Consider the following 72,089-nt stretch of genomic DNA (forward strand, 5'->3'; position numbering starts at 1 on the left):
GACTAGTTTTGCAAAGTTTCTGGGGCCCTGCCCTTGTAATTTCCCTTTTTCAGGATTTCTTATCCCAGTACTCTGATTCGAACTTGGTTGCAATATTTGGATTTGTTCCGGATTAGTTTTAATCCAAATTGTTCTTTAAATTTGACTTTCTTTTCCTTGTATTTTCCTTTCATTCTATAAAATATTTTCTACTTATGTTTTGGGCCGGGTAGGGCACTCCAACCGGAATTTTTTGCTATCACGAGCCGTCCGAATTCTGATATGTCCCCCAACCCGGATTGGCTTTATAGCCGGGTGGTTCCGGGTATTAAGCTTTATGAGGGTTAATTTTTGCTTATCGTATTGCCTTTTAATCCGGGTATGATACCATCCCCCGGATTGGCGGTTGTTTTTGCTTCTTTTTACTTGGATAATAAGCCAAGTACATAATGGTTGCTTTTGACCCGGTTCTGAAATCTTATCCGCGTTATTTTTTATTATCATATTGCTTTCAATCCGGGTATTCTACCAATCTGGATTAATGATTGTTTGTTTTGCTTTTACTCAGAATCAATCTGATTAAATAATGGTTGTGGCACCCGGATCTGGATGCATGTCCGGGTTGTTATTTGCTTGTAATTTTGCTTTTAATCCGGGTATGTTCCCAATCCGGATTAATGATTGTTTATTGTGCTTTATGTACTTAGGAGTCAATCTGAGTACATAATGGTTGTTTTCAACCCGGATTTGAATGCTTATCCGGGTTAAATTTTTGCTTTTGAATTTGCTTTCAATCCAGGCATGATACCATATCCGGATTGATGATTGCTCTATTTATTTAGAAATTTTTTAAGCAGATAGTGGTTGCTTTTGTTTTTTGCTTCCAGCCCGGTTATAAGACTATATCCGGATTGTTTTTTGCTTTCTTTACTAGTAATTTTAAAGTAATAACTTTCTAAGAAAGGAAAATTCTTTTCATTGACTTGAAATCTTTTTCATACAAAATATAGGATCATAGATTGGTTGCTTGCCATAGGCTACAAGTTTTGGTTGCTTTTGGTTGCTTCTTCTACTGGTAAAATTTTCTGAGCCTGAGTCCATGCCAAGTGTTTGGGATCTCAGACTCATCCATATTCATGAGCTTGTATGTGTCTGGCCTTAGAACTTCCTTGACTTTGTATGGGCCTTCCCACCTTGGCATTAGTTTCCCAGTGTTGGTAGGGTCTGAGGCTTCCGTGTCTCAAAGAACCAGGTCTCCAACTTGGAAGTTTTTGACCCGGGAATTCTTGCTGAAGTGCTCTTTAGTTTTTTCCTTGTACTTCTCCATCCTTGCCATCACCTGGTCTCGGACTTTATCAATTAGCTCAATATTTGTTCTGAGCCCCTCCTCATTTGCTATTTCATCAAAATTGATTGCTCGATGGGAGGGGGATCGTACTTCGATTGGTAGCATAGCTTCAATTCCATAAGCCAGTTTGAAGGGTGTTTCTCCTGTGCTTGTTCGTGGGCTTGTCCTGTAAGCCCAGAGTACATTAGGCAACTCTTCTGGCCATTTGGTTTTGCTTTCCCTGAGCCTCTTCTCGATCCCCCGGAGAAGTATTCGATTGGTTACTTCAACTTGACCATTCCCTTGAGGGTAGGCTACAGATGATTTTTTTGTGCCGGATACCCCGTTCTTGAAGGTAGGATTCAAATTCCGATCCAACGAACTGTGGCCCATTATCCGAGACCCGTACTTTGGGGATCCCGAACCTCATCAAGATTTTGTCCATGAATTTGATGCAATCTTGCTGGTTTATTGTTCTCATGGCCTTTGCTTTTACCCATTTTGTCATATAATCAATTGAGACTAGCAAGTACCTGAGGTCTCCTTTGGCCCTGGGGAAGGGTCCCATGATATCAATGCCCCATACAGTAAAGGGGATTGGTGACAAGACTGAAGAGGGTAGGATGGGGCTCATCCGGGTTACATTGCTGAAGAGCTGACATTCCTTGCATTTTTTCACAAAATCTATTGCATCCTGGTGGATAGTTGGCCAGTAGTATCCTTGTCTTATGATCTTATGAGCTAGGGCCTTTGCGAACATATGATCCCCGCATATCCCTTCGTGAACTTCCATCAGACAGTATTGTGCCTCCCCTGGGCTAATGCACTTTAGGATTGGGGATGAGAAGGTCCGGTGATAGAGTATGCCCTCTTCAATGAAGAATTTTGCTGCCTTGGCTTTTAACCTTTGAGCCTTCCCTTTTGTCTTCCGGGAGCTCTCCCTTCTCCAAGTAGTTGATGAATGGAGTCATCCAATTCGGACTGTTGATTATTTCCATGACCTCTTCAGATTCTATGCTTGGTCTCTGTAACTCTTCGAAGTAGACGGAGCAATCCAGATCTGACGATTTTTGGGCAAGTTTCGATAGTGTATCAGCTTCTGAATTTTCCTCTCTGCATATTTGAATGACTTGAGTTTTTGGTATCAAGGCGAGGTAGCTTTGGACCAGAGCCTGGTACTTGGCTAGAACTGGATCCTTGGCTATGTACTCGCTGTTTATTTGCTTTACTACGATCTGCGAGTCGCTGTAGATTTTTAGATCCTGGATCCTGAGGGTTTTGGCTAGCTTCAATCCTGCTATCAGGGCCTCATATTCCGCTTGGTTGTTTGTTGTTGAAAAGCTAAAGGAGATTGTTGTTTGGATTGTAAATCCTTTAGGGCTCTTTAGGATGAGCCCGGCTCCTGATCTTTCATTTGTTGAGGAACCATCAACTTTGAGAGCCCGGGCTCCTATGTCTTGATCGATGTTTCTCTCAGGGTCAATGCTCATTGGCCCAGACTTTTCTTCCGGGAAATTGCATTCTATGATGAAATCAGCTATATCCTGGGCTTTGATTGTTGTTATTGGAATAAAACTCAAATTGAATTGACTTAGCTCAACTGCCCAATTTACCAACCATCCTGAGATATCTAGCTTGTGTATTATCTTTCTTAAGGGTTGGTTAGTTACCACGCGTATCTCCCTTCCCTGGAAGTAGTGCCTGAGCTTCCTGGATTCTGTAACCCAGGCAAAAGCAAACTTTTCTAGCCTTGGGTATCGGGTCTCCGCATCTTTTAGAACTTGGCTCACATAATAAACTGGTTGTTGTTTGCCATTCTCTTCCCTGATCAGGGCTACTCCAACTGCCAGGGCCCCTGCTGATATGTAAAGGGATAGGGGCTCCCCGGGTTGGGATTTGGTTAACACAGGGGGTTGAGAAAGGTACCTTTTAATTTCTTCAAATGCGCTTTGGCATTCCGGGCTCCAATTAACTTCTTTCTTGTTGGTTGCTCCTTTTAAAAGGTCAAAGAACGGTAGGCATCTCTCGACTAGCTTTGAGATAAATCTTCTGAGTGCTGCCAGTGACCCTGCTAGCTTCTGCACATCTTTTTGTGTTATGGGAAGTCTCATCTCCTGGGTTGCCTTTATCTTTTCTGGGTTGGCTTCAATTCCCCGGTTGCTTATCATGAATCCAAGAAATTTTCCTGCCCCAACTCCGAATGTGCACTTTTTTGGATTGATCCTGAGTGAGTATTTTCTCAAGTTATCGAATCATTCCCTTAGGTCTCCTATGTGACCGGGCATGCTTGTGGACTTTGCAATCATGTCGTCAACATAGGATTCCAGGTTCCTTCCAATCTGGTGTTTGAAGATTTTATTCATTGCCCTCTGGTAGGTTGTTCCCGCGTTAGTCAATCCAAAAGGCAGCATCACATAGGCATAGACCGCTATGTGGGTGATGAAAGTTGTCTTTAGGATATCCTTGGGATTCATCTTTATCTGGTCCCCGAGTAGGAGTCCATGAAACTCAGCATTACGTGCCCGGATGTTGCGTCGATCAATTGATCAATATTTGGAAAGGGGTAGGGGTCTTTGGGGCACGCACTGTTCAAGTCGGTGTAGTCGATATACATTCTCCATTTCCCGTTTGCCTTTTTCACCATCACAACATTTGCCAACCATTTGTTAGGAGTTGTCCCATATCGTTTGTGGGAGGGGCAGTTTGCTAGAATATAAGCAGCCAGACAACTCCAATTAGTATGAGGCCTTTTGGGAGTGACCCAAAAACAAACCCGTGCAGGGTCGGCCCAAAGTGGACAATATCATACTAATGTGGAGTTGGGCCTGCTCAGCAAGCCCAACAAGTGGTATCAGAGCTATGGTTCTGACGGTCTATAACAATCTCACGTGGGCTCCAGAAGTGACCTAGGAAGAGGCAGATGGGCTTGCCCCAGAATGGGCTCAAGGAAAAGGAAGACGGGCATTCTGGTATGGGCCTAGGGGAGCAGATATCCAGATGGACTTTCAGTATGGGTCGAGGGGGAGCCTGATCACACTAAAGGAGGCAGAATCGACAGGTGTCGGGCCCGATGTGTGAAGGGGGAGATTGTTAGGAGTTGTCCCACATCATTTATGGGAGGGGCAGTTTGCTAGAATATAAGCATCCAGATAACTCCAATCAGTATGAGGCCTTTTGGGAGGTGCCCAAAAACAAATCCGTGCGGGCTTGGCCCAGAGCGGACAATATCATACTAATGTGGAGTTAGGTCTGCTCAGCAAGCCCAACAAGTGGTATCAGAGCTATGGTTGTGACGGTCTATAACAATCTCACGTGGGCTCCAGAAGTGACCTAGGAAGAGGCAGATGGGCTTGCCCCAGAATGGGCTCAAGGAAAAGGAAGACGGGCATTCCAGTATGGGCCTAGGGGAGCAGATAGCCAGATGGACTTTCAGTATGGGTCGAGGGGGAGCCTGGTCACACTAAAGGAGGCAGAATCGACAGGTGTCGGGCCCGATGTGAAGGGGGAGATTGTTAGGAGTTGTCCCACATCATTTGTGGGAGGGGCAGTTTGCTAGAATATAAGCTGCCAGATAACTCCAATCAGTATGAGGTGTTTTGGGAGTGACCCAAAAACAAACCCGTGCGGGCTCGGCCCAAAGTGGACAATATCATACTAATGTGGAGTTGGGCCTGCTCAGCAAGCCCAACATCTGGGTACTTGACTTCGCATATTATCCCAGCTTTGAGTAGTTTCTCAATTTCTTCATCTATTGTTTTCTGCCTTTCTGGGGTAAAATTTCTTCTTTTTTGCTTGACTGGTTTCCTCTTGAGGTTGACGTCCAAGATGTGCATTGCCATGGATTCATCTAACCCGGGCATATCTCTTGGGGTCCAAGAAAATATATCAGAGTACCCTTGGAGTAGTGATACCAGGTCTTTTCTAAAGTTAGCCTCGAGTCCAGATCCTATCTTTACCTTATTAGAAGGTTCGCTTGCATTGATCAGAATTGTTTCCGTTTCTACATCGGCCTCTATTTTGGAGTGATCCATATTTGATTCCAACTGCTGGATCCGGGCGTCTGTATTCTTCTTCATATAGATCTGACCCTGGGTTGTCATCTCCTTTTGGTTGTTTTCCCCTACTTCACTTATTTCAGGGTTGGTTGCTTGCACAGTAGGATTGGCCTTGCCAATGCCTAGGCTTAATTCAATCTCTGTTGTGACTTGTTTGCTTTTTTGCTCTTTTGAGCTTGGTTTGGTTGCTTTTGGATCTGGGAGGGATTCTATGATCTGGACTTCTTTTCTCGCATCATCCCTTGAGTGGGGGCGATGTTTCTTAATACTTTTCTATTTTTGAAGTACTGCGGCCTTCCTCTTGTTATCTTGATGAGTTTCCGCCATTACCAGAGCTTTGCTATAAAATCTTTCCGCGATCTCATAGTCTCCTTTGATTTCTCCTACCCCGGTTGGTGTTGGGAATTTTATTTTCAGGTATGATATGGAGGTGATTGCTTGGATCCTGGTCAGGGCTGAGCGCCCGATTATGCCGTTGTAGGATGAGGGGGTGTTGATCACGTAGAATTTTATCACATGGGTTACTTGGTTCCGGGCTGATCTAAATATCACTGGCAAGTATAAGGTTCCCTGGATCAGGACCAAGTTGTTCCCGAACCCATACAGAGGGTCCTCTCGGCATTCATTGGAGCTTACGCTCCCAAGCTTCATCTGGTCCACGGTATGCTTGAAAAGTATGTTTACTGAAGATCCATTGTCTATCAGCATCCTTCTTACTTCATTATCAAAGATGTCAAGTGTCACTACCAAAGCTTCATTGTGGTTCGGGTTGACCCCTTCATAATCTTTGCTGCTGAATGAGATCAGCATCTCCGGGTAGGATTGGATGGAGAGTACTTCATCTCCTGAGCCTGGGCTCCTAGGGGGAGATTGTGACCCTCCGAGGACCACATTTACTATATTCTTTCCTTTCCTTTGCCTTTCTTCTTTCTGATTTGCCTCCCGGGAGATGTACTGATTTAAGTTGCCCTTTTTAACTTGGTCTTCAATGAAGTATTTGAGGGAGAGACAATTTTCAATTTTGTGCCCATGGGTTTCATGATAGTCGCATTGTCTGTTGTAAGGCCTGCTCTCTGGGGGAGTCTGCATGGGCTTTGGTGGGTAATAAAATGGCTTTCCCTTGATCTCCTTCAGTATTTCTTCCCGGGTCCTGTTTAGTGGTGTCCAGTCTAGCTCTTGCCTAGGCTCTCTGGCTTGCCTAGGTGAACCGGGATCGCTTTTAGATTCTGTCTTAGGACCCAGTCTTTGAAATATTGGGGTATTTTGCACAATATTGGTCTGATGGGGTTGGTGGCTTTGTTTGAACTTTTTCTCCTGATGGTACCCCCTTTCGGTCGGTCATCAGAAGTTTTGTTCCTGGATCCTCCATTCCGAGTCATTCTCATTGCCTGAAGGACATATGTCTCCTTTATGAACCTGGCTGCCATAGAGTAGGCAGCGGCTAGGCTTTGTGGCTCTTTGTTTATCAGCTCTATACCTCTCATTGTGTTCCGGATCCAGATTCCTTCGAAATATGCTTAGAGCCTCCCTCTCATCAAGATTCGAGACTTTGTTGATGGCTTCTTGGAATCTCCTCATATAAGTTGAGAGCGCTTCATTATCATATTGGCAGATTATTTCCATGTGACATATGTGCATTTCATGTGTCTTATTGGCTATGAATCTTCTACGGAAGGCTCCCCTGAACTTTTTCCAAAAGTGAATGCTTCTTGATGGGATCTTGTTGAACCATCTTTGAGCCCCCCCTTTGAGGGTCGAGGCGAAGAATATGGATTTGGTTAGGTCGTTGTAGTAATATATCTGAGCTATCTGTTTGAAGTAATTGAGGTGCTCTTCCAGATCCCCCAATCCATCGAAAGAGTCAAAGTTGTAATGCTTGAGATTTTTATGTCGAGGGATGGCTTCTAAGGAGTGACTGAAGGGTGTGAGGGTCTCCCCAACTTCCAATCCGGAATCTTTTTCCCTTTTTCTCTGGAGCTCATAAATCATGTCTTTCAGGTCCTTCTGCCCCTCCTCTTCGTCCTCAGAAATGAGCTCGGGGGTAGGGTCCCTCCGAGTTCTTTTGTTTTTTGTCTTAGCTAAGAGCCTTTCCTCTTCTAGCTGCATCCTTTTCTGAATTTTTAGCTCAAGCTTTGCCTCTTCTTCTCTTCTTATCTGTTCCCTCATTTCTTCCAACTTTTTCTTTCTGGTTGCTTCTGTCTCCTTCTTACTAGGCTCTTTCTGATTCTTTTTTGCCTTAGCTCCGATTCGGTCGAAGACAGATCTCCTGGATTGCTGAGAATCCTCGGACTCTTCTTGCTCATCATCTTGCTCATATTCTATCTGAGCTCGGGCTTGTTCGTCTCTGTAGAGCCTGATTGCTTCAGCAAGTTCATGGCTTGTTAAGTTAGCCATATGTTCCTCTGTAACTGGAACATTGGTGTACTTGTACTGATTGAGCTCTATGACATTTTTTGGCATCCCTGACCGAGGTATGCTGTGTCAGTGGTTACTCCTGGAGGGTCTCCCTGTCTCTTCCAGGTTTTTGAGCCTGAGAGTGGTCCTGGTCCTGGTCCTGGACATGGGTACTAGCGGAGGGTCTACCAGCCGTACTTTTCCCTGCTCTTGCCATTACCACAATTGTACAAACAACTGACCAAGATTTGAGGCTAAAAATGTGGATCTAAGGTTGCTTTTTTGAAGATTACAAAAAATTTCCAGAATAATACCAAACAAACTTTCTGGGTTTTGCTAATAATATTACTGAACAAGAACAGCAGGTTTTAGAACACAAAGACAATATACAAACTAAAGCAGATCTGGGTTTTAAAACTACCAAAACTATCAAACCCCAGGCTTCAAGACTATCAAGATTATCAAACTCCAAACAATCAAGATTAACAAACGAGAGCGGGCTCAAACAAACGTGGCCTAAAGTAATGAGCTCACACAAACGTAGCTAAAATGAATATTCATATTCAAGATAGGGTATGGTTGCTTTTGTTCTTACAGGTTTAAAATGTGGACTCTCTTAAGAGTTTGCTGATGAAGGTGAATCCAGGGGCACCGAGACCCAAGGATGGAGCGCCCCTCCTTCTAGCGCCAAATGATAACTTCGGTGAGTGGGCGGCCCCGTCCGATACCGTTCCTGGACCTTCAATGAATCAAATACAACTAGTCTGTACATGAATCAGATGGAAGATGCAATATACTTAAAAGTTCTAAGCAATAAATATATGAAGTTTTTGAAGAAAGTAATTCAATGACATTGCTAACATAAAACACAGTAACTGAAAAAGAAAACCAACATGCATCTCATAGAAACAGTGTTCTTGTTTGAAACCTCACCTGGACATACACTTATATTTGGGTTCTTGTATCTGTTTGTTTACTAACCCGCCATTACCATAGAACTTGCTAACTTGTCAGATGTTTTATCTGCAACGGGAACTTGGTTTTTGTTTCTGGATTCCAACTCCATATCAATCATACTCTAAGTTGCAAAGACAAGAGATTCTGTATTGCTAACACTGTAAAATGTCTACTGGTCACACTAAAACTACAACATTGAATATAGGAGATCGATTAAGCTGTGTAAGAACTAGAACTTTTAGAGTATGAGTAAATTAGAGAAAATAACATATGTTTAATTGTTCATCTGATGGAGTCATCTTTTTTTTTTATGTTTGGTTACATACCAAGTAGGCCTACCTTGTACTATTGAGCAAATTGTGGCGAGGGTTGAATGTTTTACAGACAAGTCAACACGCTTACTAAGAAATCATAATTGTAATAGGTTCTGCAAATCAATAAGTAGTGGTTCCTCTTCCCGGTTCATAATGCGGGAACGAGATAGGAAATATTCTCTTGTTTAATTACATAGTATTCTTGGTAGAATTACCCATCGCATTGTGATAAAAACATGAGTGCTACAATGATATCCATATTACATAGATTCAAGAAACTTACCATCCTGCCAGTAAATTTATTTTAAAGGTGATTTGGTAAAGTAAAGGCGAGGGTAAGTTATGTTAGAAAATGGAAAGTTTGAGACATATTTTATATATGTTCTTGATATGATTTCTGAAAACTAACACTTGGAGGTTGTTCCTTGACGTGAGGACTTAAACTTTCATATTTGGACCTAAGATATTTTCTTAGTGGAATCCATGAATATATTGAGACAAAGTTGCTTGTTTGAAATGGGTTATGGGGATTTTGTCCCACATTGGTATTGTAAAAGAAAGATATTGAGTTTATATAGCAGCTTGTGTTAGTGTTGTTTACAACTACTAGCATAAGTGGAATGCTTTTGTGGCCTAGTGCTAGTGGGAACTCTTATATTTTTCTTTTCTATTACAAGTTTAATTATTTATATTGATTATTTAATTATTAATATAAAATATATTGAGTAAGGATTATTTTAATCATACTCTGAATATATTTTGTAATATTAATATTAATTAATTAGGATATAATATAAATAATAAGGAAAACCCATTTTGTTTACTTTTTCTGTTTAGTTACTTGGTGTACCACATCGAGTAAAATAGAAGAAGAGCAACTTGAGATGCCTATATATTGAGATGTATACTTGAGATTAAAATGACACAAGTCTCGGTGCCTACCTCGCAAACATATATGAGTTGCATAGGTTTTTTGGGCAAACTGAGGTGCGAGTCGCCGTTGATCATTGTTGGTTCTGTGGCCAAATTGATTTGTTGCTGTTTTATCCTGGAAGCGATATTGCTGCATTCCATCACAGCTTAAGTGGGGGCAATAATCTCTTCAAGAACAGTCAAGTCCTCTTGAAGGGTTTGGCGACTCAGCTGTTGTGTTCTTCTTCTTATCAGAATTTGGAAAGCGATAAGAGATAAGTTTTCTTTACTTTCTTTGTCAATTACAGTCTTTATAGTTTGTTATTGCCTTCGTGTTTTATTTCGTTAGTTGGTTATTTGCCATGTTCTTATTATTATATATATAACTGCCCATTGTTGCTGTGTAGTTAGAATTATACCCAACAATCTTGAAGAGATTATAGTTATATATAGTTAATTAGCAAGATGGTTAACGAAACTGGTGATGTTCCTAAAACTGTTGAGACTGGTTCTGGTGGTACTACTACCATTGACTGGACCACGTATCGTTTTCCCCATCCAATTGATTTATCGGGTATGCCTAATAAATTTAGTAGTGGAGCTTCTTTTTCTCTTTGGCAAAAAAAGACGAAGCTCTAGTTAATGGTTAAGGGTCTATTTTTAGTGGTACAGTATGATCCTCCTGGGTTGGATCAAGAGAAAGCTGAATCTGTTAAGGTTTATGCTTTATGGGCTGAGAAGGAAGGGGTGGCTAAGGCAGCCAATTTTGGCATCCTTGGAGAACACCTTGTTCGATGTTTATTCATCAGATGCCTATACTGCTAAAGTCTTATGGGATAAGCTGGACCAAACCCATAATACTGATTCTCAATGATTTGAGAAGTATTTTGTGGCTAGGTTTCTTGATTTTAAGCTGGTGGATGGAAAATCCATGACTGAACAGGTTCATGAGTTTGAGATGTTAGTTCATGATTTGGGTGAGTCCGGTATGGTCTTGCTTGAGAAGTTTCGAGTGATTTCTGTGATTGAAAAGCTCCCTAAGTCTTGGAAAGAGTTTGCTCTCTCCCTGAAAAGACAGAAAGGAGAGATCACATGGACTAACTTGATGTTGGACATCTCAGTACGGGAGCAGCACAAGTCCAAATAGGGACATGTGTTGCCTGTGGAACATGGGAGCTCGAAGGTAAATGTAGTGACTGTAAGACAGAAAAGAAAGGTAGTCACTAAGAAGGCTAACACTAAACCTGACAAGAACAAGGCTAAGAAACCAAAGGCGAACAAACCATGTTGGTCTTGTGGACGGGTTGGTCATTGGAGCAAGGACTGTCCAAGTAAGAAAGCTAATAAAGCTGGAGTGGTAGCTCAAGCAAATACTGTGCTTGGACTTGGAACCACGAGTGGGCCAATAGCTAACATGGTCATTGGTGAGGTTGTTGCCTCTGGAACCGATGGCGGGTATGTTACGTACAACCCTGTACTACTTTCCACTTATCTGTCACATGAGTGGTTGATTGATACTAGAGCTAATGTACATATTTGTGCTGATATTAGCTTGTTTGTATCTTATTAACGGAGTCATGGAGTGACAGTGACGATCGGGAATGCTAGTGCTGCACAAGTGCTTGGAATAGGAAACGTGGACCTGAAGTTTGCTTCTGGGCGGATTCTATCTCTCACTAGAGTGCATCATGTTCCCTCTATTCGTAGAAATATTATAAGTGGAAGTTGTTTAGTTAAGAACGGCTTTGAACTTTCTTTAAAATGTAATAAAGTAGTTATTACTCATACCGGTACATTCTTTGGTCATTTAAATTTTGGTGCTCTAAAGAATATGATGAATTTAGAGTTGATTCCAAAGTACGCCATTGATAAGAAATCTAAGTGTCAAGTGTGTGTAACTGCTAAACAAACAAGGAAACCTTTTCATAATATTGTCAGGGATTCAGACTTGTTAGATTTAGTGCACTCAGACATATGTGAATTTGGTGGTGTGTTGACCAAGGATCACTGTAGATATTTCATTACCTTTATAGATGATTGTAGTAGATATTGTTATGTTTATTTGCTTAAACATAAGAATGAAGCACTAGATAAATTCATTATGTATAAAAATGAAGCTGAAACACAAATTGGCAAAGTACTTAAATGTTTGAGGTCTGATAGAGGTGATGAGTATACGAGTACCTTGTTTAATGAATATTGCGCAAACAATGATATAGTTCATGAGGTTACTCCACCATACACACCTGAGTCTAATGGGTGGTAGAACGAAAGAACAGAACTTTTAAAGACATGATTAACAGTATGCTAATTAATTCTGGGTTGCCTAAGTACATGTGGGGAGAGGCTCTGAATACGGCTTGCCATATTCTGAATAGAGTCCCTCTGAAACATATGGACAAGACACCATATAAATTATGGAGAAAGCGTAGGACAAGTTTGAGTTATCTTCGTGTGTGGGGGTGCCTTGCTAAGGTGCTTTTCCCTGAACACAAGAGAAAGAAACTGGATCCGAAAACTGTTGATTGTATCTTTCTAGGCTATCTTGAAACCACAACTACTATGAGATTTTTTGTATTAAAATCTGACATAGATGGTATTGTGACGAATACGATAGTTGAGTTTCGTGATGCAACTTTCTTTGAGGAAGTATTCCCAATGAAGACTGGTATATCTTTGGGTAGTTCTGAGGATGATCCCACTCACACATCAAGTTCTATTCCTGATCATGTGAAAAAGATGACAAATATGGGGGTGGATCCTGGTAGTAGCTCTACTCCTAACAAAGTAGAGGAACCTAGAAGGAATAAGCGTGCAAAGGTAGTCAAGGACTTTGGAAGTGACTTTATCACTTACAATGTCGAGGATGAGCCTTTAACTTTCCGTAAAGCCAAAGATTCTTCGGAGTCAAGGCATTGGAAAGGCGCTGTAAAGAGTGAAATTGACTCAATTGTTTCAAACGGAACATGGGAGTTAGTTGATCTCCCTCCAGGGTGTTCTACTATTGGATGTAAATGGATCTTCAAGAGGAAGCTAAACCCTGATGGCTCAATAAATAAGTACAAGGCTAGGCTAGTTGCTAAGGGCTTTAGGCAAAGGGAAGGCATTGATTATTTTGATACATATTCTCCAATTGCCCGAATGACAACAATCAGAATGCTTATTGCATTGGCTTCTGTACATGATCTTATCATCCATCAAATGGATGTAAATACAGCTATTCTTCATGGTGACCTTGAAGAAGAGATTTATATGGATCAGCCTGATGGATTTGTTGCTTCTGGTAATGAGAGGAAAGTATGTAGACTAGTCAAGTCCATCTATGGCCTTAAACAAGCACCTATAGACTGGCATAAAAAGTTTGATGAAACTGTTTTAGACTTCAAATTTTTTAGTTAATGAAAGTGACAAGTGTGTCTACTATAAGGTTAGAGGTAATGATTGTGTGATCGTGTGCTTGTATATAGATGATATCTTGTTGTTTGGAACCAATATTGAGATTATTAACGAGACAAAGATTTTTTTGAAGATGCACTTTGAGATGAAGGATATGGGTGAAGTGAGTGTGATTCTTGGGATCAAGTTGACTCAATCAACTGATGGAATAACTTTGTCACAGTCTCATTATATAGAGAAATCTATACTTGAGAAGTACGGTTATTCAAATTGTAGAATCACTAGTACACCATATGATTCAAAAGTTGCCTTAGTCAAGAATAGTTCAGGAGTTCTTGTGTCTCAGTTAAGGTATTCTCAGATTATTGGGAGTTTGCAATATCTTGCTAATGTGACTAGGCCAGATATTTCTTATTCTGTGTCTAAGTTGGCTAGATATACAAGCTGTCCAAACAAGACTCATTGGGAGGCACTGGATAGAGTTCTTAGATATCTGAAGGGAACTATTTCCCTTGGCTTGCATTACCGGAGATTTCCGGGGGTACTCGAGGGGTACAGTGATGCAAGTTGGATAGCTAAGAAATCTGGTTCCAATGGAGTGACTGGATATGTGTTTACCCTTGCGGGTTGAGCAGTGTCCTGAAAGTCTTCTAGACAGACTTTGATTACTCGGTCTACTTTTGAGGCTGAGTTGTGTGCACTTGATGCCACGGGGACGGAGGCTGAATGGTTACATAGACTCATGAGTATGTTACCTGTAGTAAGCAAGCCGCTTCCTGCCATTTTTGTTCATTGTGATAGCCGTACAACTATCGACAAAGTCAGAAGTGTAAAGTATAATGCTAAAACAAAGAGACACATCCAAGTTAGACTAAAGTTTATAAGGGGTCTTGTGTCTGATATGATTATTGCTATAGAGTTCATAGGAACTCAGGATAATATAGTTGATCCGCTGACTAAAGGGATTGAGCATGCTATAGTCCTTAAGTCGAGGTTGGGGATGGGACTGGTAACCCATCATAATTCATCAACAGCGGGAACCCAATACACCTGAGAGGAGATCCCTCGAAGTGTATTCAATGTGGTAATAACAAGTTGTAAGGATGAATTAGTAGTACCTCTACCATATACATTTAGATACTTATGTATCTGAGTCTATCCCCTATAAATCTTAAGAGGTACTTGAACTGCTGGTTAGCAAGAGTTATTTGAACTCTGAATGGGGTCAAGTCGGTTGACGAGATGATAGCAGTACATCTCTGGAGATGCCCAGCTAAGCGAATGTAATTGTGTGGTCGTAATTAGAGGAAAGGGTTATTCCTCGAAACATTCGACGAACAGGATCGAGACATGACCATTAACGTCTCAAAGCCGTAGATTGACACCATAGCCTTTGACTTGTCGTCGTCTATGGAGTGTGGTTACACCCAACGGATAAAGATTCAAGGTGAAACATTCCATCTGTATCTGGTAGCCATCGAAGTAGAGGACTTAGGAGGGTTCAAACCCGGGAGGGTACCGACTCTGAAAAGCAAGTCATGATAAAATCTGGTATGCAATTTAATTATGAATTTGTGGGGGATTGTTAGAAAATGGAAAGTTTGAGGCATATTTTATATATGTTCTTGATATGATTTCCGGAAACTAGCACTTGGAGGTTGTTCCTTGACATGAGGACTTAAACTTTCATATTTGGATCTATGATATTTTCTTAGTGGAATCCATGAATATATTGAGACAAAGTTGCTTGTTTGAAATGGGTTATGGGGATTTTGTCTCACATTGGTATTGTAAAAGAAAGATATTGAATTTATATAGCATCTTGTGTTAGTGTTGTTTACAACTACTAGCATAAGTGCAATGCTTGTGTGGCCTAGTGCTAGTGTGAACTCTTATATTTTTCTTTTCTATTACAAGTTTAATTATTTATATTGATTATTTAATTATTAATATAAAATATATTGAGTAAGGATTATTTTAATCATACTCTGAATATATTTTGTAATATTAATATTAATTAATCAGGATATAATATAAATAATAAGGAAAACCCATTTTGTTTACTTTTTCTGTTTTGTTACTTGGTGTACCACATCGAGTAAAATAGAAGAAGAGCAGCTTGAGATGCCTATATATTGAGAGGTATACTTGAGATTAAAATGACACAAGTCTCGGTGCCTACCTCGCAAACATATATGAGTTGCATAGGTTTTTTGGGCAAACTGAGGTGCGAGTTGCCGTTGATCATTGTTGGTTCTGTGGCCAAATTGATCTGTTGTTGTTTTATCCTGAAAGCGATATTGCTGCATTCCATCACAGCTTAAGTGGGGGGCAATAATCTCTTCAAGAACAGTCAAGTCCTCTTGAAGGGTTTGACGACTCAGCTGTTGTGTTCTTCTTATCAGAATTTGGAAAGCGATAAGAGATAAGTTTTCTTTACTTTCTTTGTCAATTACAGTCTTTATAGTTTGTTATTGCCTTCGTGTTTTATTTCGTTAGTTGGTTATTTGTCATGTTCTTATTATTATATATATAACTGCCCATTATTACTGTGTAGTTAGAATTATACCCAACAAGTTATCTATGCGATCGTGATCCTTGGTTAACTAAAACCCCCAATGAAGTTGGATCGCCCTACTGAAAACGAGGGATAACACTACAAAAGTATACTTAAGCACAACTTGTAAGCGAAAAGTAAATCCAACTATAACCACAAGTTTCTCAAAGCTAGGTAGTTGTAAATCTGCATATTTTGGCGTGGAATTTGACCAAGTTTCTAGTGAACAAAAAATGACATATTTTGTCCCTCCCACCTTGCCTTTAGCAATTGAGGAGAAAATTTGCAATCCCTGCGGAATGAAGGCACTTACAATTCAATGATCAGACAAATCAACTTATCTGTTAGTTGGTAGTAGGGAGGGACAACCAAAGACTTGTCCGTCCTTGACCGTCGTCCTTGGGATAAGGGTTATAACAGTGCTAGTAACACGGTTCATCACGTGGGGTTGGACCCATTGTTTTCTGGGAACCCTGGATTCTTCTGCTGTTTGAAAGGGAATGGCCAGCCCTGTCCCTCTCCTGATCGTTATGTGTGAATGCCGTGCCCCCAATCAAACCCAAATTTATCCTATCTTTAAATTTATCAACACAAATTGTAACGACAAATGGCAACATGTAACCAAAAAAGCCATAAATTATTATCTTCATAAATTCAAATCCAACTACACTAACGCTATGGGATCAAAAGTCTCAAGAACCATATAAATTGTTGGAAGATTTGTTGAAATTTGTAACATTTACGAGCAACTAAAAAATTCGAATTGCCCGTGATATATATATATATATATATATATAATATAATTGTTACATGCTTCATGTGATCAAGCTAGTCTTTATTGCTTTCCTATCTATCTTTGGTCCCCCTTGTATCTCTAACTCAGATGTGATTGTATGGACTTCATGTAATGTATCTACACAAAGCTTTATAGTCTGCTGGACTCCTATTCTGTTTTTACGTGTTTCAAAAACCTCTGAATATATAAAGAAATATACACAAGATTAAACAACATTCTTTTTTTTTTCTTCAATATTGTGGCCCTTGAATTTCAATATTTAATAGATACCAATACTTCACTTTAAAAATTATATCATGAGAATGAATTATTTGTTACAAATTGACTACACATAAACTAACATGTTGTCATCTTAAAACATCAACAAGGTGGTGTGTTTCTTACAAAACAGAGATAGAGTTATATTTTAGGTATAAAGAAAGAACATACATGTGTATTTGTGAATGGAGACTTGAAAAAATGTATGTATATAGCTACAGGGTACCCCCATGTATTCTTGTATGGAGACATGTAGATGTATGCAGATATGGTATCTAGTAGTATGAGACAAGTAAGACTCTTGATACCAATCCTTTTGATAAATATCAGCAACAAAACAGAACTAGTAGGCCTGCTATGTTTTTCACTCTCATAAATCATATGCTCCCAAACATAATACAACCTAATAATCTCCACCACATAATCTTCAATGTCACCTGCTATATAACCCCTTAGTCCCCTGCAGAACCACTCATTCAATCCACATACGAAAAACTTTGAAAATTTCTTAGTATTGTAACATTTGTTCAGGTAGTTCCAGTACAATGGCAGCAAATTCCTTCTCGCTTGGAAGCTCGAAGCTTCGGTCATGGGAAAGGTGTTCTAAAAGAATCAAACAGCAAAGGGCTAGAGTGTATATTATATGGAGATGCACTGTTCTACTTATGAACTGGCATGAGTAAGTGCTGGTTTCGACATGGCGGGCGTTGTATAGTTTTAGCATTAGTGGACGGTGTGAAAGATTAAGCTGTGGCGTGGCGTGGCACTGCCCTTGTGGGTTAAGGTTCGCCCGGACGTGGAGGAGAAGAAGCTCTCCATATCATTGGCATCAGGCCTTTTGGCTAGGCTTATTTTCAAACGCAAGTACTTGGATGCAGAAAAAAGTATCTATATATTGAGGCACATCTAACTACTTAATTCCGCAGAATAAGATTTGCCAAAATCTTAAGCAGGATTCATCAGTTCTAAACAGTGATTGTTGCCCGCCAGAGTCTACTATACAGGGGTGATCTTAAAAATTAAACTAGGTTTTTTTGCTCAACTTACAAACTACTAATGTTATTGATACACATACATATCGGAATTATATGCAGTTCGAGAGAGAAACCACATATGACATGTACTCTAATTACACGCTGAATATATTTGAGGCAATGATTTTATACCTTTCTTTAAACTTGCTGCAACTTTTATATTTATTACTTTTGTGTTATGTATATTAAATAAATTTAAATATTCACTCTAAGACATGAAATTCAGCCCTTTAGTGAGTGCTTGTTGGGTAAACTGTTGCAGATTCTTCATCGTGTTTTACTCCGACTAATTGCAGAAGTGATGAAATCAGGTATGAAATTATGAATAATAAAGAGATTAATATTTTGCATTCATCCTGTATTCAAACCCCATCGATCATTTTTTGGCAGGGCACTCATTTTTACAAACTCATTTTGTTGTAGAATTTCACACTCAGTGTTTCTTTTATACTCTTTTCATACATTCCATTTAAGCATCAGTATCAAGCATACCTAGATAAAAATATTGTGCCCTCAAACAAAATGAGCATATGAGAATTTTGGAAGCAAGCCTCCATCAGTGCCAAAAAAGCCGCTATGAACCTAAGTAATTATACTATTTAACATTATTTTACAGAGCAGAAAAATCGGAAAAAAACAACTTGAAGGAAAAAAAATGTCTAGAGGGATTTTTTTATTTCTTTAAAAAAGGAGAAAACTTGTAACAAGAGTATGTAACTTTAAATTTGAAGAACACTGGTACATATTTATTTTATGCAAGTTGAGTAGTTGACTTGTGGTAGAATAAATACTCCATTGAACTTAAATTTTTAATATATTCCATTAATGCTATTAAATAATCTTCGACTTCCTCCAACTTACGAAAGGAAACAAGCAACTTTGAAATTCTCAGATTAACATAGTACCATTATTATTTATTACTCTTATGTAAGTTTAGGATAGTTACCTCAATGTAACACAGAATGCTGGATATACTATAATTTGTTGACAAACTGAGATCATTGTAGGTGTCACTATATACGGAATTCATGGGCATCCAACAAATTCCAGTCATCGTCATCCACAATTTTGTTACCAGTACTTGGAACCTCTTCGTTTGAAACCTGATCATCATCTGAATCTGATGAACTTTCCTTTTCATTTTCTGGGGAAGCAACCACCTCAGACAACTTTTTGAATGATGCACCAATTACAGATGAACTTGAAAAGGTTGATATGGAGGTGGTCTGACTGGAAGACAAGGATTTGCTGAAGAGAACTCCTTGTTCAAACTTTGATTTTACAAACTCAACATCTTGAAATATAACTGATATTTCTCCTCTGCGCGTATTAAAAAAACAATATTATTAACTAGGTTGCAATAACATAATCAGATCATTGGAGATGTGGTATTTCCAACCAAAGGAAATAACATATCTATCAACTGACAAATAAGAAAAGATGAGTAAGTGCAACTTGGATCAGATCAAAAAGTACACATATTTGTGAGCAATAGGAAGAATACTTAAACAATAATAAGTAATCCATTAAGTTTTTTAACGATACGATGAAGTAATACAAGAATGGCATAAACATATAGAATATTTGCAACAATGATTGAAAATAACTGCAGTAAAACATCTTTAATCATCTAGATGAGTACAATAGAACTTACTGTAGGATATCAACTAATTTACCGCGATCCATGAGGAACTCTCTCAACTGAAACAGAGCACAGAAAGAGTATAAAAAGAAAAGCTAAGGTTAATCACTAAAACTAAATGTTTCAAATAATTTTATCCTGTAAATCTAGTACCTTGGAGTTCTCCTCAGCTTGTTGCTCCAATATCTTAGACTCCTGAACCACCTTCTCCATGTCACTTTCTTCTTGAGCAAGATAATTCAGGGCAGACTCTTCCTTCTTTAGCTTTTCACTCTCTGCTTCTTTGATCTCTTCTTCTGCTAAAAGCAATCGTACCTCAAGTGCTTGATGTATCTGCAAAATATTGCTTAAATTGAGACACTGAAGGATACTTAATCAGGTAAAACTTCAATATGTCAAGGTTCCATAAATACAAATAGAAATATGTCAACCCCTGCATTGACAACACAGTAGATAAACTTTAAAAAAACACTACTTTCACTAAGATCTCTCTAACTTTAAAACTATAGGCAACTTGAATCCCTTTAAAACCAAGTAGACCGTCAGCATTTAATACAGGCAGATTTCAGAAAACATCTCAAACAAAAAGATACACATCAAACAAGGTTAACAAATCTCGTATAAAATGTCATTGAAAAGAATATATAAGAATCAAGTTGACATAATAAAAATTAACCTCCGTGCTATAATCCCTGCACTCCAAATTCAATGAAAATTTTAAAAAGTGGTGAAAGGAATCAGAATAACTAGACCTCATTTATAATTGCAAGAGCTTTGACCCTTTCCTCTGACAAGCTTTGTAGGCGAGATTGAAGATCCCTCGTTTCAGAAGCTAAAATAGCTTTTTCACCATTAACTTCACCAGTATACTGCATCCACAGCCTAAAAAATGAGGAATCCGACAATAATAAAGTCTACTCTCACATAAATAATTTACCTAAACAATTAAACAGTACACAACCATGTCATTTGCTTCATTTGCGCGTTGCAACATCTTTGCTAGGTCTTCCACCTTAGCAAATGTATCCAAACCCCCTTGTGCAGCTTCTTCTCTAGCTTTCTGTACATAATTCTCTTTCATTTGCACTTCACTGATCAAGCTAAAAAGTGAATCCCTGGCTGAACGCAAAGCAGTCTGCACCACTTATTATTTATTAGGAACTAGTCATCTAGAATATATTTCAAAAGTAATTCAGACTAAACTCCCGTGATCAAGAATGTGCAACAACAACAACAACAAAGTTCATCAATATTATAATATTACACCCACCAGTAACAGAATGAGAATTCGATTCCTAGTAGGCTAAGAGGTGAGGGAAACAGTATGGAAGGAGAATATGCAACAACAAATAAGAAAGAAAACTCCATTTGAAAAATTCTTAAGTTTCGGGTCACTTTGATCTAATTCTCCATCACCATCTACTCGTGGCATGGTATCAGGGAGAGAGGTTAGATATAGTGAATGTGAGAATAGGAGTGAAAACTGAATATGGAAATAAATATCAAGAAACATGCAACCAGACCCAGCTTCAACAATGACTTAATTCAAATAGTATTTACAATGACTTAATTCAAATAGTATTTAACCCATATTAGTAACCTTCTGAATTTGGTTAGAAATTAAATGCTATAAGCGGATGGAAGTAATAACTAATACCTTCTCAGATTTTTCATTTTCAATAACATCCTCAAGAAGTTCAGTAGTACAAATCTGGCCGGACCGGCTGGTAACAGTAGCCTTCATAGAAGATTCATCCTCAAAATCATTGACTTCACTAGAAAATAAGACTTTTACGCCATTTGGTTCTCCTTTCTCTAATTCTTTGATTGATATATTGGATAAAATATTGTCAACATTTTCACAATCAACCACTTCACTAAAAGTTACATCTTTCCCTGAAACCATTAGAGATGGAACACCAGCTTCTGGTTCCACAACTTTGGTGACTGGTGAGACTGGCTCAGTTACAAGCTTACTGCTGCTTTCCGGAATATTCACAGAAATAATTTGAACAGGTGATGGATCAACATCAGCTACCTGTGACACAGAACAGTGATTCTTCCGTACAAGTTCATCCAAATTTGATTTTTCTTCTTCATCAAGAAATGAAGAATTTACGGACCCGTCTGTATCATATAAAATATTACTAAAAAGGTCATCTACCATAGGTCTGCTGATATCTTTTGGACCTGCCTCTGCATTATGCCTTTCTGGTAAACTGACATTCTTACCAAAACCATTTTCATACACCTGAGTATGGCTCTCATTTGCAGCAGTATTAGGACCTGAAACAATTGAGTTCAGGCCAAAGTTACCAAACTCGACTTTACTTGATTCGACAGGGGTTGTTGGTGATATATTTTCATCAATAACAGTTTATTGAGACACTCCATTCCCACCAGTTATAACATCTATGTGGACCAAAATCACAAAAATAACAAACCCGTCGTATAGGTTTACATAACAAGCTCAACAACAAATAGTCAAAAACATGACTAAAGGTATACACATGAAAACACCGAAATTAACAAACTAGTCAAATTGCGCTGGCAGCATTAATTGTTGTACAATAATACTAAGAGTACTAAAGAGGGAATATACACACCAACGCACAATTAAGAAACTAGCCACAACAAAAGTAATAAGCAATTATATGTTATACACTTATACAATGTTGATATGGCTACCTACGGGGTGGATAAGATGAGACTATCACATAAGCAGCAGTACCTCCATGGATTGAGCAAACTTACTTACCCTGATCGGAGGAAGATCCACCGGACCCAATCCCAGTTTGATTGGAAAGAGATGGCATAATGTCAGCAAGAACAACACCGACAGCTACATCAGCATCATTAGAATTCTCAATAGCAACAGCTCTTAGTATCCTGGGATCAACCTAATGCACACATAAAAGCAGACTAAAAGATGACAACTTGATCATAAAAAACAAATGAAAAATGAATCTTTTCGAATGACTAAAAAACTAGAGTAGACTTAAAAGCAGGTAACATGAATGGTAAAAAGTGATAGGCATGGATTGAAGGAAAAGGGGGTTGAAGGGTGTTCATATTATATGGTACATAATAAATAAATAGCAGCGCGTGTGTGTGTAAATAATTAATATTACCTGTGGGAAAACCTCAAGTAAAGACATAAAAACACAAGTAAAACCCATCCTTCTCTGCGATGGTATCAGTGGCAAAAGAATGAAGCAACCAAAAATTGTGCTATAAGTAATTTTTTTAAACCTGAGGGGAGGAGTGTCATGTCAGCGTGTAGAGTTAGGGTGGGACTTTAATAGTCTCTCCTGTTCTGGTGGTCAGTGGACTCTCAGCTCGGTCCTCTCCCTATTTTTATTATTATATAATATTTTATACAATACTAGCTTTGCGGTTTTTTCAAATTTTTATTTTTTTTTAAATCATTTTGTTTAAAAGTAAAGGGTTAAATGCACTTTAAATCCTATTATATTTTGTTTAAAAGACAATTGTATATTAATAGTATTGAAAATTCAGTTTGCACCCTTCTATTTCAACCTCTCAGTTCAAACACTCTTTCGACAATTATAATTAAAAAGCTGAGGGGCTAAAATGTGAATTTCAATAAAATATTAACAAAACTCAATTTCTTATTTTCCAGATTATATTAAAAACATAATTTTATTATTATAACTATAAAATAGTAAATTTAAAATTTTCGAATGATACTATTTAGTTGAGTTTCGAATTTTAGTTATATTATTAATGCCAAAAATTATATAATTCTCCCAAAATTAAATCCAAAATAACTTTTTATATTTTCTAATCATATACTTAATTTAAATCTAATGGTTTCATTTATAATTCTTTGATGTCATTAATTATTATTTTAATTTATATTTAATGAAAATATTTTCATTAATATTAATATTTAATATAAAAGAAATCTTTTTTTTATAAATATGTTAACTTATATCTAAAATTCTAAATAAAATTTTTATTATATTTTAAAATGATGTTTTGTTTTACCCCTTGTTATTTTAATTATAATCTGTAAAAGGATGCATAACTTAACAAGTTGAAGTTGAGAGTTGTAATTTGTATTTTCCAAAATCCTGGTACAAAATTGTTTTTTTTTTAATTTTGAGGATACAAAGTGCATTTAAAGCTAAAGCAACACATGTTTTAATTATATATTGCATCATAGATTTTTTATTTTATATATTATATAAGAGTGTTGGAATATAATATGCATTTAACCATTGTATCTTTGTTATGAAATAATATTAAAATTTATTTTAATAGAACATGTTTTGCTTCTTTTTTTTCCGATACAAACTGTGCTTAACCTTGAAAACTGAATTTCTTCTTCTTTTTAAAGCTAATCTACATTTTATCTTCATTTACTATTTATGCAATTTATGAAACTTAGGAAATTTTTTATTTATTGACTAAAATAACATAATTGGAAAATTATAGAAAATTTCTATTTTTCATCTGCAGTTAATCTCATCATTTGTGATTACAAATTTGCAGGTTTTTCGGTTCAATTTGCAGTTCAACCACTTAATCTAAAATTATTAAGAATCAAAAAATATATCAAAACATTAATAAATGAAGTTTGAGTTATTTAATAAGTTACATTCAAAAAAAGTGTACAAAGTCACACTATTAGATATTACCTTAAGCTGACTATTTCATACTCCAATGTGCTTAAATTACCTGACCCGGCTGCTAATAACAAAATATTAGCAGTAATGCACTAGCATAATGAGTCTGAATCTTGAGTCATTGAAGTGATCGATTAGTCTTAAAGTGGAGTAACCCGTCCACCAAACAAATCTCTACTCTCCCAAAAAATTCTTCACAAAAAGTTTAAAGAAAGTACAAGTGTACATAATGCGAGGTCAATTCAACCAAACAAGCACTTACCGTTGCTCCATTCGCTATGCATGTCAATAATCACCGACTTTCGTAAACTATTATTCTTATGGTAAATTATTATTCTTATGTGCAAGTAGTAAACATGTCTTAAAGTTTTATTCCGCACCCCAAAAGTTACAAAATTGATCTGCTCGCTACATTCGCTAAATTTCATTATAATTTACAAATATATGATTCAAGGACAGAAACTTCAAACCTATCTTGCCCTATATAACTATGTGATCATTTGTTGGTGTTTCCTGATGACCTTGAATGTAGACGTGGTGAGTCTCCTTGTTTACCTTGGCCTCCCTAAACAATGCCAGGTGAAAAACATACATTAGCAATATAAATCAAAAGCATAGAAATAGCGGCTATACTTTTGCTAGCAATACGAAGTCCTAATGATGCTACTGGATACTACATCATCAGTTAAGAGAAAATAGTCATATGAGCTACTGGCATTACAGTTTTGAGGTATAGAATATCAATGTTCATATTTAAGGCACCAGAAGAACTGAACAAGGATATCCATTGTCAACCTCGAGTATGTAACTTAAGAATGGAATTACACTTCTATTCTTTGTAGAACTGATTGTCCGAGTTTGTCTGCTGATACACAGAGGTCCAAGCAGGTCATAATACTTCATACTTGTTCATAATACTGATTTTCTTATGTAATTTTTTGGGTTGACTTTAAGTTCATTACAGGAAAATAGGTATAGAAAAGATGACCTCTATTCGAACAGTATAAGAGATAGAATTGAGAAACATGAAAAAAATTAGTATAGTGACTGTCTTACAAGTTACAACTAAATAATGCAATTCGTAGAAGATAAAAGAAGAGTTAATCGTGCAACGCCTTTAAGTATGAACACAAAAAAATTGTTATCTAGTATTTGTTACTTCAACTTACAGCAACCTTCTGAGCAATCAATTTCCGACTTGAAGGTGCTCGTGCAACAGATGATGCAGCAACAGCTGCAGCTACACGTATCCTGCAGTAATCATTTCCGTGTCAAATACAAAAAATCCTCGGGTAAGAAGTTCTAAAAGTGGGGTGAGGAAATCCTATATACCTCTTATGTACATCAACATATACATCAGTCTCGTCAACAATTTCCTCCTTCATAGAAAACGATAGAAGTTTACATGTTATTTTCCTAAAAGGATAAATGGAATAGGCAGTCCAGGCAAGCGAGAAAATGGAATTGCACGACTACCATTAACAAGGTATTTGACATTAGTTGGTCTTAAAAGCATCCCTGGAGTTTTTCAGGCGTTCTATTTATAAAGAAACAAGCTTCGGGCACTTCAATTATACATTTTTAGTGAAGAAAGAAAGGTTACTTGCAAAAGTTCTTCAAATACATCCTCCAGGGTGATTATGCCAATAACTTCGCCATCTTCGATATTCTCTACCACATTAGTTGATACTGCTTCACTTTGTGAATTGAGAGTTTGCTTATGAAGTGCATTATTAGACACATTATCAACATCAACCACATAATTATCTGATTCTTCATCGTGTTCTGACAGCAGGGGGACCGTTAATTGGTACTTTCCTTTTGTAACTTTATTTCCAAAGGCTTTCTCTACTTCACCATCGGAAACAGTGTTCTGTTTTTTCACTTTGACCACAGCTGCCATATGGCTGCTCCCTTTTTGGAACTCGTTGAGGATATCATATAAGGGCATATCTGCTGGAACTCTGCAATTACACATTAAAATCATAAATGTGCAAAGTGGGCATTATAAGGGTCTATGTGGCTATATAAGCTAAGTAACATTCTTACTCATAAATGAAAGTACCTCCTTCGGAACTTAATTATAAATATACACACTTGTAAGCTAGTTCTTGTGCTTGTCCATATACTTATCTTCTTATAAGTTACAAACTTAGACAAATATGAGCCTTAGAGAAGAAATAAAAGTGGACGTAGGTGAAAACAGACCTAGGAACTCTTCTGATAGAGACAGCACTGACCGGAGTCTCGGTTTCTGCTCGAACTGTTAAAAGACTTTTGACCTATCTTCCAAAAGAAAATAAGGAAAATAATATTGACAGTTGTACAATCAGACAGCTAAGCAGATAATACTCGAAAAGCTTTGTAAAGTTAAGGTTTTAGCACGGACCAGTAAAAGGCCAATAATGTTTTTTGGATTCCCCGAGAAGACAGGAACACGACTATGACCTCGCGCAAGGATTTTTCCAATTGCTTCCCTGCATAACAAGATACAGTTGGATCCTTAATAAGCCTTCTATAAAATTCCAGTGCATAATGGATACCGAGAACAGTAATAACATAGAATTTCAATCAAGGGCAATAAATTTATATTTATACTTTTATAGATGCACTCAAATTTACTAGAGCAAGTACGTTTCGTTTTCTACAGTAATTATCACAATCATACATAATAATTACCATTGTACATCTCTCATGAGAAAATTTTCCACAACCGCCATATAATTTGCTCTTCTTAGAGCAAGTCCAATGCAATGCTATAAGTGGTGCCATTTCTATAATTTGAAACCAAATGTCAAAAATTTCAACTCCAAAGGAGTTCTATACTTGGATGCAAATATGCATATATGCATCCTTGGTTCTAAATTTGAAACCAAGGATGCATTTACGCATCTAGCCACATCATCAAACTACTACAAATGAGATGAATGTTGTTGTGCTTTAAATGAAATTTAGGGGAAAGTGACAAAATTTAGGTAAATTAGGAAATACTTGGTTTCAAAATACATCTAGCATCGGAGTTGAAGTTTTATTTTAGCATCAAAAGACACTTTTTGATGCCAAATTATAGCAATAGCTATAGCTATTTTGCATCTTGCATTGGACTTGCTCTTATATATAGATATCGTTCAAGAGATAAGAACATAAAAATAAAATAAACATCGCAATAATATATTGTGTATTTAGTTAGACATGTTCAAAGTAATTGCGAATTTGTGGCTGTCTCTATATATGGTTTGCGAATTTGTGGCTGTCTCTATATATGGTGTGCAAATGTACATGCACTCAGTTTTTGCCTCCACTGTTTGACAATATATTAACGACTTTGCAGGAGGGGGAAGACCACATAACTCTCTTAACCATAGATTAGCACCATCAAACATATTTCTCGAGATACGGTCCCCACCAAAATAGACAGACCCACACACACGCACAAAAAAATTAATTCCCAATATACTTTGCCATATTTGTTTTGAAATTGGCAGTAATATGATCGGTAATAAGAAGTGAAAACAATTACGGGGAAGTTACAATACCTTAGGCTAAGAAGCAGGGACACTTGGGTCGCATGCCGAGTCCCCAACCCGGACACAAGTATCCCTGTATCGGACACGCGGATTCTTCCACGATACTAATCTAAAATTTTATCTTCATAAATTGTAGTCAAAATCTATTTTAGCAAACTACATTCACAAAATTAAGTATCCATGTCTATTAGTTACTAAAAAAGTATTGATTATAGTATTTATTTTTGCATAAACTGAAAGATTTTACTTGTATTTTGGTGTTTTAAATTAATAGATGATGCATTTTTCATGCATTTTTTTGTTTTGTTAGTAGGTTTTATTATGCTTAAACATGATATTTATAATGACTATTTTGTTTATATTTCCCCATGTCCACCCGCACCCGTATCCCCATATTATCAAATTTGTTGGATTCTCGTATTCCCGAACTACGCACTCGCACTCCCGCACATGTGTCCTTGCTTCCTAGACCTTAGGAAATAGAAATTACCGGGAAGTTACAATACCTACACCATGAGGGAAGTTAGTGACCCACTCCCCCTAGGTTATACACACTTCGCTTCCTAAAAAATAGCTATATACACATATGTCTACACCTATATGTATAAACGTGTATATATAATACTGTAATTACAAGTTCCTGCATGTAAACCAAACAAAAATTTTTACTTCCTGGAAACTTAAAAAAGTTAGGAAATATAACTTACTATGGGAAGTCAATTTCGTTGTATACCAAATAAGCACTATATATATGTACAGGCAACACGTTTCCATGTATGCAGGTTTTTTGTTTTTCTTGCACAGTCATCATACATTGTGTGGATTAACGTGATAAGGGCATCTTTATGAATGGAAGTTGGGACCATGAATAAATGGACCACACATTGTAAAGCCACGATCACCTTGTCCCGCCTTTGGGACCAAAAAACCCAATACTAGGGTGCACATGAAAAGACAAATCAACACAAAAACTGAACGCAGTTATACGCACCAATCTATTTTAGAATTGACATCCAGTGAAAATGTTGATTCAATAGGTGTCATAGCCTCCTCTGCAGTCTGCAGACATCTCAAAAACATCAATCACGAATAGTGCCATCAAAAACACGCAACAAACACATTTCAATAGATCTGCAGATGTTGAATCATCTTCAAAACAGCGTGAACAAGCCTTTTAAAAGTAATTAGGAATCCTATAATTCAAGAATAACTATGTAAAATTGGTAAATTTTGTTTTTAATCAGGCCTCTTATTTATACAAAGCAACATTAATTAGGAAAAAAAAACTTTTTCCCTCCCTAGTTTCTTTCTATAGCTACTAGGTTTCTAAAGTGAAACAATAAAGGCTTTGGTAGACTAAAATTGATTTCAAGAACAATTTAAAAATGCATTTTTTTAGATGCTGCTTATTTTAACAAAAATCGCTGCCATGATAGTCCAGACCCTATTAGTGGGATATACCAGGTATGTTTGGTTAGGCATCATGATATACGGTCTGCCTTTTATATATAATTCCCAAGAAAAGGCTATTTAGTTTCCAATACTTCCAAATACAGACGCAAAAAGTATTTGAGATAACTATCTTACAGAACACATACCTTCAATGTTAAATCAAGTGCTCCACTTATGATAGTAGTCTCGTCGTGCGTAAGTTCACCACCTTTACCAGCCTATGATAAGATAACATGAACCAGTCTGTTATGACAAAATATTTGACAGTAGACTGATGCTACATTCTTTTACATATTCTCCCATAGTTATGAATATGATAAAATACTATTTATTTGTCGGATACTATTGTAGACTTGCAGTTTATAAACCAAGCACGTAACATGTTGCAGCTTGCTCTACTTACCGCTTGGCCATGGATAGAGACAAGGGCTTTCAGTTGTGCACGCCTAAACAAAGCATCATTATGCCCCAACACAGCATCTAAAACCTGAAAACATCAGTAAGTACTAAAGGGGACTGATAATATGGACATACTTGATACTCCTGACGTGCTACAAAAGGAAATTCAGGAATATTGACCACTTCCACAAAAGGAAACCCAAAGTCAACTCTGATTGATACTTTTTAGTCTTGAAACCTAAACAACAGTAAACATTTATAGAATAATAACTTAATATCTGATTATACATGCTAGATGTATTTTCAACTGCATTGAAATCTCTTGTTAAACAGAGTTTATAAGAGAGTTCACAAAAAATCAAACCCAATCCAAAGGTGATCAAAAAGTTCATCCATCACCAGCTGAGTAGATAACTAGATTTACAATAAAGCACACTTTAGATCCTCTAGACTTCCATTAAAATATAATATGTTGAATAAAACCATGAAGACCAACTGATTCACGGGGAAGACGTCGAACATCTAAGGGACTAAGATGAACATCAATGGAACTATATGTTTTTAATTGATTAATAATTTATCATACCAGCCTAATTAGGATAATGTAACAAAATAACATATTAGCTACGTAGCCTTTCAGGAAAGGGGGAAAAACCACTAGATATGTCTAAAAATAAATTCTTTCGAACAATTTGGACAAGTAAAAAAATGTATTTCAAGAAAAGCCATAATACCTCAATTACACTGTTTCTAATGCAAATTCTACCTCTTACAAAATTTGTCACCTGTATTTGGGCTGAATAACTCATTTTGAAACTTGCCAAATAAGACAATAGAACACTTACTGTAACTGAACCTTCAACAGATCCTAGTGTTTCTCAAACCCCTTTAAGAGAATCATGTAAGATAGATCTTCGTATGATAACATAAGAAATGTAAATATAAATAAGAACATATCATAATATGAATCAACATATCATCTTTGCAACTTTGAAGGAAACAGACCTGAATTTGACACGATAACACAGAACTCTGACCCAATTTTTTTTCTTATAATAAAGGTTAATATCCAAGTACAGGGGTAGGTGAGGATCGAACTCTAGCTAGCACTAGGAGCACCATTTCCCTGCTTAGGCACTCCTTGATTATCATTCCAATTAAACTAAACCTACTCACCGGCCTAAGAAAGTAATAATTGCGACTTGCAAGGCAAAGGTAACTAATTTCTGAGAGTAACAACTTCTAAAGATGTTCTTATACAAATACATGGACCATACCTTTCCAATAGGATATGCAATAGGATAGCAAATTAACATCAAAGAGCGGACAAGCCACACAAAGTTCGCTCCAACTGCAAGCCCATATCTGGTACATATGGCTTGTGGGATAATCTGCAATGGCAAGGGTAAAGTTTGTGAAGGTGTAGCAAATACTTCTACGCACAGTTGTCAAAATAATGATATGTAATAAGAGAACATACCTCCCCAAAGACAAGTACGAATGTTACTGACAGAAGAACCGCAACAACAGGATGAAAGATTCTATCTAGATATATGGGGAGAGCCTACAAGAAACGAGTTATTATGGATATGAACTCGTAAATTGCTGAAGATAAACGACACCAAGTTTATAGCACAACATATATATACTGTAAGACCTGTTATATATCAATCATCAAGTTGTCTTCTTAGTTTTTCGTAATTTCTTGAACATTAAGTTCACTTTTCCAAAAAAAAATGATACTTGGCCAAACTAATACGAAACAGGAATTCTTACTGCAGATACATATGCTGTATATGATACTCAATAACTGTTTCTTCTTGTCAATGTTCTTCTCAGATTAATATATTATACTCAAGTATCACACTACTCAAGTATCACACTGTCAACTGTAAATCATGGATTCAATGCCTCAGTTCTCAACTAAGTTACAAGAGCTAACAGTTTAATGGTGAAATATATTAAACACGTAATATTGATTTATAATTTCTATATAAAAAAGTATGTGTGCATTCACATTTTTCAGGGGATGTGTTAATAATAGCACATCTCAAGCATATATTAACAAAGTAAGATAAAATACTAAGATGCATATTTACAATTAACTACCTCCATCGAGGCCGCATTGCACAAAAGCAAGGTAACAAGAAGTTGATGTTGCTTCTGGACCACCGGAAAGATAGCAGCTGAAACAATACAATTACGAATCACATCGTGGTCATATATAATCACCATCACATAATTGCAAAATATCACGATTACCGAATCAATCAATTTCCCTAACCTAACATTTATCTTGTACTACATAAAAATAACTGATACTCGAAAACAAACCAGGTATTCCTAATAAGCAAAAAATACAAATGTAACATCACAACAACATATCGAATTACGAAATCCTCGTAACAGAAATCACAATCACTGAATCCGCTTAATTAATTACATATACAATTACCAGCTTGTTTCTTCTCAATAGAAGTACCGCTACGCTGAAGAATCTCGAGCTCAACAAGGCCAAGAGACATCAAACCTAAAGTAAGACCGGACATAATTCCGGCGAAAAGCACCAGAAAACATGAAATTCCGGCATAAACAAACCACCAAACGGATCCAAACTCAATGCTTTCAGAACTAGAACCAAATGACCTGTGCGTAGCTAAAACAGTAGCGAGTGTTACGGTGTTTATCAACGTCATCGTCGCCGGCGATTCGATCAATCGCCGGAGCGGTGAGCAAGTGAGAGAAGTAGTTGAGAAAGCAAAATGTATGTGTCTGTGTGTGTACAACAAATTCAATGAATGTATAAGTTGTGATAGCGGTGAGATTGTGTATTTCTAGATTATTTATTTTTTGGTAAATTAGATCTTCGCTTTATATTATATTATGATATGATGATATATTACGTTGTCCGTATACGGCTATTTGTATTTCGAATTGTGTGATGATAAAGCTGCTTAAACTATAAATTTTATTAAAGTTTTTTAATGATTTTAAAATTAATGTTATGGGCTCTAAGAGCTATTTATAAATAAGAAAATTAAATTGAATAATTTACGTGAACGGATTTGATTAGTATAATTGAAGTAGAAAAATAATTGAGAAATAGATATATTGTAGTTATATTAGAATTCTTATACATGCATCTGTCGCTTGCAGGCTCAACAGTCGAAAGTCCATTAAGTCAAAGCACTAAATACGGCGCATACGTAGAAGGCCCATTATGTTAAAACCCCGAACATCAAGAGAACGGTCCGAATGTCGCAGCTTCCTCTTTTTCCACTTCAACGTTCTTCCACTTTTCAAGCATAACGGACGAATATTGATAACTGAGATTTGATTATAATTATTCAAGAAGAGCAAAAACAAGATAATTTTCTACACACTCTACATTATTTTCTTGTATTCTCAAACCCTTCTAAAATTCCAGATTAACTGATTTTAACACCGGAAGTGAATCAGGGGGACAATTTATCGTATTCTCTTATATTTCAGGTCAAACTGAATGGCGTCATAGGCAAGCCGAAAGACATTCGGTGGAAATACAAGGATCAATCTGAATTGCTAAGACCATGACAAACACTAATAATAAAACACCATCTAGATTTACTCGACATGATGGGGGCAACCGTCAAAACAATCGTTGGTAGATGCCGACAGAGTGCTTAGGCTGACCCCCGAGGAAGAGGCCTTACTGCTCAAGATTAGAGTCGGGAAATTGGCCATAAAAAAAAGGTAAGGAGAAGCAGAATGAACAGGTGGAAAATGGGGCCCAAGCTAGGACAAAATGAAAGGAAGCCGATACACTCCAGCTGAAAGCTCTAGAACTCCAAAAGAAAGAGATCGAACTACATGAGAAGGCAATTCGTGAGGCATTAGAGGTTAACGACACGATGGTAATCACCAAGACCAAAAAAGAGCGAAGTGAGCATAACGAAAAAGATGAGCCTCACTCTGATTCGAGTCCCAAGAGAAAACGCTTGAAGGCTTATTATTCTTTTAATTCAGATGTTAAACTAGATAGGTCCCGAACCAGGTTCAGTAGGATGGAGAAGGCCATGTTCGGCGATATAAGGGTCGATTGGGAACCAATCGTGACGGAAGAGATTGAGAAATATCGGCCTTACTAGGCGAAGAAAGGCAATTCCTGAAGATGAGTGTGTTTGATAGAAAGGGCGATCCCGAAGATCACTGTGACAAGTACGAGCTACTTATGATGGGGATGGGCCACAACGATATCATTTTGTGCAAAATGTTTAATATATATCTTAAGGGATTAGCCTTAATGTGGTACAAGTCACCTAAGCCGAGGTTCGTCGGCTCGTACGAACAACTGAAGATGAAGTTCCTGAAGTATTACTCCCACCTATTCCGAAAGGCAAAAGATACTGAAGCCCTGGTCCATTGCCATTAGCGGGCGAACGAAGAGCTTGGGGATTATCTGGCTCGGTTCAAGGAAGAAGCTATACAAGGTCAAAGCCATGGGATTCCTTACGGAATGCCTAGACCCCTATAAAGGTAGAAAACTTTGCTCCTCTCTTTATAATTTTCCCCTTAAATCCCTAAATGATATATATGTGAGGAAGAAGATATTAAAAGGAAGATGAAAAGTATTGGGGGATATAAGGATTCCTGAAATGATGACCGAGGAAAGCGATCGAAAAAATACGACTACCCCCTTAGGTCTGTCAGTGACCGAAGGGATAACAGGGAGGACAACAAAAAGGAGACCAACCGCGCGGTTGAGCGATGTTGAGATAGAGATTCAATCACATTCACTCCCTTGAATGCGTTGATATCCAAGATTGTCCACAAGGTTAAAGGAAATCATAGGTTCGTTCGGCCGGCTAAGATGAAAGTCCCCGACCACAAGAAAAATCCTGACAAGTATTGTGACTACCACAGGGAAAAAGGGCACAATCCTGATGAGTGCTACCATCTGAAAAAACTAATAGAAAGGATGATTGAGGGAGGGGAATTGAACTAGTTCTTCCAGGATTTAAGGTATAGACTGGGTCCAAAGGAAAATTGAGATAAAGAGCCCGAATGAATAGACAGAATTAGAGGTGAAGTAAAAATAATCTCCAGGGCAGTGTGTTGGACTAAGACAGTAAGACCACAAAGAAGAAGTATACCCTACAGGTTTACAATAGTTACCAATTCATTCTGGCAAAATAGTTGATGTCGATGATTTTTAGCGAAGCAGACTATGAGGATGTGATCTACCCTCACGAAGACCCCCTAATCACCTATTCCGAAAGGCAAAAGATACTGAAGCCCTGGTCCATTACAGATAGCGGGAGAACGAAGAGCTTGGGAATTATCTGGCTCGGTTCAAGGAAGAAGCTATACAAGGTCAAAGCCATGGGATTCCTTACGGCATGCCTAGACCCCTATAAAGGTAAAAAACTTTGCTCCTCTCTTTATGATTTTCCCCTTAAATCCCTAAATGATATATATGTGAGGAAGAAGATATTAAAAGGAAGATGAAAAGTATTGGGGAATATAAGGATTCCTGAAATGATGACCGAGGGAAGCGATCGAAAAAATACGACTACCCCGTTAGGTCTGTCAATGACCGAAGGAATAACAGGGAGGACAACAAAAGGGAGACCAACCGCGCGGTTGAGCGATGTTGAGATAAAGATTCGATCACATTCACTCCCTTGAATGCGCTGATATCCAAGATTGTCCACAAGGTTAAAGGAAAGCATAGGTTCGTTCGGTCGGCTAATATGAAAGTCCCCGACCACAAGAAAAATCCTGACAAGTATTGTGACTACCACAGGGAAAAAGGGCACAATCCTGATGAGTGCTACCATCTGAAAAAGCTAATAGAAATGATGATTAAGGGAGGGGAATTGAACTAGTTCTTCCAGGATTTAAGGGATAGACTGGGTCCAAAGGAAAATTGAGATAAATAGCCCGAATGAATAGACAGAATTATAGGTGAAGTAAAAATAATCTCCAGGGCAGTGTGTTGGACTAAGACAGTAAGACCACAAAGAAGAAGTATGCCCTACAGGTGTACAATATTTACCAATTCATTCCGGCAAAATAGTTGATGTCGATGATTTTTAGCGAAGCAGACTATGAGGATGTGATCCACCCTCACGAAGACCCCCTAATCACCTATTTCGAAAGGCAAAAGATATTGAAGCCCTGGTCCATTGCAGATAGCGGGCGAACGAAGAGCTTGGGGATTATCTGGCTCGGTTCAAGGAAGAAGCTATACAAGGTCAAAGCCATGGGATTCCTTACGGCATGCCTAGACCCCTATAAAGGTAAAAAACTTTGCTCCTCTCTTTATGATTTTCCCCCTAAATCCCTAAATGATATATATATGAGGAAGAAGATATTAAAAGGAGGATGAAAAGTATTGGGGGATATAAGGATTCCTGAAATGATGACCGAGGGAAGCGATCGAAAAAATACGACTACCCCCTTAGGTCTGTCAGTGACCGAAGGGATAACAGGGAGGACAGGAAAAGGGAGACCAACCGCGCGGTTGATCGATGTTGAGATAGAAATTCAATCACATTCACTTCCTTGAATGTGCTGATATCCAAGATTGTCCACAAGGTTAAAGGAAAGCATAGGTTCGTTCGGCCGGCTAAGATGAAAGTCCCCGACCACAAGAAAAATCCTGACAAGTATTGTGACTACCACAAGGAAAAAGGGCACAATCCTGATGAGTGCTACCATCTGAAAAAGCTAATAGAAAGGATGATTAAGGGAGGGGAATTAAACTAGTTCTTCCAGGATTTAAGGGATATACTGGGTCCAAAGGAAAATTGAGATAAAGAGCCCGAATGAATAAACAGAATTTGAGGTGAAGTAAAAATAATCTCCAGGGCAGTGTGTTGGACTAAGATAGTAAGACCACCAAGAATAAGTATGCCCTACAGGTGTACAATATTTACCAATTCATTCCGGCAAAATAGTTGATGTCGATAATATTTAGCGAAGCAGACTATGAGGATGTGATCCACCCTCACGAAGACCCCCTAATCATTAACCCTCTCATCGGACAAGATAAGATTTGAAATGTGTTGGTTGACACTGGTAGCTCAGCCTATATCTTATTCCATAAGACCTATTTCAAAATGAATCTAGCAGGAGAACAGCTAGAGCCTTGGCACGAAGCACCCCTCTACGCCTTCGGCGAGCATCCCATTCAGTTTGAAGGTACAATCATTTTATCAATTCTTCTTGGTAAAATGCCTTTTACTGTTGAGAAGCAGGTGAACTTTTATTTGGTTAGGATTGAAATTTTGTACAATGCAATTGGTGAGGCCCTTCCTATCCACTTTCCAAGCAGTGAAATCCATTCCCCATCTCAAACTGAAATTCTCCACGGAAAAGGGAGTAGGCGAATAAGCGATCAGAAGACCCCCGAATAATAATGTCAAGATCTTGAGAAAGACCAGTAATATGAAAGTCAGGATAAAATTGAGAAGTAAAAAAGAGCTGAAACTGAACTCAACGGCATCCGGTAGACCCCTAATATTGAGCTAGAGAAATTTGGGGCCGATATGTCATGTCCCATAGCCGAATTAACTGCGAAAAATTGAAAAGGTCAAAATTCGGGTAAAATGGTATGCATTGGGAAGAACATGGAGAAACATCTTAAGGAAAAGGTCATTGCAATAGTTCAGTATTATCATGATGTATATGATTGGGGACCTGAAGACATGCCCGGTTTGGATCCCAAGATGGCTAAGTATTGCATGAATGTGCAGCCCGAGGCAAAACCTAATAAACAGAAGAAAAGAACATTTGTCACTGAACAATAGAAGGTAATTGAGGCCTGAGTAGGGAAACTTCTGAAATCCAAGTTCATCGAAGATTTTGAATATCCTGACTGGATGGCTAATATGGTCGTGGTTAAAAAGTCCAATAGCTAATGGAGAATTTTCATGGACTACACGAATCTCAATAAGGCATGTCCGAAGGATCATTATCCTCTTCCCAGCATCGAACAAATGATAGACGCCATAGCCAATTATCAGGTACTAAGCTTTCTTGATGCATTTATGGTTATCATCAAATTGTCATGAATAATGAGGATATGCCCAAGACAACATTCATAACTCCGAAGGGAACATATGTATACATCAAGATGCCCTTCGGGCTGAAAGATGCAGGATCCATATTCCATAGAATGGTGAACAAAATATTCAAGAAGCAGATCAGCCGAAATATGGAGCCTTGCGTAGATGATATGATTGTGAAGTCACTGTTTGGTGATCATACGGACGGCTTGAGAATTTTTTGAAACTCTCTGAAGGAACGACACGAGGGTCAATTTGAAAAAATGTATGTAACGTGGAAGGCAATGACTTTGGACTAAATGCCAATATAGATCTCCTGGAAAAAAAATGGAAGCATTTTACCAAAGGAACCTCAAGTACCTACTATAAGTTGCTAAACATTATGATTCGGTCATCAAGAAAAGATCATTTTATGTGGGCGATCTGGGACTAAGGGAACTGGCCGCCTCCATGCCGACGAAGAAAAGAAAACTCCAGTTAAACTGGGAAGGAACTTATAAAGTAACAGAGGTCGTTCACCCAGGAACCTACAAGCAAGAAACCTTGGCTAAATATAAGATCAAAAATACATGGGATGCCAGCCGACTTCAGAAATTCTACCAGTAAGAGAATTTTTTACATTTCCTTTCAAACAATGTACTTTTCTTACCTAAATTGTGAAATGTGTAATAATGAATGATTATCAAAATACATTTTCTTTACACATACCATCTATTTGAAAGTATTTAATATTAACGATGTACGAAATACAAGGATGAATGAACATTTATCTAGGGCTACCCGAAGAAGATAAAGTCATTCATCCTCATGCGTATATTGTCTGAATGCACTCATTTAAGTGATTAGTTAGGACGAACGAAGACTTATCTAGGGGTTATCCAAAGAAGATAGGTCCTTCATCCCCACCCCCTTCTTCCTTCGAAATGGAATATTACACTGCATTAATGCTAATCAAATTTACATTACAAGTATGAATTGAATGAGTCGAATGAACATTGATCTAGGGGCTACCCGAAAAAAATAACATCTTTCATCCTCATACGTCTATTGCCTAATGTTAACGCTTAAATGAATAAGTTAGAAAGAACGAAGACTTATACAAGGGCTACCCGAAGAAGATAAGTCATTCGTTCACTCTTAAAATATCAATTTATAAATATAAAAAGAGGAACGAACATCTATCTAGGGGCTACCCGAAGAAATTAGCTCAAATTGTTCGCCGCAATCCTTTATAATAGGACGAAACACCTATTTAAGGCTACCCGAAGAAAATAGGTCATTCGTCCTTACATCTTTTTGCACTTACTGTTATTTTCATGTCTTTAAGGCACAAGACATATCCTTCAAAATCAGGGAAAATGAAGCTGTTATATTTTTCTGAAGGATAGCCCTAGTCCCTTCAATACTTGGGGCTGAAATAGATGCTAAAAATCGAAAATTACCGAGGCAAAATGAAAGCCAAAGATGCAATGTAGTGGAAAAATAAACAATTTCTAAGGTAAAAATAAACTAAAAATGCAATATGAAAGAAATATAAATGGCACGAAGGCCCCATTAAACATTGGCCCGAAGGAAATCAAAATACTTTCCTGAAGGCAGACAAAGTTGAGCCTAAAGGCAAAATGTTAATAACTTAAACATTACAAACCCGAAGGCTGAGAAGTCATGGTTGAATATCCAACAACACCTCCACTTTGCCTGAAGAAACAACCTGGAGGTGTTATCCATCGTACGACCGATAAGATCATCCATCCCTTCATCCATCAGGCTCTTATAATCTCATCCAAGATCATGGGCCTTCTCCAGAGCATAGTCAAAGCTGAACTGAAAGCATATCTCTCCAGTCAGCTCCAACGTCTTACCAAGCTTCTGAAACTCCTTTAGGGACTTCTTCAGCTGAGCATTGCACCCATCATGTGCTTCTGGGATTCCTCAGACCTCGCTAAGCTTTTTCTTATCCTCTATCAGCACCCCTACTTAGTTGTTCAGCATCTCATTTTGTATTTGGACCAGCCTGAACTCTTCTTTGGCAACGGTAGCCCTTCGCTCCAGCTCCACAAACTTAGCCATTCATGACTGCATATCATCCACTTTGTCGGTAACATCAGCATCCCACGGAGTATCCTGAAATAAAATAAAAGGCAAAATATGGTCAAGCCGAATAAAATAAAAAAGAAAAAAGAAATGAAGAAGAAAGATATAGGCTAAATTATGAAATCTACAAGCACTACTTATAGAGAGCACATGGACATGAGCTACGTCCAAGCTTCCATCGGCGTAGCCGCAACATAGAGAGCTAAGTCACTTGGTAGCGGCAGCCCGCGGCACAAGTCATGAGTTACTTCATTTATGACGATGATGTGATCGCTCGTCAATACGCTCTATTCGGGAATGTACATCTGAGCGGTCCCATCTCGGCCCCTAAGCCTCTTATTGGGAGCCACTCCTTCAGCTTGGATTTCAGGAATGTCCTGGCCTTCGGCAGAAACTTCCTCTGAAGCAAGAGGCTTGTATCAGCTGGTGTCAGCTCCTTCGACAGCCTTTTTAACTTGGGTCGAAGGCTCCTTCTCCTTCTGCTTGGTAGCTTCTGCCGCACTCTTCTCTCCTGCCTTTTCCTTCTTCCTTTCCAACAAGGTCTCCTTGGATGACATTGAAAGTAAAAACAAAAAAACAAGTCAAAAGTATGAAAAGGGATGAAGTGAGTATAGAAGATGAATGAAACGTGCCAAACTGAGTGATAAAAGAAAGAATAAGAAAAAATAAGAAAAAGTTACCATTACCCATAACCCATAGAGCCAGTCTTGGCCTCGGTATCCTTCGGTCGTGAGCTTACGTACCTTGGCATTCACCAAGGCCGCATAAAGCTTCTTCTCCTCATCGTTAATATTGGGCATGAGAAGTTTAGTCAGATCGACTTCCTTCTACGCTGAGAACTGGGCCAAATTCGGACCGCTGATAAAACGCATATGGGTGTGATTCATTTTATTTCTCGAATTGGTGGCCGTCCAGTCCACCCGACCTACCCTTCGGGCGATGGTGTAGAAGCCCGCTTTCTTCGGGTTCTTTCAAAAATCATAATGAAGCCTAAAGAGGCACGTGAGCAGCTTCACTCCCGCTTGAAAATAGCAGTTCTGAAAGTAATTAATATGAATGAATCCGTTCAGATCCATCTGCCCAAAGGCGATGCCCATCAGTTTGAAAAGATTCTTCAGAATCTTCAGCAACGGTACCCAAAAGCCGGATTTGAAGGCAACCGCCGAAATTCCTACTGCATGGTCCCCATACTAGGGGAGAGCACGGTTCAGTTCGGTTCGGTTTCTGGATAAAATCAGAACCGAAACCAAAGATATTCGGTTTTAAAAATCGAAAACCGTAACCACAACAGTATCACCGGTTTCAGTTTCGGTTTCAAAAATCCCAGTTCGGTTACAATTTTTCGGTTTCGGTTTTAAAACCGGCAAAAGAAAAAATATTTATAACTTCAATAAAAATAATTTCTAAATAAAATTAGCTAAAATTTAAAATACTAAGATGTGAGCATAGTGCCATGACATTTATCTAGTCCCTGGCCAAATAAATAAATTGCAAAAAAACAATACAGAAGCAGGCGACATTAAGCAACTGCTTGGTGAATCAAATTGCACTGCTAATGCTCCAGACTCCAATATATACTTAAGTCTTAACCTCCCATCTCAACGTTTTGAATACTTAAATTATAATTTTATATTTCTATGATATATATGTAAATAAATGTTTATTATTGAATATGTATTTTTATTTATTAATATATTATAATAATCGATTCGGGGAACCGGACTTTTTGTAACGGTTCGGTTTCTCGGTTTCTCGGTTTTAATTCAGTTCGATTTTAATCAGTTTAATTTTAATTGGTTTTTATCGATTTCGGTTTGGTTTCGGTTCCATTTCGGTTTTTCAGCTCAGCCCTACCCCATACCCTTCCCGGACGCTTGGAGTGTCAAAAATCCCTTTATCATCCTCCACATTATACAATCAGAAGAGACCTCAAGGAATCATGTACTCGTTATAAAGCTCCTCCACCTTCTTCTTTGGAAGGTTCGAAGGGTTATTGATAGCCGGGTAAGTAGTCAGAGAGTCGAAAAGCCTTCGCCCAGTCCATTCAGGTTGAGTACCCGGCGTGCCAGCTAATGTGTTCATTTGATCCATGTCCCTGCATTCAAAAATGAAGAGACTATTAGCCTTGTACTCGGTTAGTTTACAAAAAAAGAAAAGAAAGAAGGGTCGAGTACATCTGGATGAACCGAACGAATGACCCTTATACAAAATACTGAAAAATGCCCAGGGTCGGTTCCCGAAAGATGTTCTAGGACATGAAGAAATCTGAAGGATGTTCATGCCTTAGAACACTTCGCATACCATCTTTAAACCCCAAGAGGCACCCAGAAAATGAAGAAATCTGAAGGATGTTCATGCCTTAGAACACTTGCACAGGTAAAAGCCCAGAAAAAGCACAAAAATGACTGATTTATTCCCTCTTTCCTCATGACCATAGACGAAAAAACAAAGCACTAAAAGTCACATGTATTTATTATCCTAAAAGAAAGAACATGGAAACTTATTGATTTCAAGGTGGCAAGTAATGGAGATGGGATGATCTGGAAAAACGGAGTTGATGTTACTTGTTTTGATCTTTTTCCAAAAATTAAAGAAAGTTGGTCTAGAATGGTTTTTGCTCTCGTATGAAATTAAAGACAAACTGTTGTCGAAAAACTTATATCTATAGGTGCCCAAAAACAAAATATTTGGGTGCCAAAAATTGTCCCTGGTCATTTTAAAATCAACGATAATGATGGAGACGGTTGAGATTCAAAGGTCACAATGAGATGTGGATATCGATAGTGGGACATATGTTAAGCATTAATGGGTCCCCACTTCCCCATGCAACCACCGTGTGTCTATCCATGCCAAGGTCACTGACTGAAGTACGCCCTAGGGTTCGCACCTAAAGATGAGATGAAGTATTGTATCTATCGACCGGCCTTTGGACCAGCCGAAAGATATGGACATGTTAGCTATAGGCCCATCACAGGCCCAACGACTGAAGGCCCAATGACAGAGGGCCTATTATGCTGAATTCCCATTACGTTAAAGGCCCAGACACCAAGAGAAGGGGCTAAACGTTACAGGATCACACCAAATCAAAAAGCCTCCCCCTCTTTTTTCCAACATTCGTCCGATTTTCTAGCTAATAGACGAATATTAATTATTGAGGTTTGATTACAAATATCCAAGAAGAGTAAGAACAAGAAAATTTTCTACACACTATCACACTCTATACTATTTTCTTGTATTCTCAAACCCTCTTAAAGTTCCAGATTAACTGATTCTCACATTGGAGGTGAATCGGGGGGACAATCCCTCGCATTCTCTTATATTTCAGGTCAAACTGAAGGGCGTTCTAGGCAAGTCGCAGGACATTCTTACTTCCTCTAAAATCTGGGTGTATCAATTTATAAGTAAAAATTTATTTAAATAACTAATGATTTATCTGTATGCATCCATATATATTTTTTAAATTAGTTCATGTGTTCTTAATGAGTATCGGCCTCCAATCCTTAATAACTGCCACAAAAAAATGTTTATCTATTCTTTTTCTTACCAATTAAGCTTTTTTCCTTTTCACAAATTAATTTCGTCTTCCTTCTCTCATTTAATTATAGTATTTATTATTTTTGCATCGGTAATCATGCTTTTTTCAGCCTCCCCATCCCTTTTCCACCCCTTATACCTATCTCCGTCTCCATCAACATCATCTTTCTTACTATTTCAATTTTCTTTCTCTCATATACCCATTTCAAATCCTAACCGCCCTTCTCTATTCACATAACACCTTTTCTTTTATTTTTTAAGTTTCTTTCAATAAACATCATCATTTTCTTTGCTTCTTCTTCAATAAAATTGAGTTTTGTTCCCCAAAACTTGAAAAATCCATTTGAATTTTTCACTTTAGTTTTGAGATCTACTAAAATAAGAGCTCAGATTTTATAATAAAACACAGCTTTTGGATTCAAAATCTCTGGCCTAACACCATATTAAAATTTGGTGTCATTCCAAGATCTTTGAATTTTGGGTTTTTTTGTTTCGTTTTGTTTGAGTTATTATTTGTGTGTTTGATTGTCTCTCTTTATGTAATATGCCTCGTTTTGTGTGATATGGTTGATATAGGTCGAAAATACACCCTAAAGACATAATAAATGTCACATTTATTATACTTGGAATTCATGTCCAAGGCCCAATACGAACCAAGTATTTCAAGGCCTGTCACGGACTGAAAATGACGCATCCCCATAAAGTCCACGAACAAGGCTGTTCGCGGACAAGGCCCAATACGTCTGAAAACTAGAGACATGGCGTCCAACATGGACACAAACTCCTACAAGTAAGAATCTAGAATCTGCTGCTTTATAGGACTCCTAATCGCCTTCTAAGTCAGAGATATGTCCACCAAGTCTCCCATCCTAAGTATAACCCTAGACTCAACCTCTATATAAAGTGCTCTACCCTTCAACCTAGAACTATATTTTCGGCCTGATTCTCTATAACACAGAGATACGTAGGCATCTTGTGAGGAAAGCCAGTCCCCAATGTGAGAACAACCATTAAAGCTCGAAGTTCACAAACCCTAGCATTAAGTCCTAATAAACCCTAGTTTTTATTCAACAATATTTGGCACCGTCTGTGGGAAGCTAAAAACAACCATGGTAAGCACATGGAGCCGAGGTAACAATGGAACTGATGAACCAATCCCATCATAGACACTCTCAACCATGGTGTAGATCCCTCTACACTCGACCTATGCCACCACCGGAGATGGCGTTCCTATATCTGCAACGACATTTAACGCTCAGGCTTAAGGGATGAATCCCTAAATTCAAGATCCACTTCTAGGTACGAATCCTCCAACTCTTCTAGGGATGAATCCCCCACTTCAACAGCTGCAGACACCGTTAAATTATCTCAACCTGTAGAGAATGAGTTTTCGATGGTCGTGATTCTAGAAACTACCAACCCTCCTTACGTGATTCCTATATACCCTGAAATTGGAGGAAGTGGCATCTCACTCCAAGGAGAAAGACAAGGGTGGACGCCCTAATATATCCGTGGATTGGCCCCCATCCCTAAAGATCGAGACTTCTCTGGACCTTACTATGAAAGGGATTCCAATTCATCGGAGGAAGAGACTGCACTAAGGAGGAGGCGTGGTAGCAAGGAGCCTATATAGGCTATTAACAGCCCCGAGGCACCTAATGGAAAATTTCCTAAGATATCCAGGAGAGGATTAAGGCTTCTGAGGCTGAGATCTAAAGATTGAAGCGTGATATTTAGATGCATCGGCCACCAAGCCCCCCCGAAATAGTATAAGTCATATGATCCACAAATTATAAGTTATTACACCTTAAAAAGATTTCTGAATAAATTTACATGTGCTTCGCCATTATAATAAAATTCAAAGATATACATAAGTCTAGTATATCAAAAGTTGAAAGCCTAGCCTATTGGTAGTTCCTACCTCGGCCATAGCGATATCAACGCCTACAGGAAATTGCGGAAAGTTTCATATCCATTCGCGAATTAGGAGCTTGATCTTGTCCATCTCTCCTAGCTGTTGTTGTGATAGATAAAAAAAAAGCAAGGGTGAACAACACAGCCCACCAAAATAGAATATAATTGTTCAATGGTATATATATATATTTATAGTATTTATGAAAATCTTGGTCAAGCAAACACGTACCAAGTTTGATAGCTTAACGCAACGAAGTCACAAAATTATTCTATATATATACTCACAAAATATAAATAGTTTGATCAATAATGCAAAGTATCTTTATCGATAACTTTCTGAAAAATCTTAGTCATGCATAAGATAATCATTTACTAGATATAAGTTTAAAAAGATGAAGTTACAAGATACTCCAATATAATTATATCTTTTCAGGAAAACTACTTAAACTACTACTATTCAAAGTATAATTAGTTTTCAAAAGTTCATCATATCAATAAAGCTACAAGGTAAGACTTATAAAACTCATTTTTGTAAAAAATATTTAGAATCTATGTGTAAAAAGTAAACACAAAGTTTTATTCAGACATATTTGCAATGTATCACTCTTTATAATTCTCTACTAGTAGAAGGACAAATTCTTTTTGGGTCATCACCCTGGCCGCATTAGGGCATTATGCTGGACTGTCTCACAGCCTCCTACGCATTGATGGACTGTCCCACAGCCTTTTATATTTTGATGGACTGTCCCACAGCCACTTACACTTATTCTGGCACACAAGGTGCCGGACCATTCCAGTTCCATAAAGAACCCTATCTTTTAAAACTGGAACCAAAATTAATCTTCATTCCTCGAGCGTGTAGTAGCTCATTGATAGGTACAATACTTTTATAAAATCACTTCCAGATATTTGGGAAGTATTTACGAATGTGGGTTGGCTTGAAGCCACACCCAAAACTCAATACTGGGAATCTTCCCGTAATTAAACCAGTTTCAAAACTTACTTCCCGAACGTTGGGTAAGTAATAAAATTCTCTTTATTTATTCAACAACTTCATTGTAAATACGAAACACAACTCTGAGCAGGACTCCCTAGGTTTTGAGCGAGTATTTAAATCTCCCTCATAAGGTAAGATTTAAATTTGAAAACGAGTTTTGGGATCCGCTCTAACTTTTAAAACCATTTGTAAAGTTCGAAAACATTTTTGAAAACGTTTAAGGTAAAGATGATTTAAATAATATAAATCGGTTTCAAAATATCAGAAGAGTATCTGCATATTATTCTTTAAAATAATATTTAATAAAGAATATTTTTGATAAAATAAACGAAGTAAAAAGTTTTGAAACTAAAACTTGATACAAATATTTAATTAATAGAAGATATACTTATACGAAGTAAAATCTTTATTTGGATAATCTAAAATAATATTTGTTTATTATTCAAAACTATTGAATAAGCCTTATTCGATCAATAGTTATCGAAAACTATATATATAATATACTCGAGAATATCGCCTCCCGGTTTTGGTAAAATGTTCAACTTTGGGTTTTCTATACTAAGGGTATACACAAAATACTGCTTATCACTAGCATAGGTATTATGCAACTCGTAAGCTCTACTTTAAAAACAGTTGAACTATATCTCAAATTATCAACAATTTAAAGCATGCATGTATATATAAAATAGGATTTTAACTTTAAAATCATACATGCACTATATCGCAAGATATCGTTTTGCAAAAATTCATGCATTTATATCACCAGATAATACATACATTTATCATAACAACGGTTATAGGTTTTGAAAATTTACATGAGTGTCCGGGGGTGGTAATGAGCTTAGGGTGGGTCCGGTAAACTATAAACAATAACATAAGCCGGACTTAATCATCGGTCACTTAAGAAACTAGACGTTACTCATGCATACCCTAACACTCGCTTTCACGCTTAAAGGTTTACTTTAGTCGCTCGCGAACCTCGACTTCACTATTTTTATAAAATTGATCGTTAAACATTTTAAGGTGAATCCTTCGCAAGGACCTTAGAAACTGCCTAAGCAAATTTACGTAATTGTTTCGTATTCCGATGAGTCTTTTAGGGGCCTTAAACATGGTCTCAAAGTTACTCGTGGGGTAGGGGTTCGCTCGCCAAAAGTCGTTGCTTAAAATGGTCATTTCTCCTAAACTGTAAATCGGATTTAAGCGATCCACATATCAAAATGAAGCTTAAATCATAACATATCTAAGCATGGAAGTGATGAGTTCATATCAGTAGTTTTTTGGGTCCAAAAGTTATGCACAAAACAATTTAAAGAAAATCGGGCATTACGACGGCTATAAACTAATGATTTCCAAATTGTTAACATCAATAATCTACACAATCCACCACAATTCAACCACAATACAACCACAATCCATCCACAAATCAAGATCTCCACTTTTACGTCTACACTAAGTCAAAATATGTTGAAGAACCTCAAATCCAACAAGTATTAACCATGGGTCCAACAATCAATCAACAATACTTAACAAATAATACACTAAACATGCTTAATCCCTCATTTCACTAATCAACCATCCAAACATCCTTTTACATCTAAACTCATTCAAGTTCATAACTTAATCAAAAGGGAAGAAGCTTGTTTATACCTTCTTGTAGCTTCTTACACAATACAAGAGCCTTGTAATTCTTATGGGATCCTTGATCTAAGTTTGAACAAGCTTGATCTTACAAACAAAATCAAGAAATCAAAGTTAGTTTCTTGAAATCACTATTCATCATCTTCTATGATGAATTGTTTGAAATAGATAGGCATGGAATTAGAAGCTAAAAATCTTAGGGAGTATGTAACTAACCATCAAGAAGCTAGAATAAATACCTTGATAAATAAAAATAAGTGGAGCTTGGGCTTTCTTTATCTTAAGGAAAAAGCGGAATGGTTTCTTCAAGAAATGGTGGAGAAGATGAGTTCTTGCTTGCTTGCCTTGGGAAAAGAGAAACAAATGCTTGGTTTAGATTCATCCACAGGTTTTGTTTGAACAAATATCTAGATCTCACTTTATTAAAGTGCTTGCATCACCTAGATGACATCACCTCCATGCCACATGTCTTTCTATTATGGTTTGATGATGTCATCCTCCTCTAATCTCTTTGATTAGTGCTTAATTGTTTGGTTAATCCCTTGGTTACTTGTATAAGCTTGATCCTTGGTCGCTTATTTGTTTTACGGTTCTCTTAACTCCCATTCACGTTGATCTTTTGAGGGCTCATATCTGGGATCTTATCATTAGGGTTCCCCTAAGCCCTTCTTAATATCTTATATTCCTTTAATGATCCTCTGTTATAATCCTTGAATTTAATTCCTTTTAATTTATCACCTTATACTTAATTCCTTTGGTATCTGGTGGATTTTCGGGAAAAATCAAAGTGCTCGTAATCGAATTCTGATGACCTTTACATACACTCATTTACATTACGGAATATTAATATGATTTCAGAATTTCCATAACAGAACTCCTATATATGGTGGTCTGATAATTTTAATTAATTATCAAAATTAGCAAAAGTTACTATTCATCAGGGTTTCAAAATATCCAAAAATTGGGGTTATTACAATAAAGTAGCTATGATAACCCTACAACAAGGGACCAGAGATGAATTCTTTAAGATGTCCCTAGCCAAATGCCCCCTGAAATCCTGTTGTAGCTCCAGGATAGGGCCGGAAAGTATATCAAGGTGGAGGAAAGCGTGAAGAAGGCGGTGATAAACAATAAACCCAATGAAAACAAGAAGCGGAAGAAGGATTAAGAGTACGATGCCATGGAAAAATATCCTCGAACTGACAAGAACTCTGACTCCACTTCTAAGAAGAATCAACCACCGAGATTCACTGAGTACGCAAGGTTGAACGCTCCAAGGAGAAAAATCCTTTTGGAAATTGTGAAGGATAAAGAGTTTAGATGGCCGAAGTCACTAAGGGGAGACCCCGAGAAAAGAGACAGTGACCAATATTGTAGGTTCCACAAAGATGTTGGTACAACTCAAGGATGAGATCGAGTATATTATCTGAAGAGGAAAGTTTGGGTGAATCACCAACGGTGAAGAGCTTGAAGGCTAGAAAAGAGATAATGATTGAAGAGATAATGATAAAAAAAGGCAACGACTAAGATTGTAACCTACAGCCTTGATGGCCAGTAATTAACATGATCTTAGGAGGACCAATAGCCGCTGGAACAACAAGGAACTCTCGAAAGGCCCATGCAAGAAAGGTGATGAGTATAGTCGGAGATGCACCCAAGCGTGCTAAGACTGCGATGACACTTGAATTCGGCAACCCCGACCTCGAGGGTTTGAAATTTCCTCAGAATGATCCTCTAGTTATCATACTGATAATTGGAAACTATCTTTTCAAGAGAGTCCTAGTCGACAATGAAGCTTCTGTGGATATTCTGTTCCATGACACGTTTCTGAGGATGTGATAGAGTGACTCCTAACTTACCCCTTTTGACACACCCATCTACGGGTTCAACAGAGTGGAATGTCTAGTCGAAAGAGCGATACAACTTCCCATGACTATTAGGGATGAGCCAAGAGAGACCACATAAATGTTAAACTCTTAGGTTGTGAAGGCAACCTCTACCCACAACATTATCCCTGGAAGAACAGGAATTCACGTGTTCAATGTCGTGCCCTCAACCTACCACATGGTGCTTAAGTTCCCAACCAAAAACAATGTCAGAGAAGAAAGAGAAGGTTAGAAGATGGTCCAAAGTTTTTATGTCGCAGTACTTAGGCCCGATGGAACCGGGGGCAGGTTCCCCCATAAAAGATATGGATGTCCGCGAGAATTAAGAACTTCGAGGGAAGTCGGATGAGGACTTGGTTTCGATTCCCCTAGACTTCTTAGACCCAGAACATATATTGGAGCATCTTTGGACAAACCCCTAAAAGGCCGATTGAAAATGTTCTTGCAAGAGAACAATGATGTATTTGCTTGGACAGCAGCTGACATGATTGGGATTGACCCTGACCTTATAACTCACAAGTTGAATGTCGATTCAACTCCAAAGGATGTCAAGCAGAATAAGAGAACCTATGCCCCCTGATAGGCTGTAAGACATCAAAGCAGAAGTCGAGAAGCTTCGAGAAGCTGGATTTATTGAGTAAGTGCAATTTTTTGAATGGTTGGCTAACCCTGTGATGGGAAAGAAATCCAATGAAAAGTGGAAAATGTTCATCGACTTCACAGATCTAAATGATTCATGCCCTACGAACTATACCCCTTACCAAGAACTGACACTCTGATCGATGCCACTACTGGGCACGAGATGCTGAGCTTCATGGATAGCTTTAGCGGTTACAGTCGGATTAAGATGCATAAAGACAAAACTCGAAAGGTATCTTTCATAATTGACTTTGGTGTATTTTGCTATCTGGTTATGTATTTTGGACTTAAGAATGGAGGAGCCACATACCAAAGATTGGTAAATAAGATATATGCTCATCTAATCGGAAAGATGATGATGGTCTATATGTACGACATGTTAATCAAAATCCTAGCCAAGGCTAACCATATTGATCACCTCAGAGAGGCATTCGAAGTGCTAATGTACCACAAGATGATGTTAAACTCTGCCAAGTACGCCTTCGGCATTGGGTCTAGAAAATTCTTGGGTCACATAGTCTCAAAGAGAGGAATCGAGGCCAGCCCTGATAAGATCAAAGCTATCTTAGATATGGAGCCACCACACTCAATAAAGGACATTCAAAACTTGACTGGGAATATTGTAGCTTTAGGAAGGTTCATCTCCAAGTCAGGAGACAAATTCCTACGCTTTTTCAAAACCATGAAGAAGGTGAAGAATTTTGAGTGGACGGCTGAGAGCCAATAGGCCTTTTAACAGTTAAAAAATACATGATTGAAGCCCCGTTGTTGGCCAAACCACATCCAGAGGACATTCTTTACTTGTATCTTACAGTTTACGAGCAAGCAGTGAGTGTTGTCTTAGTAAAGAAAGAGTAGAGGGTTCAAAAGCCTATCTACTATGTGACAAGGTACTCCACGGAGCTAAGTTAAACTACTCCACCACTGAGAAGTTTGCACTTGCCCTAATAACATCCTCGAGAAAGTTGCGACCATACTTCCAGGCCCACTAAATTGAAGTCCTAATGGACCAACTTTTGGGGAGCATGCTTAACAGCCTGAAAACTGGTGGAAGGCTCATAAAGTGGGAAATTGAGTTAGGAGAATTTAATATTAAGCACAAGCCTCGAATAAGCATCAAGGCTCAGATGTTGGCAGACTTCGTGGTCGAATGCACCGTTAATGACCAAGAAGTCGGGGGGAAAGAGGTAGTAAACCCAAAAGGAGAGGAAAAAGAGAAAGATGAAGATTTGACTCTGAAAGAGTATAGGTTTTCCATTTTGACATATTGTCCAAAATAAAATCTAGAGTTGTGGGACTAGTATTGCGAAGCCTCGAAGGGTTCATGATTGAGTATGCTTTGAAGTCGGACTTCCCGACTACGAACAACGAAGCGGAATACGAATCTTTAATAGCCGTCTTGGGCTTGGCTAGAGCCGTGAGGGCCTGTAGAGACTCAAGACTTGTTGTTGCTCAAGTCAATAGACAGTTTGAGGCCAAAGATGATACAATGGCCAAGTACCTGAGATTTGTAAATAGAATACTAAATTTGATTAATGGTACGCAGAGCATGTTCCGAGATAGGAGAACACTATAAATGATGCCCTATCTAAGTTCACCTTGTTTCGAATTGAGAAATACACGAGAAGTATCTACTTGAGGACCCCTACCATAAATTCATAAATTTGATAGCTCCAATCCGTGTGGTGAGTTATTGGATCTGTTCGGTTCGGGGCGAGAACGCGGCAAAAATATTATATAAAAACTGCAAAAAACTATAAAATCTGAAACCCACCGTATAATCCATGCGAAAGATAATATTTAATTAGTAGTTAAGATGTTTACCTTAGAAATATTTACGATTTTGGTTATCTAATAGAGGTCCAAGCTTTAAAAAATCATCATGTATCCCGTCATGAAATGATCTATGCCCCGAAGGTATCCACACGAATGATCGAACGAAGGATGAGCGTGTAATAGCACTCGAACTTCAGAAGCCGCCTCTCTCTCAAGCTGCTAGAGTTTTGTATATTTTTATCTAATAAAAATATAAAACCCTATGTTAGATATTAAGTTCAACACAGGGGGTAATGTGTTTTCTTAATTTTAAAATGTTTGGATATTTGGTACAAAGCAAATATATGAACTTATTGTGATAAAATGTTTAACTATTAACACACAGGAAAATTATCAAAAACTCACTTGATTGTATTAATAAAATTTATTTTGCTACAAATCTGTGTTCTTAAAGATAAGAACTTAGCTACAATTCTTGAGAGAAAATTCAAGATTTTTTGAGATCTGTTTGTTTTTCCTAAACAAAGGACCCGTGAATGCTTTATAGAACAACATGCACGGGTTTACAAAACTTGCACTAAAATGGACTAAAATATCGTATCCTCTTGACAACCATTAAGTGTGATTCTTTAGGATTTACTTGAAATATAGCTCACAGACATGTGGCAAACATAATGTCTGGTCTACTTGCAGTTAAGTAAAGAAAAGATTCAATCATTCCTCTACAACTTGATATGTCTACACTTTTTTCTTTCTTATCTTCATCCAACTTGGTAGTTTTAGACATAGTATTTGATGCAGGTGAGCAGTCCATCATTCCAAATTTCTTCAAAAGATTTTTGACATATTTGGTTTGACTGATAAAGATTCCATCACTTCTTTGGCTAACTTGAAGGCCAAGAAAGTAACTTAATTCTTCCATCATGCTCATCTCATATTCACTCTGCATAATTTTTAGAATCTTTGAAACAACGTTTCATTAGTAAACAAAAAATGATATCATCCACATAGATTTAAACTAGGATGATGTCATCACCATGTTGCTTGTAGAATAGGGTCTTGCCAATTATAACTCTAGTGAATCCATATTTGACTAGAAATTCTGATAGTGTGTCATACCATATTCTAGGTGATTGCTTCCATTCATAGAGGGCCTTTAAAAGTTTATATACAAAGTTTGGAAATTCTGGATCTTCAAAGCCAGGTGGTTGTTACACATAGACTTCTTCTTCTAATTCACCATTAAGAAATGCACTTTTCACATCCATTTGATATACCTTGAAACTAGAATATACATCAAATGCAAGGAAGATTCTTATTGCTTCAAGACTTCTAACTGGAGCAAAAAATTCATTATAATCAATTCCTTCTTCCTGTGAGTAGCCTTTGACAACCAGTCTTGCTTTGTTTCTAGTCACAATTCCATTTTCATCCATTTTGTTCCTGTACACCCATTTTGTTCCAGTGATGCTTCTATTTCTTGGTGCAGGAACCAATTCCCAAACTTTATTTTTATCAAACTGATTTAGCTCTTCTTGCATAGCAATTATCCAATCATTATTAAGTAGAGCTTCATCAATTTTCTTAGGCTCAATTTGAGACAGAAAACATGCATGTAAGCATTCATTTGCAGTGGCACTTCTAGTCCTTACTCCAACATTAGGATCACCAATTATAGCATCTCTTGTGTGACTCCTATCCCATTTTCTGATGTGATCTTGTTGACTAAAATTGTCTTCATTTTCTTTATTATTGGTATGACTTGCAGAATTATCATCTCCTTCTCCCCCCTGAGTTTGTCCCACAAATTCAAGTGTGTTTCTTTCTTGAGATGAATTCTCATTATTACAGTTCATTGGTTCACTTGATTCTTCCTCCACTCTATTGTTTGTGTTGAACTCAACTTCATCTTCAGAATCACTGTCAATATTGAGATTTTCAAAATTTAAGGCTTCAGCTTCATTTTCAAAGCATTCCAAGCCTGGGCACTTATCATCATCAAAGGTCACATATGTGATTTCCATTATTTTCTTCTGCTCTAGCACAGAGACACTGTAGACAGTCCTTTTCGATGAATATCCAAAAAAAATAGCTTCAAATACTTTCAATTCCAACATATTAAGAGTGTTGTTCTTTAGCACAAAGCATTTGCTTCCAAACACATGCAGATGCATTACAATAGGCTTTCTTTTGATAAAATTCAGTAAGGTGACTTGTCAATGTTTTTGTTGATTAAATATCTATTTTGAGTGTAACATTCAGTGTTAATAGCTTTTTCCCAAAAACTGGTTGGCAGGGTGGCATCTTGCAGCATTATTCTTGCAGCTTCAACTATAGTTTTCTATTTTTTCTTTCAACCATACCATTCTGTTGAGGTGTTCGTGCAGCTGAGAACTCTTGAAAAATGCCTTTGTCTTTGAAAAATTCACTTAGAACCACAATTCTGAATTATGTACCATTATCACTCCTCAATCTTTTGACACATTCTTGATCTTCAGCCTGCTTCTCAATTTTCTTTAGGTGTTCAATGTTGATGTATGGAGCTTCATTTTTTGAATGCATAAATTCCACCCAAGTTTATCTTGAGTAGTCATCCAACAACACCAAAGCATACTTCTTTCTGGATATAGACATGACATTTACAGGTCCAAACAAATCCATGTCAATGACAATATTTCCATAAATCAACTTGCCATATCCCATTGTGAATATTTTGCCGTTGGCTCCAAAGGTCACCAAAGGGCCAACCATCTCCTCAAACTGTGATAACAGGGTTTTATCACATGTCATATGTCTGGAGCATCCACTGTCAATGCTCCATATGACTTTATTCTTCTTGTCCCACACACAATGAGGATTAAGTGTGTTTAACTACCCAATTAGTGTTGGGAACTTTTTTTTCACAGAATTTGCAGAAGTAGAACTTGAATATTTAAAAAGAACAGTATTCTTAGCTTAATCAGTATTTTCATCTTTAATCACAGTTCTAAAGTTAACTTCTTTAAGATATTTCCTCAACTTATGACAACTAGTCACAACTTTCGTGTTGCATGGATGCAGTCAAACTTGTCACAGAATGAATAGGGATTATCAGCTTATGCCTTATTGTACTTGCATGCTCCATAATTTGGCTCACTAACAGCCTTCTTACAAAGGTTAGTTAAATGATTTGTTGAGCCACATTTCTGACATTACTTTCTTGGAGCATCTGCAACATAGGCATAATTGTTGCTTTTGTTCACACCTATTTTCCATTTCTGTTCTTTTTCTTCTTTCCAGTGTTTTCAATCCTGATCTCCTTTGTTGGTGTCTTAGAAGTTTAGTTCACTATAGTAATCTTCTCACATTCAGTGTTGGGAATGGATTCTGCATCTTTATTTTCCCTGTCTTCGACTGCAATTTCCTGCTTAATGACCAACTCCACTTCACTGATATTCATTTCACAAGCTTTGAACAAAGGTGCATTTACATTCTTCAGCATCACAGAAACATCTTGGTTCACACTTTCTTTTCCTTTGTCAACTTCATTTTTCTTGTGAGAGTTCAAAGCCTCATAGTCCAAACTAATAGCTATGTTACAACATGGTTTATTTTTCTCATGGTACTGACCAATCAACTGAGATGCATTCTTGAATGATTTGAGCTTCAAGTCATTTTTTTCAATTCTTTCTCTTAACACTGCCTCTACTTCTCTAAAACACTTAAGCTTGTTCTCTAGGTACTCATTTTTTTATTTAACAGCTTTAAGACCAACAAGCTACAGTTCTAGCTCATGTTTCTCAATCTCAATTTTTTCATTAATTTTTGATAGCCTACTCACTTCCTCAATAGCTGCCACTATGCTTGTATGAATGCAATACATGTATACACTCATTTTCTCAACAGTTTCCTTATATTGTGTAGCATTTAAATCAATGGTAGTTATGATATGTACCTCAAATTTAGATGCAGATGATTCTCCTTGATTCAAAGTCATGAGAGCATAGTTTTCATATTCTTCACATTTTCTTCATCATATGTATCATCCCAACTTTTTCCCTTAGCAATTTAAGCCTTTCCCTGTTTCTTTCTCAAAAGTGCTTCATACTTTGCTTTCAGTTCCAAATAAGCCTTATCTTTCTTCACCTTCTTTGGCTTTCTGCACTCTATGGCAAAGTTGTAATATATAAGTGATGATGTCAAAGATCACTGGAGATAACAATAACATTAATGTCTCTAATCAAAGTATGAAGCAAGCCAGATGGACATCTGATCTAAGGAGGAGATTAATAAACTATTATTTTTGGTAATCAGTTAAACTTGGGGCCAACCCTAAGTAAGTTGTATTGTTATCTTAATTTGTATTTTGTACTTGTAACACTTAAAGTCTATAAAAATGCAAAGGAGCAGACTGGAGCCTTTTTCCTGAAACAGTATCAAGCCTAGGGATTCTATCTGGAAGAACATCAAGAAGATCAGGCCTCAGAAGAATTTTGAAGAAGCTTGGAGTTGAATAAATCTGTTTGGAGAAAAATACTCTAAGTCAAGATCTCTACAAGTCACGGATTTAATGTTATAGAGAAGTCATTCGAGAACTCCATAATGGCTTATCGAGAAGTCAGGATAGCTACTAGAGAACTCGGGAAGATATCGACAAGCCAAATTGTAGAACTGAAGATTGGAGATATCGACAAGTCATTCCTTCACTAGAGAACTTAGAGTATCGAAAAGTCTACATTCAGTAGAGAACTCTGAGTTATCGATAAGTCAAGTTCCACTAGTGAACTCAGAGATATCGATAAGTCAAAATTCACTAGAGAACTCAGAGATATCGACAAGGTAACTCTGACTAAAGAACTCTGAGATATCGACAAGTCAAGAAGCGACTAGAGAACTAAGAGTTATCGATAAGTCAAAGTGAAGATGTGAAGACTATAGATCTCGACTAGCCAAAGTTCTCTTATAGAGAATTGAAGACCTCTACAAGCCAAACTAAATATAGAGTACTAGAGATCGCGATAAGCCAATATACTTATCGAGATGTCAAGTGTTCTATATACCTAAACTAGAGATCTCGATGTACAATTTCAAAATACAAGGTTATAGATCAGTTCAATATCCAAGATAAACAATCAACAAACAATCCAACAGCGGGATTGACAAGTCTACAAAAAGCAGCTTAAAGAATGTGCAAGATCAATGGCAAAGATTAACTGACAGAGGAAGATTAAAGTAAACACGGGATGCTAAAGATATACTAAGCCAGAAATGGAAGATATGCTTTTCTATAAATAGAAATGACAAGTGACAGTTTAGAAAAGCTAATAGCATGTCTTATTACACACTGTGTAAACTAGCAGTTAACTGAGTTATAAAGTTAACACTGGTCCTTAGTCAGTTGTAAAAATTTAGATCAGATTTCTTGTAACACTCTCAAGTAGAAGCTAAGCTCTTTATCGACAAAGAGCCTAGAAATTTTATAGCAAAACAGTCTTAATTTTAATATAAAATTAAGTGAGTTTTGAAGATTTGTGTTCTTTATTTTTCTGCAAGTTTAAATTCTCCATGAACACATTTCACTACAAGAATCAATTTACTTTGTTCAACCAGAAATATTCAAGAAAAGCTCAAAAACAGTAAAACACATTCACCCCCCCTCTGTGTGTGTTATTCATTTCCTAACAAAAGTAACCAAGTTTATCACAGTTGTATCACCTTATCTTTGATCTGTCCACGGATCCTGACTTGTAGCCACCTTTGTGTTGTACATATGTTGTGTACTTGATGATGACATAAACAAAACACCTAAGTAGATTTTACTTAGTGAAATAATGTAGCACTCGACGGATAAGAATTATAGTCCTGACGGATAACTCATTATAGTCCCGACAGATGATGACTTATTATCCATCGAGTGAGTAGCTTATGTAATAATAAGTCTGTAGCACATTTCTGCATATACCTTTGTATAGATTTTGTAGTAGCATATAAGTCATGTTGACTTTAACTAGATATGCAGAATAGGTTGATCAATTATAAATATATGATGTCTTGTAACTCTGCATAAGTGAAATGAAGTCAAGTGCCTGATTGCTACCCGACAGATAATCTACAAAGCACCCGACGGATGATCAACAACCCGGCGGATGATTAACAATCCGACGGATGATCATGAACCTAACGGATAAAGAATTCAAACATCAGTTGACAGTGACAACTGGTCACATGCGTCGGGATGTATGCAAAAGGAATGAGGAAGCCTATTAACTGGGTAATAGAGAACAAAGTAGCAAAGCATAAAAACTGATAGTTTTTATAATGATCATATCTTTTGACTTTGTAATCTTGGTAATATATAAACCAAGAAGTAGCAAATAGAAACTAAGATCTGAGATACACATAGAGAAACATTTGTAAGCAGAATTTTTAGCATTTCTCTGTATTCTCAGTAGTTCAACATTTGTAAGCAGATGTGTTCATTACACAGAGTTCTCTCGATATAATATATATATCTCTGGTGGAATTGTTTAAATCCACCAGAAAGTTTTTAAAGACTCTCGTTTTTAATTACTTGTGTTTTGATTCACTTAAGTTTTTATTCCGCATTGTGCTAATCAATACACTTATATATATATCTGAGTTTGAATATTTTTATTTCAAGAAAAAGGCTCAAGAATTCCATTCAACCCCCTTCTATAATTCTTGCTATATTGTTAATGGACTAACAATTGGTATCAGAGTAAGCTCTTAACTTACAAAGAGTTTAAAGATCAAAACAATTCAGCAAGATGAACAAGAAAGATGTTAGAGTCAAGATTCCTTTTCTAGATAAAGATAATTACCATCATTGGAAGGTAAAGATGCATCTTCATATGCTTTCTCAAGATGAGGCATATGTGGACTGCATAGAAAGAGGCCCTCATGTTCCAATGAGAGCTGCAACAGGAAACGAGCCATCAGTCCCCAAGCCAAGGCATGAATGGTCTGATCCTGACATTGAACAAGTCAGGAAGGATAAAAAGGCCATGAATATTCTGTTTAATGGAGTTGATGCAGACATGTTTGACAATATTATCAACTGCAAAACTGCCAAGAAGGTTTGGGATACTATACAGATAATCTGTGATGGCACTGAGCAAGTTAGAGAAAATAAGATGCAGCTCTTGATTCAGCAATATGAGCATTTTCACAATGAGGAAAGTGAGTCTCTCACTGACATTTTTAGTAGGTTTCAAAAACTACTAAATGCTCTTAAGTTGCATGGAAGAGTCTATCAGACTAAAGACTCCAATCTGAAATTCCTTAGATCTCTTCCAAAGGAATGGAAACCAATGACAGTCTCATTAAGAAACTCACAAGATTATAAGGAGTTTACTTTGGAGAGACTGTATGGCATCCTGAAAATCTATGAGCTTGAAATAGAGCAGGATGAAAGGATGGAGAGAGGAAAGAAGAAAGGAGGATTTATCACACTAGTTGCTGAGTTGGAAAAGGAGAAGGAAGTGAAGATGGAAGCTGTTGAATCAACTTCAAAGGTCTGTGAGAACAAGGGCAAGGGGCTTGCAGTAGAAAGTGAAGATTCATTGAGCCAAGATGACATGGAGGACATTGATGAGCACCTAGCATTTCTTTCCAGGAGATTTGCCAAGCTCAAGTTCAAGAAGAACTTTGGAGCAGCCAAGCCAAATAGAAACATGATGGATAAGTCAAAATTCAAATGTTTCAAATGTGGCTTGGCAGGGCATTTTGCCAGTGAGTGTAGAAAGTCAGATTCCAGTAAGAAAAGGTTTGAGTCTGTGGATTATAAGTAAAAATACTTTGATCTACTCAAACAAAAGGAAAGGGCTTTGAAGATGAAGATGTCAGCTATGTCAATCTAGCCCTAATGGCCAAGTCTGATGAGACAGAGACAAGTTCCTCAAGCAATCAGGTAATTACTACAAACCTTGCACATTTATCTAAAGTTGAGTGTAATGATGCCATAAATGACATGTCTACAGAATTATATCATTTGCGTATTACACTTAAATCTCTTACTAAAGATGTTAGTCCCTTTGACAATGTAGCAAGAATTACAGAAGGGGGGGTTGAATGGAATTCTTGAACCTTTTTCTTGAAATAAAAATGTTCAACTCAATTATTTATATATTTGTTTTGATTAGCACAATACGGAATATAAACTCAAATGAATCAAAATATAAGTAATTAAAAACAAGAGTCTTTAAAAACTTTCTGGTGGATTTAAACAATTCCACCAGAGATATATATAATATATCGAGAGGACTCTGTGTCCAGAAATGCCCACAGATGCTTACAAATAGAACTGCTAAGAATACAGGAAATGCTAAAGATTATGCTTACAAAGATTTCTCTGTTTTTGTGTTTCTCAGCTATCTCAGTTATTTTTCTATTTGCTACTCTCTTGGTTTATATAATACCAAGATTACAAAGTCAAAAAGACTGAACAAATATAAAATCTAACAGTCATAATCTTTGCTACTTTTCGTCCTCTATTACCCAGTTAATGGGCTTCCACAATGTGTTTGTATCCAACTCGACGGCTGTGTGTCAGCTTTCACTGTTCAACTGATGTTTGAATTCTTGATATGATCATCCGCCGACTTTTAGATCATCCGTCAATGACTTAATTGATCATCCGTCGACTGCTATGTTAAACATCCGTTGATAGTCATTTGATCATTCGTCGAAGGCTTTGTTAATCATCCGTCGGTAGCTATTTTGGCACTTGACTTCATTTTACTTACACAGAATTACAAGACATTACTTATGTGAAATTAATCAACCTATTCTGCATATCTAGTTAAAGTCAACATGACTTATATGCTACTACAGATTCTATACAAAGGTGCATACATCACTGTGCTACAAACTTATTATTACATAAGCTACTCACTCGATGGATAATAAGTTAATCATCCGTCGGGATTATAATGAGTTATCCGTCGGGACTATAATTCTTATCCGTCGAGTGCTACAATATTTCACTAAGTAAAATCTACTTAGATGTTTTGTTTAAGTGATCATCAGGTACACAACATATTTACAACAATCTCCCCCAATTTTTGTCTACTGGAATTGTAGCCATAAATTCAGAGATACTTGATGATAACAAAACATCCTAAACATATATCTTTAAAGATAAGTAGATAAAACTGAAAGTGCTTCAATTAAACAAAATGTACAAGGTTTGGCTCACAGTCAGTTCAAGATGCTCCTCTAGCCTGAGCATGTTTTTCTAGTTTCTTGAAGGTCTGGATCTTCTTCCAAGCTTTCTGTTGTTTTCTTCAATTTGATTCTGGAGCTGCCTGTGGAATTCTAGTTCATCAGATTCTGAGAGATCTAGCATTTCTTGCATCTCCAAGAGAGTCTCATTGCTAGAGATACTCAATTGATCTTCTAGTCTGAAGAATCTTCTCACACCCTTGTCATCCATGAATTCCATCAGCCAGTAGGGCCTTAGATGCACTCTTCTCCCTGTGTATGGGATGATTAGAGTCTTTAGGAGTGCATCTTTAGCTCTAACACTCCTCAGCTCTTCAATCTTCTTCAATACTAATCTTCTTGCAGTTACATTGAACCCAAAGTTTTTCTTAAAGGATGAATAGACTTTGATCAACATAGCTTGGCTTTCTTGAAGTATCCTGTGAAGAGGCCACTGAATCTCCCTTCCTCCTTTGTACTTGAACACCAACCTTTCAGGTAGGTTTCTGTATGCATCAATTGCCCTTACTTCATCCAGTTCCTCCAGATAAAGGTTTAGATCTGAGAATTCTTTGATGTCACACAAGTACAAGTAGTCTCCCCTGTTGACCTTGGGTTGAGCTTTAACTACTAACTTGGATTTGAGAGGTGACAGCTTCACTTTCTTGACTGCCCTTGATTTTGTCCTTTTTGGCTTGGTAAGGATTGGCAAGTTGAAGTCAGGAATTGGTAATTTATCCCACTCTATTGGCTCATCCTTTGGCACAATAGGCTCTCCATGTATATTCATGTAGGGGTCCACCACCCTTATGTCTTCAAATACCACAGAGGGCTTTGATGCTTGAGTTTTAGCTGGTGTGGATTCCTTAGGAAATTGATCTTCCAATTCCTTGTCAACAACATCCAGTTTCCTTTTTGTTCTTCTAGCCAATTCCTTCTTTCTTGGGGATTTCTTCTGTTCTTCAATCTTCTTCTTTGATTCAGCAGCTTCAGATGGTTGAGAGGGAATTTGTTGAGAAGAGTTTACAGCCTGTAGCTTGGCCAAGATGACAATCTGCTCTTTCTTTTGTTTAGATTTCTTAGCATCTTAGCAGCTTGCCTCTTTTCCTTCTTTAATCTTGCTTTCTCTTCTTTCTTTGCTTGAGAAAATTGTGGATGTCCAACTACCACACAAATTTCCTTTCCATTTCTGAATATCTTAGCAATTCTCCTTTTTGAGGCTGAATCAGCTGGATCTTTATAGAAGACAATGGATCTTGACAGAAGCTTCTTTTCATCAGGCTTGGGTGTCTCATATACAGTGTCCAAGGGATTCTTCAAAGATGACTTTGGATAATTTGCCCTTGGTTTGAGAATTATTTCATCCTTTTATGATTTGATGCAGGAAGATTGTCCTTTCTCCAAATAGTTCATGCTCATCTCATTCACACTGATGGCTTGACATGAGAGTGATGGATGGCTGACTTAACTGGCTCCTCAACTAGTTTAAACTTTCTCTGAATTTCCTCATCAATCTTTTCCCAGTTGATTAAACTCAACTTTCCTTTTTCAACAACTTTCAAATTTGCTGCTGCTGCTTCAATTAGATCTATACCATCTGCAACTGGTGGCTTGGAGATAGTAATTGAAGGTACAATTACTTTGCTGATTTGTACTTAAAGTTTCTCCCCCTCTATTGGTCCTTTCTCCCCCTTACTTGATTCTCTCTCCCCCTTTTTGTTATCATCAAGTTGAGGAGTTAGGCCTTGTACTTTAGCCAGTTGCATGAGAAGATTTGTCTGAGTCTGTTGATTTTGAAGAAGAATAGCCACTGAATCTTCAATAACTTGAACTCTGTTTTCCAGCTTGGCTAGCTTCTTTTCAGAGTCTGATTCTCTCCTCAATCTTAGTAGTAGATCTTGCATGGTACCATATGGCATTACTGAATCCAGCTTCTCAGAGTTATAGGTCTTCAAGTCAGCTATATCTCTTTTCAATTCATCCACACTGAGATTCTGTCTTAAGTACTGGATCTTCATTAGATGTAGAGAGTCTAGGTGAGCTTGAAGAACAGCCTTGGTACCAGCATCTGAAGTTTCCTGAAGTGCCTGTTGAATAGCTATTACTTGTTTGACCAAAGACACCTCAATTTGTATCGGTGTAGATTCCTTTGCCCATGCCCATTCAGGTAAACTTAAAGCAGAACTTGGGCCTTCAGCTCCCCCTAAGTTCATGCTTCCATCCAAAGAACCAGAGTCATCATCATTAGAATTTACTCCAAATTCTTCAGATGGCTCTCCAGCTTGAGAAGGCATCCTGTTAACAGCAACTTTATCTCTTTGAAGAGATTATGTGGTGTGCACCAAATTCAAAGTCTGCTCTGCCTCCACATTGCCCTGAGCAGCCAACAATTGATAGGCTGACACAAGATGAGTAAAAGTGTCAGCATCCAAGGAAATGTTATCAATTTCAGCTTTATAATGTTGCTGAAATTGTCTTCCCTTTTCAGCATCATCCACAATCATTGACTCACTAGCAATGACTGGATCCACCCTTATTTCTCCTGTACCTGCCTTTCTCTCATATTCTCTCTTTTGTTGCATCAGGGTCTCACCCTGGCTCCCCACCCTCACACCCTCACCTTCACCTACTAAGGTGGGACTCCTCTCATTCACTTTTACCAATCCTAAATAAATGGATTGCTGAGATTCACTCTTTTCCTCTCCTTTTGCCTGGGAGCAACCCAGCCTCTCACTCAAAGCACTCTCCTCTCTCAGTCCTAAGAGTGATTGTATTACCACTAAATCTTCTGCACTAGAAATAATTGAAGTTTGAAGTTGTGCAGAGACACTCGACGGATAAGTGATATCCATCGGGTGAGTGGTAAAGCTATCCGACGGATAACTGCTGTTAAGCTTATCCGTTGGGATACAATCACTACTCGACGGATGAGCAATATCCATCGAGAGAGTAGAAATGAATGAGGTGGGAAGAGAAACTATTGTTGACTCTGTGTTGATTGAAGTTATTTGAGGCACATATGTCACAATGGTATCTGAAAGAATTGACAAGTGAGCCAACAAATCATCTAAAAGATGATGCTCACTTGCACTAGATTTTGGCTTCCCCAACAGAGTTAAAGAAAGGGAATCAGGAATTGAAGTGTTTATCATATCCACTTCCAGTGAGTTAGTTGGTGAGTATGGTGTTTCAGTGGCTTCTATTATAAGAGATTTTGGATGTGACTCCACATTTATTGGAGCCACATCAATCTGAATTTGAGAAGGTGCAGGGACTGTGTCTTTAGCACCAGTTTGCACTGTATGTGAGCCCTGTGCATCCCCAGTTGTTTTGGATTTCTTCTTTCTAGTATAAGTTTGGGGTGAGCTTGTGTCCCTAACCCTTTTGGCATGTGCTCTTGGATGAGATCTTTGTTCAATAGCTACATCCTTTTGGGAGGATGCAGCTAGAAGTGAGCTTTTGTCCTTTTTAAGCACTGCAGTTTGTTGGGAAACTGCAGTGTGGCTAGGCTGGGATTCACTCAACTCTCCAACCTTATCCTTGGGGTTTCTTTGATGTTCACCCCTTCCCTCACCTATCTGACCCTCCTTCACACTCCCCTTTTTGGCTTTGGTAGATTTTTCAACTGGTACCTTTTGAGAGATACCAGAGGGGGTTTTCTTTGATTTGGATTTGGAAATTACAGTTGATTTGGCAGCTTTGGTAGGCAACTGTTTGGTCATTGTCACAGTTGCCATAGCTATGCCTGAAGTCAAAGAAATAGTGGAGATTGGAATAGTTGAGGGTATGGATGAACTTACCTCACTTACCCGAGATGTCAGCATTACAGGGAAATAGAACATTGGCACATCCCTATGGTGGTTGGCTCTGTTCAAATCTGCAATGATTCTTCTCTCTTGAACCCAACAAGCTAATTTGTTGTTTGGGTTCTCAAGTGCAATTTCTTGACAAAGATGGTTAGCCAATAGCATAAAAAATCTAGCATAATATACGTTCTTTCCCCTTTTGGCTAACTCACCTAGTTCAAAACCTAACTCATATATGACAAGGTCACTGAAATTGTAAAATTTGTCTGTAACTAGCATGTATAGCATGTTAAGCATGGAAATGTTCACAGAATCAAAATTACTGATTTTTCCAGAGAAAACTTTAGTTACAACATGACACATAAAACTCCATTCCTTCCTAAGACCTAATCTCCTAATATCACTTAGCTTATTAGTAGGAAGTGCATAATGCATGGAATTAAGCATATTGATCAAATCAGTGTCAGTGTGTGGTGAAGTTACATTATCATCTGGAATCTTGAAACATGCTTTTATCACATCACTATTGATACAGAATTCATTACCTTTGATGGTCAGAGTGATGGTTTTGTCTGTAGAGTTGTAAATTGCAGAGGTCCACATCTCTTCTACAACTTCACAAAAGATTGTGGGTGATTCAAGCATGGCAAAACTTAACTTGCAGTTCTTCACGAAGTCCATCATCTTGTGATAGTCTTCTGATTGCTGAATTCCCTTGTTGACCAAAGCAGTGAAGTTGTTCTTCTCATAAATGAACCCAGTCTGAGACATAATCTTTACTACAGGTTCCATTGTTAGAGAAGAAAAGCTTGAAGAGAAAGAGGATTTTTGCTTGAGAGAGAATGAAATAGATACAGTTGAATTTGAGAATGATAAAAGAAAATGATTAGAATGAAATAAGCTTTTATACTTTGCTCAAAAACAAAGGATAAAAATAATAAAGAGAAGTAAATTACCCAATAGAAATTTCCTAAATTAGCCATTTTAAAAATAAACTGTAAAAATTCCACTCATTATTCGTCATGTAATGCTTACAAACTGTAAGTATACTCGATGGATAATGTTCAGGGAATTAACGGTTAAGATTTAGACACTTCGACGGATGAGGATAAACTGTTATCCGTCGAGTTTTAAAAGATTCCAGAAAAATAATTGATTTTTATTTGCACATTGTATATCGACGGATGACTTAACTCGATGGATAATGGTCATCCGTCGAGATGCAAATTTTGACTTAGTCAAAATTTCATTCATGACTAAAAATCAGTTAAATTTCTGGCTACTTTTCAACTTGCAAAATAACTCAGATAGATTCAAGAGTAATTAAGCATACCTAACTCACTTACCAACCTAGAAAAGGTGGATTCATCCAGTGGCTTGGTAAATATGTCTGCAAGTTGCTTCTCACTTGGAACAAAATGTAACTCTACAGTACCATTCATTACATGTTCCTTTATGAAATGGAACTTGATGTCTATGTGCTTTGTCCTTGAATGTTGCACTGGATTTTCAGTGATGGCAATTGCACTTGTGTTATCACAGAAAATAGGAATCCTCTCAACTTGCAGACCATAGTCTAGCAATTGATTTTTCATCAATAAAATCTGTGCACAGCAACTGCCAGCAGCAATATATTCAGCTTCAGCTGTATAAGTAGAAACTGAATTTTGCTTTTTACTGAACCAGGACACAAGCTTGTTTCCTAGAAATTGACAAGTTCATGTTGTGCTTTTTCTGTCAATTCTGCAACCTACATAGTCTGCATCTGAATAACCAGTTAGATCAAAACCAGAATCTCTAGGATACCAAATGCCAAGTTTTGGTGTTCCCTTGAGATATCTGAAAATTCTCTTAATAGCTATTAAGTGAGACTCTCTAGGATCAGCCAGAAATCTAGCACATAAACATGTAGCAAACATTATTTCTGGCCTACTAGCTATTAAGTACAGAAGTGAGCCAACCATGCCTCTATAGCTTGAAATATCCACAGACCTTTCAGTAGTGTTTAGTTCAAGCTTAGTTGCAATGGCCATGGGAGTTTTTGCAGATGTGCAATCCTCAAACTTCTTTAAAAGATCAAAAATATATTTAGTTTGACTAATGAATATTCCATCACTAACTTGCTTAACTTGTAAACCAAGAAAGTAAGTTAGTTCTCCCATCATACTCATTTCATACTTACTTTGCATCAGTTTGGCAAACTTTTTACAAAGTTTCTCATCTGTAGAGCCAAAAATAATATCATCTACATAAATTTGAACAAGTATGCTAGAGCCATTAACATTTCTGAAAAATAGAGTTTTATCTACAGTACCTCTTGTGAAATGATTTTCCAAAAGGAACTTTGATAAAGTGTCATACCAGGCTCTAGGTGCTTGCTTCAGTCCATAAAGTGCTTTCAGTAGATAATAGACATACTCTGGAAAATTTGGATCTTCAAAGCCAGGAGGTTGACTAACATACACTTCTTCCTCCAAATCTCCATTCAGAAAGGCACTTTTGACATCCATTTGATAGACCTTGAAATTGGCATGGGCTACATAGGCTAAGAAGATTCTGATGGCTTCAAGTCTTGCAACAGGAGCAAATGTTTCATCAAAATCTATTCCTTCTTGCTGGCAATTGCCTTTAGCAACCAATCTGGCTTTGTTCCTTACTACTATGCCATTTTCATCCATCTTGTATCTGAATACCCATTTGATGTCTATTGGATTCTTTCCTTTAGGCTTGGGTACCAGCTTCCACACTTTATTCCTTTCAAATTGGTTTAGCTCCTCCTGCATAGCTAAAATCCAATCAGGATCTAACAAGGCTTCTTCTACCTTCTTTGGTTCTTCCTTTGACAGAAAGCTGTTGTATAGACATTCTTCTTGAGTTGCTCTCCTGGTTTGAACTCTAGAAGAAACATCACCAATAATCAGTTCAAAGGGGTGATCTTTTGTCCATTTCCTTGGTTGAGGTAGATTAGCTCTAGATGAAGAGACCTCAATGTTGTCTTGATGTGTGATTGAGTTTTGATTGCTAGAAACTCCCCCTGAGTTTGTGGATCTTTGATTTGAGAAAGGGGTACTTTCTATGGGTGATCTGCCTTGACTTCCTGCTCCTTTTGATAACCCGATGGATGGTGAATTTTGAGTATCTACGGATGAGACAGGTTGTCTTCCGACGAATAACACAGATTGCCTTCCGACAGATGAAGCATTATGTAACTCGACGGATGTTGAGTTTTGTGCTTCATTGGTGGTAGATTTGTCTGCATTATCCTTAGACACTGTTTTTTGATCACTCTCATCATCACTAACCACCTCGACATTGTCGAATTTGAGGCTCTCATGGTAATCTCCATTTTTCAGTCCTTCAATCTTTTTATCATCACACGCAACATGTATAGATTCCACAACAATGTTGGTTCTTAGATTGTAGACTCTATATGCTTTACTAACAGCATATCCAACATAAATTCCTTCATCTGCTTTAGCATCAAACTTTCCATTTTGATCAGTTTAATTTCTTAGAATATAGCATTTACATCCAAAGACATGAAGAAAGTTTAGAGTTGGCTTCTTGTTCTTGAACAATTGATAAGGTGTCATGCATCTTGCTTGATTAATCAGAGAGATGTTCTGAGTGTAGCATGCAGTGTTTACAGCTTCAGCCTAGAAATATGTTGGTAATTTTGATTCTTCAAGCATTGTCCTTGTATCTTCAATAAGAGATCTATTCTTTCTTTCCACTACTCCATTCTGTTGTGGAGTCCTTGCTGCTGAAAACTCATACAAGATCCCATTTTCCTCACAAAATGCTCTCATGACATAATCTTGAACTCAGTTCCATTGTCACTCCTGATTCTTCTAACTTTGAAATCAGGATGATTGTTAACTTGCCTTATGTGATTGATGATGATTTCACTAGCCTCATCTTTAGACTTTAGGAAATATGTCCAAGAGAACTTTGAAAAATCATCTACAATTACTAGGCAAAATCTTTTCTTTGAAATTGACAATACATTGACTGGCCCAAACAAATCCATGTGAAGGAGTTGCAGAGGCTCTTCAATTGCTGAATCAAGTTTCTTCCTGAATGATGCTTTGATCTGCTTCCCTTTTTGGCAGGCATCACACAGTCCATTCTTTGTAAACTCCATTAGAGGAATGCCTCTAACTAGCTCTTTCTTTACCAGCTCATTCATGGTCTTGAAGTTTAAATGGGATAACTTCTTATGCCATAGCCAACTTTCATCTTGACTTGCTTTACTGAGAAGAAAAGTTACAGATTCTGCTTTAGTTGAGTTGAAGTCAGCTAGATACACATTTCCTCTTCTCACACCAGTGAGAACCACTTTGTTGTTTTGATTGTTAGTCACAACACAGGCTTCTTTGTTGAAGGTTACTGAGTTGCCATTGTCACAAAGCTGGCTGATACTCAACAGATTGTGTTTGAGACCATCCACTAAGGCAACCTCTTCAATGATGACATTATCCTTTGAAATCAAGCCATATCCCACAGTATAACCTTTGCTGTCATCTCCAAAAGTGATACTTGGGCCAGCTCTCTCCTTAAACTCTGTGAGCAGGGTAGAATCACCAGTCATGTGTCTTGAACAGCCACTATCCAAGTACCAAAGATTCTTTCTGTTTCCCTGCACACATCAAAATCAAATCAAGTTGATTTTGGTACCCAAGTTTCCTTGGGTCCTGCCTTGTTAGCTTTCTTCTTCTGTTTCTTAGGCCTAATCTCATTTGACTTAGGAATTTTAGATTCTTCCTTAGTCAATTGGGTTGTACCTTTGAAACCACTAAATGCAACAGAATTATCATGCATGTTATGGCTAACAGGAAATGGCATGCTTGGTGCAAACATGTTATTCCAGTAAGGCATGCTAAATGGCATTTGAGGCATATTATATGCAGCATAATATGGATTAGGTGCAAATGACATATTAGCAAACTGTGCATTCATGTTCTGTGTAGGCATAGCATTAACAGGCATGGGAGGCATGTCATTCATGTTAGGAAATTGAGGTTGACCAGACATGGGAGTAGGCATGGCAGATTTGCAATTAACAGACAAATGATTTACACTACCACACTTGACACAGATCTTTCTAGGAGCATATTTATCAGGTGTGTAGTTATTGTGTTTGTTAATCCCTACTTTACCATTCCTATTGTTTTTCTTTTTAGTCTCTGTTTTTACCTCTATTTTCTTAAGTCTGTCACTTAACTGTTCGATAGTCATGTGACAAACATTAGCCTTTTTCCCTTTCTTAGCTTGACTTGACTCTCCTGAAACAAAGTTCTTGGAAACAGACCCATACTTATCATTTAGCTTGATTAATTTGGGTTTGGTAATGGGTTTGCTTACAGCCGACGGATGAGGATTTTTATCATTCGACGGATAACAATTTTTGTTATCCGATGGATAGTCCTCATCATCCGTCGAGTCTACATATGTCAGTAACCCATCTACCAAAATAGGTTCTAGTTTCTCCTTATTCTTTTTCCAGGCTTCATCACAAAAAGACTCAATTCCTTGAACCTTGGTGATTTGAGCATGAACATCTCTGGATATTTTCCATGCTTTAATCACCTCTTGTTCACGATCGAGCTGCTTCTTCAAAATTTCTTCCTTTTTCAAGGACTCGGTTAATTCTTCCTTGGCAATCCTACACTCAATTTTTAGTTTCTCAAACTCAAAAAATTGAGACTCAAGCACATTATTCCTCTCACTTAAAAACAAGTTATTTTCTTTGATTTTAGCATTTTCCTTAGTGAGAGACTTAAGTGTAACACGCAAATGATACAATTCTGTAGACATGTCATTTATTGCATCATTACACTCAGCTTTAGATAAATGTGCAAGGTTTGTAGTGATTACCTGATTGCTTGAGGAACTTGTCTCTATTTCATCAGACTTGGCCATAAGGGCTAGATTGACATAGCTGACATCTTCATCTTCATCCAAACCATCAGCTGCCCAGTCATTCTCTTGTGTAATAAAAGCCCTTTCCTTTTGTTTGAGTAGATCAAAGTATTTTTGCTTGTAATCTACAGACTCAAATCTTTTCTTACTGGAATCTGACTTTCTACACTCATTTGCAAAATGCCCTGCCAAGCCACATTTGAGACATTTAAATTTTGACTTATCCACCATGTTTCTATTTGGCTTGGCTGCTCCAAAGTTCTTTTTGAACTTGAGTATGGAAAATCTTCTTGAAAGGAATGCTAGGTGCTCATCAATGTCCTCCATATCATCTTGGCTCAATGAATCTTCATTTTCTGCAGCTAGCCCCTTACCCTTGCTTTCACAGACCTTTGAAGTTGATTCCACAGCTTCCATCTTCACTTCTTTCTCCTTTTCCAGATCAGCAACTAGTGCAATGGATCCTCCTTTCTTCTTTCCTCTCTTTATTCTTTCATCCTGCTCTACCTCAAGCTCATAGGTTTTCAGAATGCCATACAGTCTCTCTAAAGTAAACTCCTTATAATCTTGTGAGTTTCTCAATGAGACTGTCATTGGTTTCCATTCCTTTGGAAGAGATCTGAGAAATTTCAGATTGGAGTCTTTAGTCTGATAGACTCTTCCATGCAACTTAAGAGCATTTAGTAGTTTTTGGAATCTACTAAAAATGTCAGTGAGTGACTCACTTTCTTCATTGTGAAAATGCTCATATTGCTGAATCAGGAGCTGCATTTTATTTTCTCTTACTTGCTCAGTACCATCACAGATTATCTGTATTGTGTCCCAAACTTCCTTGGCAGTCTTGCAGTTGATGATGTTATCAAACATGTCTGCATCAACACCATTGAACAGAATGTTCATGGCCTTTTTATCTTTCCTGACTTGTTCAATGTCAGGATCAGACCATTCATGCCTTGGCTTTGGAACCGATGGCTCAT

At 37.6% G+C, this 72,089-nt stretch overlaps 2 protein-coding genes and 1 long non-coding RNA gene across 5 annotated transcripts; 1 reads left to right on the top strand and 2 right to left on the bottom strand.

The window, feature by feature from the left end:
* The first annotated feature begins 17,288 nt into the window (after nt 1–17,288).
* On the top strand, nt 17,289–19,126 carry LOC141708537 (uncharacterized). The gene is made up of 3 exons (XR_012569522.1): nt 17,289–18,096; nt 18,242–18,290; nt 18,987–19,126. It is a non-coding gene; the product is annotated as an uncharacterized LOC141708537 (long non-coding RNA).
* On the bottom strand, nt 17,986–22,931 carry LOC141708535 (uncharacterized). Of its 2 annotated transcripts, XM_074512205.1 has the most exons (9): nt 22,753–22,931; nt 22,380–22,521; nt 21,786–21,907; nt 21,279–21,659; nt 20,583–20,756; nt 20,374–20,490; nt 19,775–19,954; nt 19,634–19,680; nt 17,986–19,299 (listed from the first exon to the last, which is right to left on the bottom strand). In XM_074512205.1, exons 1-9 carry the CDS (start codon nt 22,798–22,800, stop codon nt 18,993–18,995), a joined length of 1,518 nt encoding a protein of 505 aa, XP_074368306.1. In that variant the 5' UTR covers nt 22,801–22,931; the 3' UTR covers nt 17,986–18,992. The 2 variants fall into 2 exon arrangements, with proteins under 2 accessions (XP_074368306.1, XP_074368305.1); XM_074512204.1 differs by having other exon boundaries at nt 21,279–21,907; nt 22,753–22,930.
* Nucleotides 22,932–24,556: 1,625 nt separating this feature from the next.
* LOC141708538 (DUF21 domain-containing protein At4g14240-like) lies at nt 24,557–32,485 on the bottom strand. 2 transcript variants are annotated; one of them, XM_074512207.1, is made up of 13 exons: nt 32,107–32,485; nt 31,761–31,837; nt 31,132–31,215; nt 30,929–31,042; nt 29,656–29,739; nt 29,399–29,470; nt 28,792–28,859; nt 26,663–26,750; nt 26,482–26,555; nt 25,877–26,237; nt 25,606–25,652; nt 25,449–25,524; nt 24,557–24,838 (listed from the first exon to the last, which is right to left on the bottom strand). In XM_074512207.1, the coding sequence occupies exons 1-13, from the start codon at nt 32,345–32,347 to the stop codon at nt 24,770–24,772; spliced, it is 1,455 nt and encodes a 484-aa protein (XP_074368308.1). In that variant the 5' UTR covers nt 32,348–32,485; the 3' UTR covers nt 24,557–24,769. The 2 variants fall into 2 exon arrangements, with proteins under 2 accessions (XP_074368308.1, XP_074368307.1); XM_074512206.1 differs by having other exon boundaries at nt 25,443–25,524; nt 32,107–32,484.
* Between the last annotated feature and the right edge of the window lie 39,604 nt (nt 32,486–72,089).

Source organism: Apium graveolens, chromosome 2 (genome assembly GCF_009905375.1).
Source record: "Apium graveolens cultivar Ventura chromosome 2, ASM990537v1, whole genome shotgun sequence".
Lineage (NCBI taxonomy): Eukaryota > Viridiplantae > Streptophyta > Magnoliopsida > Apiales > Apiaceae > Apium > Apium graveolens.

Excerpts from the sequence above, each read along its gene's own strand:
- LOC141708538 (XM_074512206.1), bottom strand. The coding sequence starts at position 32,347 with ATGACGTTGATAAACACCGTAACACTCGCTACTGTTTTAGCTACGCAC. Across the intron at positions 29,471-29,655 it reads TCTCTATCCATGGCCAAGCG|GCTGGTAAAGGTGGTGAACT; the intron begins GTAAGTAGAGCA and ends ATCTTATCATAG. Across the intron at positions 26,556-26,662 it reads ACATTATTGGCCTTTTACTG|GTCAAAAGTCTTTTAACAGT; the intron begins GTCCGTGCTAAA and ends TTTGGAAGATAG.
- LOC141708535 (XM_074512204.1), bottom strand. The coding sequence starts at position 22,800 with ATGGGTTTTACTTGTGTTTTTATGTCTTTACTTGAGGTTTTCCCACAG. Across the intron at positions 20,491-20,582 it reads CAAATGAAGCAAATGACATG|TATACTGGTGAAGTTAATGG; the intron begins GTTGTGTACTGT and ends CTGTGGATGCAG. Across the intron at positions 19,955-20,373 it reads CTCTTGCAATTATAAATGAG|ATACATCAAGCACTTGAGGT; the intron begins GTCTAGTTATTC and ends AATATTTTGCAG.